This window comes from Aethalodelphis obliquidens, unplaced genomic scaffold, assembly GCF_003676395.1.
Source record: "Aethalodelphis obliquidens isolate GAN/ISIS:26980383/991018 unplaced genomic scaffold, ASM367639v1 scaffold50, whole genome shotgun sequence".
NCBI classification, from domain to species: domain Eukaryota; kingdom Metazoa; phylum Chordata; class Mammalia; order Artiodactyla; family Delphinidae; genus Aethalodelphis; species Aethalodelphis obliquidens.
In genome coordinates this window covers 12619303-12684052 of record NW_020837994.1, presented here as the reverse complement: position 1 = coordinate 12684052, position 64750 = coordinate 12619303, and the positions used below count along the sequence as shown (strand labels likewise).

Genomic DNA, 64750 nt, shown 5'->3' with positions numbered 1-64750 from the left:
AAAAAAAAAAAAAAAAAAAAAAAAAAAAAAACCCAAACTGCAAGTTAAACTGAGTGGCTCTAAAGTCTGCTATCCTTCTCCCAGCAAAACTACATGAGACAAAGGAGGAAAGGTTCTTTGACCTCCTACATTAAAATTAAAGTATAAATCCTACCTTGTGTAGGGATAGCTGCCGTTCCACAAATTCTGACACATTCCCCCAAATGGTAGAGACTTCTGAAATTCAAAGGAAACAAAAAATAATTTATGAGAGCACCCCTGTAATAGTATCTTAGTGCTAATAAATTAAAATATAGGGGGCTTCCCTGTTGGCGCAGTGGTTGAGAGTCCGCCTGCCGATGCAGGGGACACGGGTTCGTGCCCCGGTCCGGGAAGATCCCACATGCCGCGGACCGGCTGGGCCCGTGAGCCATGGCCGCTGAGCCTGCGCGTCCGGAGCCTGTGCTCCGCAACGGGAGAGGCCACGACAGTGAGAGGCCCGCGTACCGCAAAAAAATAAATAAATAAAATAAAAAATGTAAATGCAGAATACAATAACAGTAATTTCTAGTTAATTTAGAATTAACAGAAAATAAGGTCATTCTCCAAAGTTAATTTTCCTGGTAAGTAAAGCTACCCCTTTAAGTTCCCAAAATGTGAAGGAGGCGGAGGAAGAGGATGGGGGAAAGGGAGGAAGGGAGGAGGGGGAGGGGAAGAAGAAGAAATTTCTGAAGAAAATCTTCCTAGAATAAAGGGAAATCTGTCACTCCTTTCCCTTTATTCTATAAATAGAGTTAACCAAGTATAATATAGCCTTTTATTAATGACCCATTCAACAAACCTCTAAGGGTCTACTCTAGTATCTGATTAACATGAACATTCATTCTTGCACCATTCTATAACACAGGAAGACGGCCAGGGGCCACTAAGGCATGAAAGGCTGTTGTCTGTACACTAACTGTTTCTGTACTTCTATTTTGGCTAAATTCTTGACTCTGCTTTTCACTCTCATTTGTCACTGTTGGCCTCCAGCTGTTGCTTCTTTCTGCTACTAGTACTTTGCACTTTCTGCTTTTGAATGGTCAAAGGGAGGCCTTCTAGGCTTCTTTTCTTGTTCTGAGCTGTGTTCCCAAAAAACTGTGGTAGAAAAATAAGTAGTTGCCAATAACTCAAGTGTTAATATATGATATGAAGGTATACTCTAGTTATAACTAATATTCATAAATATAGAAAACTATGTCTGTATTGACATTTCCATTCCAAACCTAGTCAGGAGTTTATTACAGATACGTTTCACTGATGAACTCTTGACAAATGAAAAGAGTGTTATGTTTTAATTCTTAAAGTAAAGGATCAAGAACAGTGGCATTTACCAGGTTGCCACCTCAGGTCATAGATGCAGTTGGGGACAAAAACCAATTCTTTCCCCATTTTAGAAACTGCTGGATTTATTGGTATAACTGTTTTCCCTAATGGTGCAAACCACTACCTACAGCAGAAAATTGCAGTCTTTTAATCCAGTATATCAGGGTTATTAATATTTTTAATATGCCAGAGAAAGAGCAGGTTAGGCAACAAGAAGTAGCAGTGACTCTTATGAGCATCTAGGAACAAGTTGGGTGATGGAAACTTACTCAGTCACCAAGAAAACTAGGGCTGCATGCTACAGTGAGCCAAATGCCAAGATTCTGCCCTTCACTCCAAACCACGGATATACAGTTTACGATAATCAGGTATTTCTTCTATTCCATCCCATCCTACTGCATTTCCCACTGCTCCTCTCCCCCGCAGACAAAAGGATTCTACTGCTGGCTGCTAAGAACTAAGAAGGGATTTCAAACAGTCCCAACTGTTTTCTGAGTTCAAATTTTCATCATGACTAAAAATATTATTAATTCACTAATGATACAGAATCCCAATATCCAGACGTACATGGAGACTTTTCAAAGCAAAACTCTGAAGCCTTTCACCTAGACTCATGATATGAAGCTCAAATTTCAGGAAAACAATCTAACCAAAGGAAATGATTTAATTAGGGCCAGGAGAAACTAGATAGCTTGCAACCAAACCCTAGTGGAAAGACTTGACTGAGCTTAATTAGAAATTTGAAGACTGTCTTTCCTCATTTGAATGATACATTCAAGTCCCCTGTGTCCTTTTACTCTATAAAATCTAATAGGCAAAGTCATATAAGAGCAGAGTTATTATTCTAAACTGAAATCTGATATTTTTCACTGAAGGAAAAGGAAAACATGTACAAGATTTCCTTTAGAAAGTTTTAGACTCCTGCAATTCAAATGGAATAGATTTGGAAATCTTACAGACTGTGATTTCTAACTTTGATGTTTTCTATATCCCAAAGTGTCAGAAAAGGTATCACTAAATCTCAAAAGAAAAATAATTTTAATCCAGTCTAAAAAGCAAATTAAAGAATATGCTTTTTAGGAAAGCTGAGGTTATTATTTATTTTAATCAAATACTGAAATACCAAGAATCACAAGAAATAATCCCTGAACATACCTTCTATATTCAATTCAACCTTCATCTGACTTCAAATTCTAAACATTTTGTGCATTCAAAACCATATTTTTAAAGACAGTGCCAAGTGTATTCCAAGCAGGAATACTGTACCTTATATATAATCATTATAAAAAAAGGGCCAAGTGCCCATTATGTAAATTATAGAATAATATATACTTGAAATAGATATTAATATGAAAAGACAAGCCCCCTGACTTTATAAAACATCTTCTAAAATTAAAATACTGATATACAAACACAGCAAATTATTACAGAGTGATTTGGACAAGGAAACGTATTCCCAGAGCACAGTACAGTGGAAAAACCAGTGTGCTGTGTGTCTGAAGACCTACAGCCTTCCTGCCTTCATGGATTGCTGGCTATGTAGTCTTCAATAGTTTCAACCAGTTCACATCTGTAAAATGATGATGGTACCCTCTAAGTACTATAACTACCTAATATTAAACTTTGGTGAAACATATGAAAGCAGCAGGCCTTAACACACACAATGATGAAAAATTAATTTGTGTGTTTTGCTGATACTGGGAGTTTATCTTCATCTCCTTTACAGTGGGTCATTTGTGAAAGTTAAGTAAATAGTCATTTGACTTTTGCTTCTGTCATTCAATCAATAAAGGTCTTGCTGAAATCACCAATGGTCTCCTTGTCAATAAATTCAACGGACTTGTTTAATTGTTCACCTCTCTGACCACTCCCTCCTCCTTTAAGCCCCTGTCCTTTTGGCTTTTGTGAGACACTACTCTCTCCTGGGTTTTCTTCTTACCTCTCTAGGTATTTCTTCTCAGTCTCCTTTGCAAGCTTACCTTCCTCAACCCAGGAGATGTTAAATGTTGGAGTTTCTCAAGACACAACCCCAAGCCGCCTTCCCTTTTCACTCTATACTTTCTGCCTAAGCAGTCACATCTATGCCCAGGGCTTTAACGACCACCAATATGCAGATGACCCCAAATGTTTACTTAGAAGCCCAGACACCCTCTGGTCTTTTGAGGTTGCAGACCTGTGTACCCAAATGCCTTCTTGGATATCTCACAAAGACACTTTAACTTGGATTTTTCCTTCCCTTAAATGTTGTCCTTTTCCCAGGGTTTCAATCTCAACAAATGGTCCCATCATTTACTCAGTTACATAAGCTGGGGACTCAGAAGGCATCCCTGAAACTCCCCTTCTCTGTCACCTCTATATCCAGGCCATCACTATAATTTGTAGTTTTTCTCCAAATAGCCTTTCAGTCTGCCCACTTCTCTCCATTTTTACTGTTACCAATTCAAACCAAGAGTGAATTCAGATGACTCATTCCCACTTAGGTTACTGTTATAGGCATTCTTTACCCTCCAATTCATTCTCCACATTGCCACCAGACCAGTCTTCTCAAAATGCAAATTTGACCATGTCATTCAGCTCCTCCTTTAGCTCCACTCAAAACACTTAACAGCTTTCCCTCAGGCTGAACATAAAAGCCAACATCCTTAACATGACTTATAAGGCCATGCCTAACCTGACCCCTCCATTTCCCTCCAGCCTCCTTTACGAACACATTCCCTAGTGCAGCTATAGCGCTACAGAGCATGTTGACCTTCTTTCAGCTCCTCAATCACACCATGCTCCCTCCCTCCAGAGCTTTTGCTCTTGCTATTCTCTCTGCCAAGAACACTCTCCCCTCCCCTCCACTCCCTATTCAACTGATCCATTTCACCTACTAAATTCTGAAACCTAGCAGGACGCTGTGGGGCCTTCCCAGCGACAAAGCCCCCACCCTCTGTGTCCCCTGCCTATTGCTTGTAGGAAAGCTTTAGCCTCCTAGGCCTTCCCCGAGTTCCAAAGAGCAAATTTAATCAGAGAAGTGAGAAAATGCAAAAACGAAGGAAAACAGTCAAGCAAGACAAAATAATAAGAGTTTAGCCATAGGGCTTCCCTGGTGGCGCAGTGGTTAAGAATCCGCCTGCCAATGCAGGGGGCATGGTTCGAGCCCTGGTCCAGGAAGATCCCACATGCCACGGAGCAACTAAGTCCGTGTGCCACAACTACTGAGCCTGTGCTCTAGAGCCCACGAGCCACAACTACTGAAGCCCGCGTGCCTAGAGCCCGTGCTCCTCAACAAGAGAAGCCACAACAATGAGAAGTCCGCGCACTGCAACGAAGACCCAATGCAGTCAAAAATAAATAAATTAAAAAAAAAAAAGAGTTTAGCCACAAAGCAAAGTCAAGAACTTTCAGTTCCTCTTCAAGGGCTAAAGATAATGTCCTGAGCCATATCCTTGAGTTGTTTTGCAGATACTAAAAGCCCCACCAGGTGGAGGAAGTTAACTGCATGCAGACCACAAGCATGTAGATCCCAGACAGGTTGGAATTAGAAGGTTGGTGACTGATATTCCCGAAACATCACCCTGTTACCTCAACATCAATGAAGCATAGAATCATACACGAGCTGAGCATGCACCCTGCAACCCTCTCCCTCACACTGTCTTTAAAAACCCTTCCCTGAAAGCCAACGAGGAATTCGGTTCTTTTGAGCATGAGCTTCCCATTCTCCTTGCTTGGCCCTGCAATAAAGGCTATACTTTCCTTCACCACAACCTGGTGTCAGTAGATTGACTTTGCTGCACATTGGGCAAATAGACCCAAGTTGGTTTCATAACAATTCCAACTCATTCTTCACATCTCAGCTCAAATCTTCCCTTCTTCAGCAAATCTTGACACACACCTCCATCCTCACCCTCATTTAAAGTTCTCATTGTACCATGCACCTCCTTAGTAGCACTGACTAAATGTAAATTTATATTTATTTCTGTGACTACTTGGTTAATGTGTATCTTCCCCATTAGATTGTAAATTCCAAGGTTTTGCTCAACGTCAGTCCTCTAGTGCCCAGCACATAGTAAGTTCTCAAAATACTTGAACTGAAGAAATTATATATAAATTTACAAATATGGAAAATATTTAAAAATCCATAAAGCCATTATTTTAAACACTTCTTTTAGAATTAACAGGAAAAATAGGAGTGATGAAGGGGAAAGAGAAAGAAGAGGCATGTACTCCTATTTATTTTGTCTCCTAAGATTGTTTGGTTAAAGCCTAGGCATCATCCCTAAGTTACAATGACTTAATAGCAATAATAGCTTGCATTTCTGGAGCACCTTTCTTCCCAAGGGCTCCTGTTGCTTGCAGACAGATCTCAGTGTCACTTTAGGGTCACTTTTTTAAGAAACTATGTTTTTAACCAAGCCTAGTAAGTTTTCTATGAGAAGATGTCGGGTCTTCTTCCAAACACCCAGTTTTTTTTGTTTTTTTCTTTTATCTCACTTTCTTAACACAACCCCAAGATACCACTGGCAACAAAAGTAGCCTTGTCTTTGCATGAATTCTGAGAAGGAGCCCTTTGCGGTGGTTGTTTTAGCTAACGTTTATTGAGCACTTACTCCGTGCTAGTCCGTGAGCTAAGCCCTGTGTATACATTATCTTGTTTAATCAAAGACCCTCAGCTGGGGCTTCCCTGGTGGTGCAGTGGTTAAGAATCTGCCTGCCAATGCAGGGGACACCGGTTTGAGCCCTGGTCCCAGAAGATCCCACATGCCACAGAGTAACTAAGCCCGTGCACCACAACTACTGAGCCTGCGCTCTAGAGCCCGCCAGCCACAACTACTGAAGCCTGTGCGCCTAGAGCCTGTGCTCCGCAAGAAAAGAAGCCACTGCAATGAGAAGCCCATGCACGGCAAGGAAGAGTAGCCCCACTCACCACAACTAAAGAAAGCCCGCTGTCAGCAACGAAGACCCAAGGCAGCCAAAAGTAAAATAAATAAATTTATAAAAACCCTCAGCTGGCCCCTTTCTCTCATTAAAGAAGTCAATAAAGAAAGTGTATTTGGACGTCCAGCGTGAGGCTGCCAAGGCCACACGGCCACTCAAGGCCTGCCAGAGACAAGGGATAGGGAAGAAGGTCTCCGCCTTGACCCCCAAGCAGGTAAAGGTTCATTCCCAGGGCCCCCTGCCCCATGTCGCTTACCCTCCTTGCTCAGCGAGGGCAGCGTGTGCATCATGTGCCTGCCTAGGTCCTGCAGGGAAGGGACGATGGTGTCCAAAATCTCCAGTCCCCAGTCGGCTGGGTCTTCAAAGTGTCTCTTTTCTTCCTTCTTTATATGGAGTTTACACAAACGTGATTTTCCCACTCTCCTGGGAAATTTGGATGTGTCTTAAAAATAAAAATGACCAAATCTTGATTTTACTTTCTTTCTTAAACTTTTTTTTCTCGCCGTCCCTCCCCCACTCTGGCTCTCCCGGAAAGGCTCCCACTACAGGAACTCAGAGAGCTGTCTGGCGCTTGAATCAGAAAGTGCAAATCCAAGCCCTCGGGACCACCAAGTGAGAGTGTTTGCCGGAGCGGTGAGCTAGGTAGGGGGACCAAGGGAGGGCAGGCCAGTCAAGGGGAGGGAGGAACGTGTTGCTAGGACGCGACAACGGCTTGCTCCGTTGCCAGGTAGTCAGAGTAGGGCCTCGGCCCCGCCCCCTTAGGTGGATCAGGTCGGGTCCCAGGTGGCCCGGGTGATTCCGGGAAGAGATTGGGAAGTAACTTAATGTTTTTAAACTTTGTTTTTTCCTTACCCTCTTACCCTGAGCAGAGAAGAGACTTGGTCGCTTTTGTAATCACCTTGGACAAAATCTGGGAAAACCTTTTGCCCCAAGTGATGGACTTCTGAATCTCTGGGTCTGTTTGAGGGTTTGAGTGTGAGCTGGAATTTGTTTCTCGGGTTTGATTTTTCCTAGGCTCCCCTCATAGGAAATGGAGGGCAGCAGGTTTGGGGAGGGAGTTGACTTTTTTTTTTCATTACAGTCATTTTTTCCCCCTTCCTTTTACACTTAACCAATCTCATCCTGTAGAATTGTTTTCATACTCTCTCCTCTGCTGATAATGAAGTATCACAAAGCAAACACACCCATGTAAACCCCATCCAGATCAAGAAATAGAACTCCATCAGTACCACAGAGACGCACTTCATTCCCCCACCAGGCATTATTCCAACAAATACTATAAATTAGTTTTACCTGTGTTTGAACTTTTGGAATCATACAGTATGTATTCTTCTGTGTGTGGCTCTGTCACTAAACGTTGTGAGATTTCTCTGTGGTTTCTGCAGTAGCAATTTGTTCATTTTCAATGTTGCATGTTATTCCTTTGTGTGACTATGGCACTATTTATCCATTCCTCTGTTGAGGGGATGTGAGTTGTTTCCATTTGGAGCCATTAGGAATAATGTTGCTGCAGACATTCTTGAACACAATTTTTGATGCACATATGTACTCATTTCTGATATGTATATAACTAGGAGTAGATGACTGGGTTATGAGAAATGCAGATTTTAACAAATAATGCCACACGGATTTCTAAAGTGGTTGTCCCAATGGTGGGAGGGAAGAACTTCCGGCACGTAGTGTTGGCAGAGACCATAGATGCTCTGGAGCCTGCAATGCACAGGGCAGTCCTGCACAGTGAAAATTGTTCCACATTCTGCACCATTTTTCATATCTCATCAGACTTCCATGTAAGAAGGAAAAAAATAAAAAGGCTGCTTATGAGCCTAGAAAAAAATCCACTTTACATGTAAATACAAAGAAATTTTTGTTCAATTTCAATATAACTTAATTTCCTAAGAATTTAAAATCCAAGTAAATTGGGGGGAGACTACGCTCTTTTTCAGGATTTAAAAAGAATTCTTCACCAGTTAGGAAAATTATATCATCATCATCAATTAGGCTGGTGGTAGCTGAGTAGCCAACACACCTGAACTAAGCTGCATTTGTAGCTGTTGCATTCAAAGTGATTCTTCCTATAGATAAAGCATGTGGTAACTTTGTTTGCCTTCCAGCATAGTCATGCCTGGACATATACGTGTTAAAATATGCATTATTTTACTATACAGTACTTACCTTTAATTTCTCTGATATACTAGAGTTATGACTTTATATTCATTTTAAATGGTATGCTGTATTATATGGTATATTATCCATAAACCTCATTTCAGGATAATAAGAAGGCATTTGTTATAAAAAAAAGTGAGCTTCCCTGGTGGCACGGTGGTTAAGAATCCGCCTGCCAATGCAAGGGACATGGGTACGAGCCTTGGTCCAGGAAGATCCCACATGCCTCGGAGCAACTAAGCCCGTGCGCCACAACTACTGAGCTGCGCTCTAGATCCCATGAGCCACAAGTACTGAGCCAGCGCACCTAGAGCCCGTGCTCCATAATAAGAGAAGCCACAACAATGAGAAGCCAGGCCAACACAGCGAAGGGTAGCCCCAACTAGAGAAAGCCTGCACGCAGCAACGAAAACCCAATGCAGCCAAAAATAAATTAATTAAATAAATTAATTAAAAAAATTTTTTTAATTAATAAAAAGAAGAATTGTTCTATCTCATAAAACTGAGAACCTCTGTGCTAGAAAATGGCAAGCTCTATAACTCAGCCTCTTTCTCTCTCTACCTAGTTCACTAAGAAGCTCAGAACTAAGTTCTGGGCCTTTCTTAAGCTAATTTCTTAGAAAAATAAGTTCCCCTCACCCTCCTTTTTACCGTCTGCCTTTTGTCCTTTAGTCTGCTGATGGTGGTGTGTCTTGAAGCACTTGTCCTTGCAGCATAGATGTCTCAAATCTTTGGGGGAAATAAGCAGAGAAGATTGCTAAATGGATCAGCCGCAAGCAAAGGGCAAACTCTTTTGTGACGTTTGTCTGAACAGTTGCCCAGCCGGCTATTTTTAGTGGCAATATCAGCATTATTGTTCTATCTTAAGATAATAATGGAATTGTAAAAATATATTAGTTTCCTAGAATAATAGATTAGATTTTGAGTGAATTATGGTGATGACAATTTTAGTGTCTAGAAAAGCTATCTTCAGTTTCAGAAGACGGTTATGAATGACTGCTAATTATTAGTGAATTGTAGATGGCCAAAGGAGGATCTACAAAGGATAAAGACAAAGACCTTTCTTTCAAGGTCATCTTTTCCTTTTGTCAAAGGTCTCCTGACAAAAGAGGCTGTGGAAACACACACGACCCTGTGTTTACTAGCAACTTCCAATGAGCTGTTCATATCCTGAAACTACATACACTTCAGCTGAAAATAAGCTTAAGCAAACTGTGCAATTCCATTGCTAATAATTCACTCTTTGGATATACCTGCATGATACATTAAAAAAAAATGTGTATGCAACATTGTTTGTAATGCTAAATCTTAGAATTAACCTAAGATAACCAGCATAGGCAACTAGTAAAATTATAAATCTGTACTTTGAAATACAGTTTTAAGAGTTTGCTTAAGGGACTACCCTCGTGGCGCAGTGGTTGAGAATCCACCTGCCAATGCAAGGGACACGGGTTCGATCCCTGGTCCAGGGGGATCCCACATGCCGTGGAGCGACTGAGCCCATGTGCTGCAACTATTGAGCCTGCGCCCTAGAGCCTGCAAGCCACAACTACTGAGCCCGCGTGCCACAGTTGCTGGAGCCTGCATGCCTGGAGCCCATGCTCCACAGTGGGAGAGGCCACCGCAGTGAGAGGCCCGCATACCGCAGCGAGGGGTAGCACCTGCTCTCCGCAACTAGAGAAAGCCCGCGTGCACAGCAATGAAGACCCAAAGCAGCCAAAAATAAATAAATAAACATAAAAAAAATTTTAAAAAAAAACTTTGCTTAAAAGAAAGATTACATTTATGTGCTGATATTTTAAAAGTTTCAAGATTATTAAGTAAAAACCTGTTGCAGAATAGTATTTATAATATGATCCTATTTGTTCCAAAAACACATATATATGTAATTATACATGCATTTTTATATATATATTAGTAAATGCATATAATATTTGAGAAAAGATACACAAAAAATATTAACAATGGTTATTTTTGGATACCATGAAATTGTGTGTAAAAGTACAAGAGTTCAGAAAACCTTTCACTTTTCTCCTTTATTTACTGTTTACCAAGAACATGGATTACTTTAATAATATTTTAGAGATAATTTACCAAAGAAAGAGAGACAGAGAGAGAAAGGTAGAGGCAGAGTGCAGAGATTCATGTAAACACTGAAACAGACAAACTGGGCCAAAGTTTTCCAAAGTACTTCAATGTACATATACTTTTCTGCAAGCTCCAACTTGCCTTGCAAAACCCACACTGAATGAGCAGTCGCTTTTACCCAGGTCCCAAAGCGTACACAATATTCAGTGGCTCATATTCAGGGCAACTTAGAAACCTACTGAAAAAGAAAACGTTTACAATACAATTTAAAAAACTGACAACACCAAATGCTGGCAAGGATGTAAAACAACATACATTGCTTGTGGAGGTTAAAAAGGAAACAACCTCTGAAAATTAGCAGTTTCTTAGGAATTTAAACATACACTTACCACATGACCCAGCAACTCCACTTTTAGACATTTACCCAAGAGAAATTTATGTCCACACAAAACTTGTCCACAAATGTACATAGCATCTTTATTCATAATAGCCAAAAGCTAAGTACAACCCCAAATGTTCATCAACAGAAGAATGGAAAACCATTTGTGCAATGGAATACAATGGAATACGAATCCACTGACACATACAGTAATATGGATGAATCTCAAAAACATGTTGAATGAAAGATGCCAGACCCAAAAAAGTACATTCTATATCATTTCATTTTTTTGAAGTTCAAGACAGATCAAACTACTCTACAGTAATAGAAATCAGAGCAGTAGTTGGTTATGAATGGTAAGGATTCACTGCAATGTGACATAAGAGAACTTTCTGGAGTGATGGAAATGTTCCATATCTTGACTGCGGTGTCGGTTCCAGGTGTATATTTTTGCCAAAACTTACAGAATTGTACACTTAAAACATGTGCATTTCACTGAGTGCAAGTCTTACCCCAATTTTTAAAAATGTAAATACAGACACTATTTTCACTGAAAAAAAAATACATACTCTTGTTTTTATATTACACAGCACCAGAATAAAAATCTTCAATAAATAATTTAATCCATATCTATTGAATATCTAATTTGTATCAAGCACTTTGCTATTTGCTAAGAGAAATACAGCAGTAGAAAATCCCTACTGCAATTCATTCACAATTTATATACAATTCATTCATATTTAATAAGTATTTATTGAAGATGGTTCTAAAACCAGGATTTGGTTCCAAAGACAAAGCATAAATTGAAAATTGAATATGGGCAAGATTACTCTAGAAATACCTTTTTAGGAAAGTACCATGTTGGAGACCCATATACCACCTCTTGGTTCATAAACCCAATACAGCCAGTCTTTCTCTTCAGCATTGGATCAGATCACTTTCTTCAGGTGAGCATGTAATGAAGCAGTTGGCTGGGGATTAGGAAAGCAGTCTTGTTTGAAAAATTCAACCAAGTAGTAGAATTGAACTCAGCATGGTGAGATGCTTATACTATGAGAGGTACTTGGGAACTGAGACAGATTGGAAATTACCAGATGTGGGACTTCACTGGTGGCACAGTGGTTAAGAATCTGCCTGCCAATGCAGAGGACACAGGTTTGAGCCCTGGTCTGGGAAGATCCCACATGCCGTGGAGCAATGAAGCCCGTGCACCATAACTACTGAGCCTGCACTCTAGAGCCCGCAAACCACAACTAATGAGTCCACATGTCACAGCTACTGAAGCCCGCATGCCTAGAGACCATGCTCTGCAACAAAAGAAGCCACCACAATGAGAAGCCCGCACACTACAATGAAGAGTAGCCCCCACTCACCACAACTAGAGAAAGCCCGCATGCAGCAATGAAGACCCAACACAGCCAAAAATAAAAATAAATAAATTTACATTAAAAAAATAGAATGAATGTCCTTATACATTAAAAAAACAAAAGAAAGAAAGAAAGAAAATTACCAGTTGTATATCTTCAACCCCTTGCTAACTCAAGGGTTTATGGTGACTTTGTAGTATGTCAAGTTAGCTAAGATGGAACTGCATTTCTCAGAATCCCCTTCCCTGTATGACTCTAGGTTAGGGTTAGTTAAAAGATAAATTTACGTGAGATTTGGAAGGCAGAAGTAAAGCAGAAGACTTTTTTTGCTCTGAAAAATCACTTTAGGGCCAGGCACTAATCACGGTGGCTCACCATGTTGGCATGGGCAAGCAGCCTGTCCTGCAGCGATCCAGCTCCCACCAGGTCTCTCCTTCAGCTTTTCTGAATCCTCAACTAGATGCATGTTCAACAGTGTGGCCAAAGGTACCAGGTTATCCTACAGGTCATTCATATCACTGAAGTTGGATGCAATGAGAGACACATGCAGGTTCCACTTTGTCCTTGTGGTTCCAGCTTGTCCTCACCAGTTCCAATCTTTCCTTACTCTATCCCATTTTATGACCACTTTCCTTCCTGACTACTGCCCTGCTGACTTTAGGCCCAACACCAGACACAGTCTGCTTAACCAGCTCTTACATAATTGTAAGAGCTAATGCCCATGATAAATCCCATATTTTCTATCAGTTATAGAGGTTCTGTTTCTTTGATTTAACCCTAACTGATAAAGGACTGGTGGCTAAAACTGAAATATTTAAATCAAATTATTCTCTTTCAGCTTTACATAGACTTGAATTCACATAAATTAAGCGCTTATGCACTGCAACTCTATTGTAAAGCTATGTTTAACTCTCATGTTAGAGGTATAAAGACAATGTAATAGGAGTACAAGGGGAGGGAGGTTACTTCTGAGATGATTGGTCTGAATGCTTAGTAAAGAGGTTTGGGATTTACTTGGAAGGTGTAGATGGTTCCTGAAGGCTCTGGAATAAGAGGATGACTTGATCACTCACACAGACTATTATATTCTTCAGTACTGTATTAAAATGGAGTTGGTATTTCATTACATGGCATAAAGAATCCATATGTCAGAAGGCAACTAAACAGTTGATCCTCAAACAGCACGAGTTTGAACTGCCCGGGTCCACTTGCATGCAGATTTTTTTCACTAAACATATCCTATAGTAGTACAGATCCTGGGATAGTTGAATCCACAGATGCAGAACAGCAGATATGGGGGCGGGGTGGGGGAGGTGGGGGCTGAGAGACAACTGTAAAGTTATAGGGGGATTTTCCACTGCAGGGAGTGTTGGCACTCCACACCTCACCCTCTCCCCATTGTTCAAGGGTCAACTGCAATCAGAGAAATTTCTGAGAGAGATGAGGGGAAGCTACCAAACAACTAAAAGGTAAGTGCTAGTCTTGGGAAGACTGGCCCCAGAATGATTAATGTCATTGGGAGTGACTGCTATTTATAAACTTTTGACAGACAAAATGGCAAAGATGTAACACAACTGACCAAAGATAAATTAGATAATATGACAAATGAGAATACTTTAAGACTAAGCTATAGAATGATATTCCAAGGGAGAAATGTAGGAAAATTCATCAAGTCAGACTATTTAAAAAGAAAATATTTCGGGCTTCCCTGGTGGCGCAGTGGTTGAGAGTCCGCCTGCCGATGCAGGGGATGTGGGTTCGTGCCCCGGTCCGGGAGAAACCCACATGCCGCAGAGCGGCTGGGCCCGTGAGCCATGGCTGCTGGGCCTGCGCGTCCGGAGCCTGTGCTCTGCAACGGGAGAGGCCACAGCAGTGAGAGGCCTGTGTACCGCAAATTAAAAAAAAAAAAAAAAAGAAAATATTTCAAGTAATAGATAGCACACTGTCACCATTCTACCTGGCCTATCTGCAGGATAAAAGTCATACAATAGGACTCTCCCATGTTTAATAGATGTCACCTCAATGAATAATAAATATGATAATGATACCCATGTATATAATATTATCTATTTATGAATACTAAGTTAATATTTATGCTATATTCATCTGACCTGTCATTCTTATAAACACTTTGCACCTTTTTTTCCATTTCACATAAGCTAAAATAAAAAATTTCACAATTGAAGACCTGAGTTTATACCTGATGTTACCATAAATAATTGTATGACTGAAAAAAATGTTAATACTTCAGAGCTTCAGTTTTTCATTCATAAAATAGGAATAATGATGATAAATGCTAACAGAGGAAATTCCAGTATGCTTAAAGAAACAATGGGAAAAGTTAAATGAGAAAAACATTTTGGCTTCCAAAAATACTAAACTTGCAGTTACTCACCCAATTTTACCATTATATTGTACCATTCTGCATACCAAAACAAAACGTAATTTCTATAGACAAAAGAATACTTCTTGACTGTTTTTTAAATGGAGACTACTGATAAATGAACATACTCTGAAAAGAACCAAAATGTAGTTGATTTTGGCATTGTGTGATAAATTGGTCAGCCAACTCACTTCACACAATACACAAAGATTAACTGAAAATGGATCATAGACCTAAATCTAAAAGTAAAAACTATAAAACTTATAGAATAAAATGTAAGAGAAAATCTTGCAATCTTGGGGTTTAGCAAATATTTCTTAGAACACAAAAAGCATTATAATAAAAGTTTAAAATTTCATAAATGGGACTCTATTAAAATTAAAAACTTTTGCTCTTCAAAAGATACCATTATGAAATGAAAAGGAAAGACATAACAGGAAAAAAATATTCACCATGCAAATATCTGACAACTGGTATACAAAATATATATTTTTTAAATATTCCTAAAACTCAATAATAAGAAGACAGCTCAATTTTTTTTGTGTGATACGTGGGCCTCTCACTGTTGCGGCCTCTCCCATTGCGGAGCACAGGCTCAGCGGCCATGGCTCACGCGCCCAGCCGCTCCGCGGCATGTGGGATCCTCCCGGACCAGGACACGAACCCGTGTCCCCTGCATCGGCAGGCGGACTCTCAACCAGTGCGCCACCAGGGAAGCCCAACAGCTCAATTTTTTAAATGGGCAAAATGTTTGAACATATATTTTACAAAAGTAGATATACAAATGGCCAATAAGCAGATGAAAAGACTCTCAACATAACTGGTTATTAGGGAAACACATATTAACACCACAATGAGATACCACTGCAACATTAGAATGGCTACAATTAAAAAGGCTGATAACACAAGTGCTGATGAAGATATGGAGTAATTAGAACTTATATTCTGCAGGTAAGAATGTCATGTGGTTCAACGTACTTTGAAAAACTGGCCCTTTCTTACAAAGTTAAATATACATCTACCATATGACTAATCCACTCTGGTTCTAAGCATTCAACAGGAAAAAATAAAAACATATGTTCACACAAACTGTTATACATAAATATTCACAGCAGCTTTATTCACAATAGCTAAAACTGTGAAATGACCCATATGTTCATTAAATGGTAAATAAATAAACAACAGGTAGTATATCCATACAATGTAACACTATTCAGTAACAGAAAGGAATGAACTACTGGTATAGGCAACAACATTGATGAACCTCAAAATCATTATATTGATTGATAGAAACCAGATACAAAGAGTACTTACTGTGTGACTCCATTTGTATAAAATTCTAGAAAATGCAAACTAATTTAGAGGGATCAAGCAATTCAGTAACTGGCTGGGGCCAGGATCAGAAGCAGAGGTGAACTGCAAATGGGCATGAGAAATCTTTTGGGTTGGTGGTAATGAAGATATTCAGTATCTTGAGTATGGTAATACTTTCACAGTAGTATACAACTGTCAAAACTCATCAAAATGCACTCTTTAAATAGGTATAGTTTGTTGTACATAAAATATATCTCAATGAGGGTTTTTTAATAAAAAGTAGCCCAGAGTTCTGGGATAAGTAAGCTTATATAAATAATTCATAAGTAAACTCAAAATAAAGAACTCATTGGGGGATCTTAACAGCAGACAGAAAATAAAACAGCATATGTCAGGATTAATGAACTTGAAGAAATTATCCAAATTGAACCTCAAAAAGGAAAATGGGTAAAAAGAACCTCACATAGTATGAGAAATGTTAGGCAAGTAAGTTCTAGGAAGAGAGAATGAGAAAGATGTAGTTATTTAAGAAACAATGGGGACTTCCCTAGTGGCACAGTTGTTAAGAATCTGCCTGCCAATGCAGGGGACACAGGTTCGAGCCCTGGTCCAGGAAGATCCCACATGTTGCAGAGCAACTAAGCCCATGCACCGTAACTATTGAGCCTGCGCTCTGGAGCCTGAGAGCCACAACTACTGAGCCCATGTGCCACAACTACTGAAACCCGTGCACCTAGATCCTGTGCTCCACAAGAGAAGCCACCACAATGAGAAGCCCACGCACTGCACTGAGGAGTAGCCCCCGGTCTCTGCAACTAGAGAAAGCCCACATGCAGGAATGAACACCCAACACAGCCAAATAAATAAATAAAAGAAAATTAAAAAAAAAAAAAAGAAACAATGGCTGAGAAATAACCAAACTGATGAAAAACATTAACCACAGCTCCAAGGTTAAGGATAAATACACAGACACCACACCTGATGAAACTAAAGCTAAAAAGACAACCTTAAAAGCATCAGTCAAAAAAGACAATAGCAAGAAACACCACTGATTTCACAACAAAAACATCAAAGCACAAAACAATGGAGTGGTAGCTTTAAAGTGCTGAAAGAAAAAACTTCCAAACTAGAATACTATACCTAGGAAATATCCTTCAAAATCAAAAACAAAATTTCAAAAGTTTCTCAGATAAAATCTAAGAGAAAAAAATGAGGATGTACTTCTGATTAAAGGAAAATTATCCCATGAAAGTTCAAGAAGGAATGAACAGCCCTAGGGAGGATAAATTAATGGAAAAAATAGAAGATTATTGACTGTTAAGGAAAACAATAGCTATATCATCTGAGTTTTATAGCATGTAGAAATAAAATATATGATAAGAAAATCAAAATAAGGCATCAGGCAAGAAAGGAATCCCTGAGAGATGGGAAATAGATCAGGTAAATTCAACTATAGTCCCAGCTAACCTCCTACAGGAAGTTTTCAAGCCACAGTGCAGAAAGGGGAGAGAGCCACAAAAAGAGAGAGATACAGAGATCTTTAGAGGATCCCCTGAAGTATTCAGTTGAGTAGTGATTAGCGAATGCATGTGAGAAAACTCCCCGAGGCCAGGAAAAGAAGCAACCAAAAGGATCAGAGGGAACAGTGTCCACAGATCACACAGGCCCAGGAAAAGTACCTGTTCCCAACAGTCACAGTAGAAAACTTCATCATTCCTGGGGCACTGGGTAGAGTAGTAAGAGTCTTGCCTCAATACTGGGGAAAATTAACCCTGGACTAAATGCTGCTCTGGTTCTGCCCAAAAAAGCTCAAAAGGAAGACCCCAAAGAGTCAACCTGTTTCAAAATAACTTAACTGCCTCCCAGAACAAAACTCAGTATTTGTAGGAATACAAAAGTCTCAAGCACCAAACAAGGTAAAATTTACAATGCTTAACATCCAGTAAAAAATTATCAGGCATGCAAGGAAGCAGGAAAATATTGATATTATCCATAATGAGGCCAAAAATCACATAACTGAAACTGACCCAGCAGTGACAAAAATAGTAGAATTAGTAGACAAGGACATTAAAACAGTTATTTTTTTAATATTTTGTATGTTCAAGAAGATAGAACATGTTAAGTAGTGACATTGGTGATTAAAAACAAGACTCAATGTAAACTTCTAGAGATAAAAATTACAATGCCTGAGATGAAAAATATATTGGATGGGATTAGTGGCAGAAGAAAGATTGGTGAATTTGAAAACATAGCCAAAAAAAAAAAAATCCATCATGAAGTACAGAGAGAAAAAAGCTGGAAAAAAAGTGAACAGAGTACCAGTGAGCTGTAGGACAACCTCAAACAGAAAAATATAATGGGAGTCCATGAATGAGAAGAAAGGTAGGGACATAAAAAATTATTTTAAGAAATAATTAGCAGTTTTTTTTCCAAATTTAATGAAGATGATATACCCACAGATCCAAGAAGCTCAGTGAACATCAAGCACAAGAAACAAAGAAATTTACACTGGGGTATATCATATTCAAATTACTTAAAACCAATGACAAAGAGAAAACTTAAAAGCCGCCAAAGAGAAAAGACTACTTACTCACAACAAATAATGGTAAGTATGACAGTAAATTTCTTGTTGGAAACAATGTAAGTTAGAAGACAATGGAAGTTAAAGCAATGTCTTTAAAATGCTAAAACCAAAATCTGTCAACCTAAAATATTTTACCCATCAAAAATAACTTTCAAAAATTAAGTAACTATAAAGACTTTTTTCAGAGATAGATAAGTTAAAAGAATCCTCACTAGAAAACCTGCACCACAAGAAATATTAAAGGAAGTCCTTCAAATAGAAGGAAAATAATACCAGATGGAAACCTGAATTTGTACAAAGGAATGAAGAGCACAGAAATGGTAACTACATGGGTAAACATAAAGACTTTTTTCTTATTATTTAAATCTCTTTAAAAGGCAATCAGCTGGAGAGAATTCTGGGAAGATGGTGGAGTAGAAGCACCAGAAATCTGTCTCCTCACTTAGACAATGCAGAATCTATCTCAGAATCTATCTCTGTTTTGGAAATCTGGAGTCTATTAAGTGCTTGCATCTACCAGGTGAAGGTTTGGACAGTAAAATGCAGTTAATTTTGGTCAATTTCAGCTTTTAGCACAGTAGCTGCTATCTACACCCCACCCCCATCCCATAGAAGGCACCTGTGTTCCTGCAGCAGTCAGGGTGGGCAAAAAGGAACCTGTCCTCCAAAAATCAGTGCTCTGTTCTCTGACCACTGATTGCTGCTTCTGATCACAAAAGTGATGACAAAGAGGCAACCAATCATTGTTACACCTCCTCCACCCCACTGTTACAAGCCCCTCTCCCTCCAGGTGAAGTGACTTCCACGAGATTTAAGGGCCAGCACCCTGTTCCCCTGCTTCATTTTTCACTTCTTCCCCTTTTGGGAGCCATGCATTAAAGACAAGGACATTCAAAGGCAACTGCATATATGGGGGAAATCAGTAAGTCACTACACATGCTCAGGGAAAAGCAAACACTCAGAAAAGACCACAGAAGATCTTAAGTTTTCTCTTCAGGCTGATTCTTGGCACAGAAACAGCCTACAAGAAAAAAAACAAAAACAATTCACAAAAACAAAAAACAGCAAACTCTGATAAAAGAGAAGAATCTGATTTCCAGAGTTACCACTTTATTAGATTCAGTATCCAATTTCCAACAACAACAAAATCACAAGGCATACAAAGACACAGGAAAGTATGGCCCATTGAAAGGGAAAAATAAATCAACAGAAACTGTCCCTGAAAAGATGTTATGGCAGATATACTAGACAAAGACTTTAAATTAACTGTCTTAAAGATGCCCAAAGAACTAAAGAAAGACATAGAGGAAGTCTAGAAAACAGTGTATGAACAAAATGGAAATATCAATAAAGAGATAGAAAAGCTATAAAGAAACCAAAAAAATTCTGGAGCTGAAAAGTAAAATAACTAAAATGAAAAATTCACTATGGTGATTCAAAGGTAGATTTAAACAGGCAGAAGAAAGAATCGGTGAAGTTGAAGATAGGACAATGGAAATTATTGAGTCTGAGTAACAGAAAGAAAATAAGATTGAAGAAAAGTAAACAGAACCTAACAGACTTGTGGGACATCTTCAAGCAGATCATCATATGCATTTTGGAAGTCCCAGGAGGAGAAGAGAGAGAGAAAGGGGTAGAGAGAATATTTAAAGAAATAATGGCTGAGAACGTCCCAAATTTAATGAAAGACATGAATATAAGCATCCAAGAAACTCAACAAACTCCAAGTTGGATGAACTGGAAGAGACCCACGCTGAGACACAATGTAATCAAACTTTTGAAAAACAAAGACAAAGATAGACTCTTGAAAGCAACAAGAGAGAAGTGACACATCACATACGGGGGAGTCTCAATAAAATTAAGAGTTTTCATCAGAAACTTTGGAGGCCAAAAGGCAGTGGGTCAGTATATTCAAACTGCTAAAAGAAAGAAAAACAAAAAAACAATCAACCAAGAATCCTTTAACTGACAAAATAGTCCTTCAAAAGTGAGGGAGAGGAAATTCCCCAGTGGTCCAGTGGTTAGGACTCGTGCTTTCACTGTCAAGGGCCCGGGTTCAATCACTGGTTGTAGAACTGAGATCCCACAAGCTGTGCAGTGCAGGAAAAAAAAAAAAATGAGGGTGAAATCAAGATATTCCCAGATAAACAAAAGCTGAGGAAGTTTATTACCTTTAGGCCTGCCCTGCAAGAAATGCTAAAATGCATCTTGCAAATTGAAATGAAAGGACATTTGAAGTAACTCAAAGCCATATGAAGAAATAAAGATCTCAGGAAAGGTAAATACATGGGCAATTATACAACATAGTACTATTGTAACAACAGTTTGAGATTTCACTTTTAGTTTTCTACATAATTTAACAGACTGATACTTCTTTTAGAAAGGAAATTGACTGTCTATAGCAAAAATTATAACAATGTATTTCAGGATTTATAAAATATATGAAAGTAAAATGTATGTCAACAATAGCACAAAGGCTGGAAGGGGGAAATGGAATTATACACTTGTAAGGTTCTTATATTATACGTGAAGTGGTATGTTATCATTTGAAGATAGATTGTGATAGGTTAAATATGTATACTATAAATCCTGTACTTAACCACTAAAATAATACAACAAAGGATTATCACAAGTAAGGCCCCTAAAATGGAATTTAAAAACAAGTTAATCCAAAAGAAGGCAGAAGAAGAGAACAAAGGAAACAAAAACCAGGTAAGACAAATAGAAAACAGCAGGATGGTAGATTTAAACCCAAGCATATCGATAATCATGTTAAACATAATCTAAGTCATCTAAACACCCCTAATAAAAAGCCAGAGTTTGTCAGGTTAGTTAAAAAGCAAGACCCCACTATAGGTTGCTTACCAGAAACACATTTGGAATATAAACAAATAGGAACAAACTAAACGGTTGGCAAAAAGTATACCACTCTAACAATAATCAACAGAAAACTGGAGTGGTTATATTAACATCAGACAAGTTAGATTCCAGAGCAAAGGATGTTACCAGAGATAAACAGTGTCATTTCATAATGATAAAGGGGTCAATTTATGAACAAGACATAAAAATCCTAATTTTTATATCCTAATTATCCTATTACTTTTATGCTCTTAATAACAGACCTTCAAAATACATGAAGCAAAAACTAAGTTGAGGATTACCAGTTTTTTATTTTCTTAATATAAAGACATATCTATAGCTTATTATTTTTATATAAACTTTTAATTCATCACTCAAGATATAACATTAATCTTGAAAAAGGAAATGACCCATGACTAAAATCTGATGCGTTGACCCAAAACAAATTACTTCCAGATTTTTAAAAAGCTTTTCCACAAAAAAAAATAGCAGACCCATATGGCTTTAATGGTGAATTCTTCCAAATATTTAAGGGCAAAATAATACCAAATTTACAAAAACTCTTCCAAAGAATAGAAAAAGAGGGAATACTTTTGATCTCACTTTTTTAAGACCAGTAAAACATTAATATCAAACCTAAAAAGGACATTACAAAAAAGAAAAATTACAGGCCAGTGTCTCCTTTGAATGTAGATGTAAAAATCCTAACAAAATATTAATAAACAGGATTCCAGGGATATAAAAAAATACATAATGCATCATAACCAAGAGGGGTTTATTCCAGGAATAAAAGGACAGTTTAACATTTTAAAATTCCATCAGTGTAGGGCTTCCCTGGTGGCGCAGTGGTTGAGAGTCTGCCTGCCGATGCAGGGGACGCGGGTTCATGCCCTGGTCCGGGAAGATCCCACATGCTGCGGAGCGGCTGGGCCCGTGAGCCGTGGCGGCTGAGCCTGCGCGTCCGGAGCCTGTGCTCCGCAACGGGAGAGGCCACAACAGTGAGAGGCCCACGTACCGCAAAAAAAAAAAAAAAAGTAAAAAAAAGAAAAAAAGAAAATTCCATCTGTGTAATTCACAACAGTAACAGAATTTTAAAAATAGGGGGAAAGCACAATCATTTCAATAGATGAAGAAAGCACATTTGATAAAACTAAACATGCATTCACGATTTCAGGGGGGAAAAAATCCTCAAAAAGTAGAAATGCAAGGAAAAATCTTTTATTTTAAAAAGGTTATCTAGTAATAAAACACTACAGCTAAATCATTCTCAGTGGTGCAATGGTCAAAGCTTTCTCCCCAACAAAATGAGTATGTCCACTACCACAGCTTTTATTCACCATTGTGCTAGAGGCCCTAGACAGTGCTATAAGACTAGAAAGAAATAAAAGGTACACTACTGGAAACAAAAAGTACAATTTTCATTTACATATTACATGATTGTAAAAAAAGAAAAACTGAAAATATATCAACTGTTAAAATCAATAGTAAATTTAGCAACAAGCTCTCTAGATATAAGGTTAACATATTAAAAAAAACATATTTCTATATACTAGCAAGAAACTATCAGAAAATGAAAGTTTTAAAAATACCACTTCGGGCTTTCCTGGTGGTGCAGTGGTTGAGAGTCCGCCTGCCAATGCAAGGGACTCAGGTTCGTGTCCCAGTCCGGGAAGATCACACATGCTGCGGAGCGGCTGGGCCCGTGAGCCATGGCCGCAGAGCCTGTGTGTCCGGAGCCTGTGCTCCGCAATGGGAGAGGCCACAACAGTGAGAGGCCTGCATACCGCAAAAAAAAAAAAAAAAAAACACTTATAGTAGAATGAAAAAAATCAAATATCTAGAAACAAGTTTAAGAAAAGTCCCATAAAGCTAATATTGAAAACTACAAAATATTGCAAGTTTGTACTATAGAAAGAAATTAAAAATGACCTAAATAAATGGAGAGCTATATCATGTTTATGAATCAAAAGGCTGAATATTGATTTCAGTTTCCCCCAATTTGATGTGTGGATTCAATGTAAATGCAATCAAAAAGCCCAGCATGAATAGTTGGTGCATATTGACAGGCTGAATCTTAAATTTATATGGAAATACAAAGAACCTAAAATAGCCAAGATAATCTTAAAGATGAATAAAACTGGAGAATTTATACTATCAGAGTTTCAAAACTTATTATAAAGCTGCAGTAATTAAGACAGTGGGGTATTAGTGCAAGGATAGACAAATAGACCAATGTAACAAAACAGAGTTCAGAAATACACCTATACCTATAGAGTCACTTGGTTTATGACAAAAGTATCACTGCAATTCAGCAGGGAAATGATAGTCTTCTTCATTAAAAGGTGTTTCAACAATTTTATATTCATATAGGAAAAGCAATAAACCCTACCTCACATCAAACTCCAAAATTAATTCAAGGTAGATCATAGATTTAAACATGAAAGCTAAAAAAATAAAGCTCTAGAAGAAAATGCAGGAGAGCAACTTGACAATTTTGGGGTAGGTAAAGATTTCTTAAACATGACAAAAAAAGCACAAACCTTTAAAGACAAAATTGATAAATTTGACTTCATTAAAATTGAGAGCTTCTATCATCACAACACAGCAGCAGAAAGTTGAATAGGCAAATCACAAACTGAGAGAATATATTTGTAATACATATATCTGCTACATCTGATGAAGGATTATATCCATAATATTTATATAAAGAACTCTACAGATCAATAAGAAAGCTTTTAAATTTGGCAAAATACTTGAATATGAACTTCTTAAAAAAGGAAGCTAAACATACATCTACCTTATGATGCAGCAGTTTCACTCCTAAGTATATCCTCCCCGAAATAACAAATTGAGTGCAAATGTCTGTAAAAACTTGTATAAGAATGTTTATAGGGGCTTCCCTGGTGGTGCAGTGGTTGAGAATCTGCCTGCTAATGCAGGGGACACGGGTTCGAGCACTGGTCTGGGAGGATCCTCCATGCTGTGGAGCAACTGGGCCCGTGAGCCACAACTACTGAGCCTGCGCATCCGGAGACTGTGCTCCGCAACAGGAGAGGCCACAACAGTGAGAGGCCCGCGTACTGCAAAAAAAAAAAAAAAAGTAGCAAAGAGATTCTTGAAGAGACTCTTTCAAGGACAGCCTAAACCTTTCCCATTCAAAATATGGTTAATGGAGAAGCAGGAGCAATGGCAGTACCACCTGGAACCTTGCTGGAAGTGCAGACCCACCCCAGACCTACTGAATCAGAATCTACACTTACAAGCTCCCCAAATGATTAGTTGGTACAGTAGAGTTTGAGAAACACTGGCCTAAACTGCCTAGTAGATGCAGAAGTAGACTAGTGAACGAATTTAAGAACTATTTGGAGGGAGATGTGATTGTACTTAGCATAATCATTGAATGGATAAGGTGGGAAGGAAGGAGAAATCAATAGTGATATTTAAGCTGTGGGCAACTAGCTTGATAGAAATTAATGCCATTTCCGTATTTTTTTTTTTTTTTGGCTGCACCACCCGGCTTGTGGGATATTAGTTCCCTGACCAGGGATTGAACCCAGGCCCTTCGCGGTGAAATCACGGAGTCCTAACCACTGGACCACCAGGGAATTCCTTAATGTCATTTCTTAAGATAAGGGATATGGGAAGAGGCAGAAGAAGGAGATGAGTTCTGTTTTGTATATATTGATTTTGAAGTTCTTATAGGACATGAGGCTCTTCAGGAGTTCAGAAAATAGATCTGGAATCATCAAAATGTGTTGGAATAGATTAGATCACTCTAGAACTGTACTTTCCAATGTGGTAGCCTCTAGCACACTGAGCACATGAAATGGGATTAGTGTGACTGAGGAACTAAATTTTTAAATTTTGGTTTTAATGAATTTAAATTTAAAAGTTAAAGCAGAGTAAAATGTTTTCCCATAAATACAACTTCATTGTTTTGGTAATACTACATTTCACTTTAGCCTTTGAAAATTTGAAATCGAAACTGAGATGAGCTGTAAATACAAAATACACACCAGATTTTGAAGTTAGTACAAAAAAAGTGAACTATTTCATTAATTTTTTAATTGATTACATGTTGAAATGGTAATTTTTTGCATATATTGGATTAAAAATATATTATTAAAATTAACTTCACTTATGTTTTAATGTGGCTGCTAGAAAGTTTTAAATTATATACATGGCTCACATTATATTTATATTGGAAAGCACTGCTTTAGAAGTATACAGTGTGAAACATAGAGGGACTAGGGTAGAATTCCATGGGTTTCCAAGGGATGCCATAAGTAGACAGTCAAAACAAAGCTCAATCATTTTAAGAAGGATATGATTAAACATGTAATGCTAAGTAAAATTAGGATGGAAGTGTCCAAAGAGGCCAATAATGACTTTGTGGATTAATTTAAGTGTGCGGACTAAAGTCAGATTGCAAGAGGTTGAGGAGTCACTGAGCTGTAAGGAAGCAGAGATAGCAACTCCACTGAAAAATCTGTCTACGAAGAAGAGTGGACCAAGAAAGGGTACAGATGTGTCATAGAGGGCTTTTTGTTTGAGAGGAGAGACTTGAATCTGTTTAAATGTTGTTGGAAAGGTGCCAAGAGAGGGATAAGCTATACAAGAGAAAGGGAATACTGATAAAGGGAGATCCCTGAGAAATTAACTCAGTATGGCCTTTAGAACAGAGATGAGCCTTGGATAGGTGGAACAAATACCTCATCCACAGTGACAGGCGGAAGAATGGAGAAGAGGATAGGTATAGACGTTGGGCTGCAGGAAGTGGAAAGCATTCCCGTCTGATAGTGTCTACTTTCTCAGAAAGTGACCAACTGCCAGCTGATGAGAGGGATGTAGTGTGCAGGAATTTTATAAAAAGAGAACAAGGGGATTTTTTAAACTGTTGTGAGACGTTTGGTCTCTTTTTAGGGATGAAGAAAGCTGGATAAACAGATGCTGCCAAACTTACAATGCGCAAAGAGCAAGTTCACAACTTTCTTGAATCCATCCAAGTGTTGAGGTTGTAGGGCAACCAACCAAGAAAACAAGTGTGACAGTGGCTTACATAGACAAGGCAGAGGTGTACAAAGAAAACAACAGTTCAGCTAGGGTGACTGGCAAAAAGGGTGAAGTCTCCGCTACTGAAAAAAGGAGAGTCTCCACCCTGGTGCAGGCTTTTTCCTCATGAATCCCACTGAATGCTCACATAAAAGATTTTGAGAGTACTGGAAAAGTCCTCATTGTGCAAAACTCAGGGACAGAAACAACAGTCTTTGCTGGAGGTAGAAAATACTTTGCTGGGACTCTTCCTCCTACCTGCCTAGGGAAAAAAAAGCCTTAATCTGTGGCAGACAAAAGCTGTCACTCTTAGGGAACTGGTAAAAACTCACTGTGGCTGAGAGAATAAAAATCTGTTCCCACGGGCAGAGGCAGAAATATGTGTTGGGCTCAGAACTATGTTGGCAGAGGTAGGAGCACTAAGACCACATCCCCAAGACCCAGGAACGTGATGACTGCTTAAGACTGAGGCTTCATTAAAACAGAGAACATCTCCACCCCTCAACCCCCAATCCCTACTGCCAGTTAACTAGCATCAAGCAATAAGCAACTTGCAAGAGAGACCCTCTCTAAGGTGCAACACAAAGGGAAAATCTAAAGGTGAGGGTGGAGAAACATTAAAAAGAAAACCTCTGCAAACTACCCCCACCTAAAACACAAGGTATAGCTAGGGAAATTTTAAGCCTGTGGTGCAGTGACAGTAATCTCAAAGCCTCAAACCCAGGCCAACTACTAACCCTGGAATAAAGGCCTAGCACAAAAACTATTTACCTCAGACTCTAGACCTAAAGAAGATGTCTGGCTTTCAATAATAAAATGACAAAGAATGGGAAAAGGCAAGAAAAAAACCAACATATTCCTAAGAGACAAAGCAATCATCAGAACTAGACTCAGATATGACATATATATGTTGGAACTGATAGAGGATTTTTTTTTTTTGACTGTGTTGGGTCTTCGTTGCTGCGCACGGGCTTTTCTCTAGTTGCAGCGAGTGGGGGCTACTCTTCGTTGCGGTGCGTGGGCTTCTCATTGCGGTGGCTTCTCTTGTTGCGGAGCAGAGACTCTAGGCACGTGGGCTTAAGTAGTTGTGGCGTACAGGCTCAGTGGTTGTGGCTCGCAGGCTCTAGAGAGCAGGCTCAGTTGTTGTGGTGCACGGGCTTAGTTGCTCCGTGGCATGTGGGATCTTCCCAGACCAGGGCTCGAACCCATGTCTCCTGCATTGTCAGGCAGATTCTTAACCACTGAGCCACCAAGGAAGCCCATGATAGAGGATTTTAAATAATCATGATTAATATGTTAAAGGCACTAATGGAAAAGATGGACAACATGTAAGATCAGATAGGTAATTTCAGCAGAGATGGAAACTATAAGAAAAAAAATCAAATGAAAATACTAGAAATTTTAAAACTCAGTAAGAGAGATGAAGAATGTTTTCACCAACTTATCAGTAGACTTGACACAACCAAAGAAAAATTTAGTGAACTTGAATATAGGTCTGTTGAGAATAATCAAACTGAAACACAAAGAGGGAAAAATGTGAAGAAGAAAAAAAATAAAATAAAAGAGCTGTGGCACAATATCAGTGGTCAAGCATACATGTAATTAGAATTAAAGAAAGATAAGACAGAAAGAATGAAACAGAAAAAAACTGGAAGAAAATAACCACCAAGAATTTTCCAAAATTAATGACAGACGTCAAATCACAGATCCAAGCAGCTCAGAAAACACCAAGTAAGATTAAAAAACAAAAACCACTTAAGGCAAATCATTTTCAAACTGCTGAAAATAAAAGACAAAGGGAAAATCTTAAAGGCACCCAGAGGGGAAAAACAACAGTTGTGGTGAATGAGATGGGAGAGTTTATCAAAAAACATAAGATTGCTGAGCAGCACTGACAACCAAGGTGAAGTTAGAGATTGTGGTTACAGGATTTTTTTAATGCAATACTCAATGGCCTTTTACCAAAAAAAAGTACATGTGGTTGAACTTATTCAGAACTCAGGTTTTTCTGGTCCAGGTGATAGAAGAGGAATGGGACAAGGGGACTGAATATCAGTCTGGAATATATGCTAAAAAATCAGTGGAAGTAAAAAATGCCTGAGAACATCTAACTCTACAGGCTACAGACAAACTAACTCTACAGGCTACAGGCTAACTCTACAGGCTACAGACAAAACACAGGAATAAACCTAACTAACTAACTAACCTAACTAACCTAACTAACTAAACCTAACTAACCCAACTAACCCAACTAACTAAACCTAACTAACTAACCTAACTAACTCTACAGGTTCAGGCTAACTCTACAGGCTACAGACAAAACATAGGAATAAACCTTTACAGATTGACAGAAAAAATCTTTTCTTAGATATGACACCAAAAGCATCAGTGACAAAAGAAAAAAGATAAATTAGACTACACCAAAATTAAAAACTTTATGCTGCGACTATTACTCTCATCAAGAAAATGAAGACAAGTCACAGAATGGGAAAAATATTTGCAAAATCATATATCTGACAAGGGACTTGTATCCAGAATATATAATGAACTGTTAGAACTCAACAATAAAAAGACAAATAACCAAACAATGGGCAAAGGATTTGAATAGACATTTTTCCAAAGAACATAAACAGATGGCCAATAAGCACACACAAAGATACTCAATATCCTTATTAGACAACTGCAAATCAAAACTAGGAGATTACCACTTTACACCCACTGGAATGGCTACAATCAAAAGAAAAAAACTAGTGTTGACAAGGATGTGGAGCTATTGAAACCCTCATACACCACTCATGGGAAAGTAAAAGCTTTGAAAAATAGTTTAGCAATTCTTCAAAAAGTTAAACATAGTTACCATGTAACCCAGTAATTCCACTTTTAGGTATATTACCCAAGAGAGATAAAAGCATATACCCACATAAGAACTGATACATGAATATTCATATGGGCATGACTCATAATAGCCAAAAACTGGAAATAACCCAAATGCCCACCAATTGATATATGGATAAAATGTGGTATAATCATACAATGTAATATTATCAGCAATAAGAAGGAATGAAGCTCTGATACATGCTATAACATGGATGAATCCTGAAAAATTATGCTAAGTAAAGGAAGTGAGTCACTAAAGACCACTATACTACAGTGGTCTTAGATAGTAGATCACTATACTATAGTGGCCTTATAGTAGACCACTATACCACTATACTATATGATTCCATTTATATAAAATACTCAGAAAAGACAAATCTATGGAGACAGAAAGTAGATTCATAGTTGCTTAGAGCTGATGGGGGTTCTGGAGGCTGGGGATTAAATACTAATGGGTATGGAGTTTCTTTTGAGGGGATGAAAATGTTCTAAAATTAGATCATGATGGTTGCACAATCCTGTGACTATACTAAAAAACACTGAATTGTACACTTTGAGTGAATTTGATGTTATGTGAATTATATCTTAATAAGATTTGTAAGCAGGCAAATGCTGAAAGTAGGTATATATAGAAAAGTTATGGAAATAGAAGATGTGGAAATAAAAAATTATTTAATCATTCTAATAAATCCATAAATCTAAAATCTAAAAATGAAAATGGCTTACAACTATTGACCTAAGACAGCTATCCTCTCTTCAACAAAATTATTGGCTGTCAGTTTTCAATTAATTCTTCATGTATTGCATTTTGACAATACAAGAACCAAAACGTAATAAGGTAGAACCTATTAGACATGTACTTGAAATCTAGAATCAGCATTTACAAGATGGATGTGTTCCCGGTTCATACATGACAACTCAAGTATAGTTAGTTAAATTCAGAAGACAATGCCCTTATCAGGTACAAATATCATGAAACTATGAAAATATGAAACACATGTTTGAGCTTGCTATTTTCTCATTATGTAACATTCTAATAAAGTCCCTTACTATCCTTTTTTTTGGTTCAGTAAATTATTCAAAAAGTGACTCAGAAGCATTTTTACAAGTGGATCCATTGGGCACAGATGGTAAATGGTGTTACTATTTTTCCCAGTATACTAAATACAGATATCGGCTGAGACTATTTCTTGCCTTTGGATATTTTTCACTCATGTTCATATCTTGTCTCCTCTGACCACTATGATTTTGCCTTTCCCATATTGAGGCATAATAGAACTGTTAAGATGTCTTTTTTGCCTAAACTCTCTTGAGTTTCCTTCACTTTATGGAAAAAATGATAATAGGAAAAATTAAGTTTGGCATTCTCCAAATTTTAATAAATTCAAAACTATTCTAAAAGCCCTTTTTAAAAATCAAACTTAAAAGAAAAAGAGATGGACAAATCCAGAGTTCAGCCTTCCTAGGTTAAACTGTGTGCAAGTAAAATTTGTTAATAAAATGCTTCAATGTGCCTTTGTCCCTTCAAGCTGCTATAATGAAATACCACAGACTCACATAATCAACCGAAATTTGTTTCTTACAGTTCTGGAGGCTGGAAGCCCAAGATCATGGTGTCAGCATGGTCAGCTGAGGGCCCTCTTCCAGGTCACAGAGGTCTCCATATATCCTCACATGGCAGAAGGGACAGACCTTTAGGAGAAAATTGGTCTCCTAGGAGTTTAAAAGAATAGATATTAAATCTTTTACGGTGAAATCTGACTCTGAACCTGCTAAATTCCACTGCAGAAGATTTAATAGTTGTTCCTTTAAACTCCTGAGACAAATTTCCTCCCAAAGGCTCCTTCTGATATTTGAGCTTTCCTCATACCATTAGCCCCAGTCTTCATTATTGTAAAAACTGGATCTTTACTCCAGGTCAAAATACTTCTGCTATAATCATTATAGCACTGTCAGCAGAACCAACATCACCAAGGGAGGAACAAATGCTGGAGTTATTCTCACTGTACTGGTTATTTTCTCCAAGATTTTCCAGACGTCTATGAAGGAACTAAGCTCCACTGAGAATGTGCCCACCACAAGGAAACAATTATTGGCTTACTCCTGTTGTGATAAAATATAGATAAAAATCTATATTCCTGATATTATCTGTAACTCACCAGGAATTACAACATCAATACCAGGCTTTTGCCCACCTCCTACACCCAAACCTATCTTGGGTGTATAGGATAATTAGGAGGCTTTCTGATATTTACAGCCCTTTTCTCTCCAGTGTAGCATGTATCCTTTAGAAGGGTAACAAGAGACTTCCAAAATGAAGTAGGTATTGGCTGCTCGGGAGAGCTCTCAGAAGTGATAACTGAACCTCTTTACGCATACTGTGCAAGACTACTACTCCAGCAGCAAGAATACAATTAGAAAAGTGGTCCAAATTTTGCCTCATCCTCTGCTGTGAAAGCCCAACAAACCAGTTTAAATATACTACCCAGGGGACTTCCCTGGTGGTGCAGTGGTTAAAAATCCGCCTGCCAATGCAGGGGACATGGGTTCGAGCCCTGGTCCGGGAAGATCTCGCATGCCACGGAGCAACTAAGCCCGTGCGCCACAACTACTGAGCCTGTGCTCTAGAGCCCACAAGCCACAACTACTGAAGCCTGCACACCTAGAGCCCGTGCTCTACAACAAGAGAAGCCACCACAATGAGAAGCCCGTGCACCGCAACTAGAGAAAGTCCGTGCGCGGCAACAAAGACCCAACACAACCATAATTAATTAATTAATTAAAAAAAAAAAACACTACCCAGGACTGTCATGAACAATCACACTGTCTTTATATCCTCTTGGCAAGCCAAGGGACACTCTGTTTTTAGTTAATACTTCCTGTTGTATCTCTATAAAGATCATTGGACAGGTGAGATCCTGGTGGTTTCTGGTCAATGGGCATCACCAGTAAAAGTCAAAGGGCTCCCTTTGAATGAGACACAAAGGCTTTACCTTCATACAAAGAAGTAATGAATCCTATAGTCTATACACAAATGTGTAACATTACCAATATTAAACAAAACCTGATCAGTATTATGGCAATTTTGTTAATAAAAAACGTATGAATTTGCAGATATAAAAAGTGACAACAAATCTGTTAATTGAAAAAACTTTTTTTTTTTTTTTGACCGCACCACGCAGCCTGTGGGATCTTAGTTCCCCAACCAGGGATAGAGCCCAGGCTACGGCAGTGAAAGCGCCTAGTCCTAACCACTGGCCTGCCAGGGAATTCCTCTGAAAAAACTTTTAATCTAAAGAAATACTAACTGAAAATAATTTCTCCATATGTAAAAATGTATATTTGATACGTTTTTCCAAAAGTCCCCAAAGTCTGATATAGTTGATTTTAAGTTAACTATTCCAGCAAACCACTGTAAATATAAATGAAAGATTATAAATGCAATGCATTTGGCACAATATTGTGACTATGCTTTATTTTTAAGTAAAAAAATGAATCATAGCCAAAACAAAATGTTTTGCCTCTGAATATTTCCAGCTTAAGGGAAAAAAGTCATTAATGATGAACATATTCTCATATTTCAATGTTTTTAATTTTTTATAAAGATTTTAATTAACCTTCATAGTCACTAAGCAGTTTTTAAACTTAGGTTTCATGATCCTTTTGACTTCATGCTTTCAAATAGAATGATTATCTTCAAAACATGACAAATTTCAGAATCCATTAAAAATTATTTTATTCAAATTATGTTTTCCAAAAGAGAGGGTTCTGTGCTAGTCGTCTTTGAAAGTTTTCATACCTACAAAAGAAAAACATATTTATAAGAAATTTAATTAGAATCTTTCATAATGTGACAAATGACTCATCAAAAAGCAAATAACTTTACATGTCATTTCTAAAATGCTAAGATTAAAAACTTAGAAAGTTAAAAGTTAATCTGGGAGTTTAATTATTAATTTATAAAAGACAGCAAGCATAGTGATTTAACTGGCTGTATCAGAAAGCACAAATCATAATAAATTTTATTAATTTTTTTATCTTTTGCAAATCTGAGAGCTAGAAGGGACCTAAGAAAAAATGAAATCTAACTCCTTCTCCCTCATTTCATAGATGAGAATAATTTGCTCAAGGTCACAGAGCTACATTATTACAAAGCTCAAACCTAATACATTCTAGTACAATCCATGCTGTACCATGCTACCACTTCTCAGCAAACTCTCCTTATGTATCTCCCCAACACTGGGATATTCAAAGTGAAAAGAAATATCTATAAAACAGAAACATAGAAAAGCTGAAGAAATAGATTCATGTACAGGGTGCAGTATAAACCACTCCAATGTTTCATACATGTTTATTTTAGATCAAGACTTTCTACTTATGAAAAAAAAAGTTCATTGATATTTCAAGCCTCATATACAGTACTTACAATTCAAAATATAAAAAAATGTACAGACCTTAATTGTGGTCCCTAAAACGTAAGCAATTTTATTTTCCTGTCTTTATAAAGCCAAAATAGCTACTATATAACAAAATATTATTTGGGGTAAAAATTATTCCTAATGTGAACTCTAAAATACATACTTTTTAATTGCATGCAAATGTTAATGTATTCTGATGTCCACAATAATAGAATATGTTTAAATGTCAAAGAAGAAATACATTCACAAGCAAAAAACACACATTTTTTGTAGGTTACTAGAAGCCTTAATATGAGAGCTACAAAATGCCCCATACCATTTCAGAACCACATTTGCCGGAATGAACATTTCAGATGGACTTGGTGTCATCTGGGCCTGAGAGACAGCAAATGATGAAGCAAAATTGTAGAAGTTGTCTAACATCTTTTGTGTGAACTAAAAGTTAATAATAAATAGATTAATGGATTATACTAAATACTCCATTTAGACCTTAATATTTTTAATTAAAAATGCTGTCATATTAACTTCGTTTAAGGACTGTGAGTTCTGAGACAATCTAATGCTGAACATTAAGGCAAGTCATAAAATGACATTATGCCACAAAATCATAACAATCTGCCTTTAATACTTTCTTTATATCTCAAAGAATTTCTATGATTATCAAATATTTTAAAGTTTATAACATATTCATTTTGGGAAAAAAAAAGAAAAAATGTTTTTTCATTCAAAATATCTTCTTTTATCTCCACCTTTGGAGATGCCCCTCTCCTCAAATACCACCCTCATCAAATCAATCTATTTTCTCATATAAAATAGTAACCATATCCAAGAAGTCTTTTTCTTACCAGAAAGATAAAAACTTAAGTATAAAAAAGGAACAACTGGTTACTCACCATCAATTACAAAGAAGAGAAAGGTAACACTATTTCATTTCTATTTCCTGGTCTGTTCATTCTCACTGCCCCTCAAATGGGCAAATCCACTAACATCCTCCAAGACTCCTTTGTAGAAGCAAGAAGTAAACTGATTCACATTTCTTGAGAATCAAATGGGTTTAAGCATTAAACCCCAAAATTAATGAACTACTAACAATAATACTACCTTTTATTCACTCAAAAATAATCTTCCCAACATCACTTTCTCCAAAACATAAAACTAGCCATGAAGGTTCTTGCTGTCTCTTTTCTACATGGAAGAAACATCTTATTAGGGTTTTTGTTTATTTAATAATATCGAGGTAGTTTAGTCCAAGAGACTCTACTGTCAAGGTACTTGAACCAATATCAGAGTTGAACCAATAAGATCACTAGCTAAAAGATCAGTACCAGGAGAAAAAAAATCAACAGCAACCCTCCATACAAGCAAGAAAAATTTTTAAATGTAACTTTAAGAAGATCCAATTCATGACAGAAACAAAGTCTGTAAGATACCTAGGGGAAATGCTAAGACAAGCTAATAGTAAGACTTTTGTGGAAAATATTTTAAGACTGTCTTGAGAGATAAGAAAGAAAACAAATGAAAGGACTTATATACCATGTCAAGTGGAAAGATACAATATGTTCACGGATGGGAATACTTAATGTGATAAAGGCACATTAAACCTATATATCCAATGTAATTTTCAACTAAATTCCAATAAGATTTTTCATGGCACTTGACAAGCTGATACTAAAATTATTATGAAAAATACCTAAGCCTATTTTGATGACTAGGAGGAGGGACTTGGCCTTCCAGATATTAAGATTTTTCCTGGCAAAGGGACAGGCAAATAAACTAACTGGAATAAAAGAGAGAGCCCAGGAACAAACCTAAGCGTATGTGACATATGATATATAACAAAGATGCTATTATTCAGAATAAAAAAAAATGTGGACTAACTATTCATTTAATGGGACTAGAACAACTAGTTTTCCATAGGGGGGAAAATGAGTTTAGATCCCTTCCCATACCACACACAAACACAATTCAAAAAGTAAAACATTAAAAGCCTTAAGAACTATAAGAAAACATAACATCTTTACATATCAGCATAGGGAAGAATTTCTCAAATACAAAAAACCCACAAATCATAAAGGAAACAACTGATAAAACTTGTCTACAGAAAAATATGTCTGCATGCAAAAGACACCATAAACAATACTAAAAGACAACGTAGGAGAAAAAATTTACAACATATACAACAAAGGATTATTATCCAGAACACATAAAGGCCTTTTCCCAAAAAGCTAAAATTAAAAAGTGCCAAAAATAATACAACAGAAAATTGGGGAAAATTATATAAACAGTCAATTCCTATAAAAGAAAATACAAATGCAGGCCAAAAATCTGAAAAGATGCTCAACTTCACCAACAGTCCAAAAAAAAAAACCCCAAAACAATAGTAATATTCTAATTTCACCTATCAAGTTTGGCAAAAATTTAAGGTCTGATAAATATTACTAAGAATGTATAAAAACATCTACCATTGGAAAGGAAAAACAAACTGCGGCTCATTCGTACATATGACATATGACAATTAAAACAAACTAAATCGATTCCATGTATCAACACAGATAAATCTTTAAAAATAATGCTGAGTGAACAACAGTAAGTTGTAGAAGTTTGTGCAGTATGATACAAACATTTATATCCATTTTAAAAACATACGAAAGGGTAAATAACAAGAAGTAAAAATAGAAGAACCAGAAAAAAAGGGATTCAACACAGAAGAGAAATAAAACGAATTTCTGGAGTAATGGTAAAAGAAAACAATACCTTAACAACAGCTATGAAACAGACCCAGAGAATAATCAGTCCACAGTGGAACAAAAAAGAGAGTTCCAAGAGAAATGTTTCCAAGACAAATTTTAAATTGCTATATTTAAATATATTGAATGGGAATTTACAATTGGCAGAGTTTGGGCATAAATTATTAGAAATGGAAATACAGAAATCCACGCAAAGGAAAAAAATGAGAAATTTATTAACCAGGATAAATGAAAAGTTATACAGAACAAGAAATATAATCATAGCACTACACATGGCTCAGTTTTGAAAAACATTTACCAGGTCATAATACTGAAAACTCTGAATACTAACTTAATGAAAATCTATATTGGAAAGGTGGGGAGAAAAGATATCTGTGTATTTTGGAGAACAGCGGATTAAGAGAGCTAAATCATGTTATGTATCGGTAAGTCAATGGAAAATACCTATAATAAATAAATTAATAAAGAAAGATTAATCAAGTTTCTTCTGACACATGGAAATAAATACAAGAAGAAGGAGGGAAAAAAAATGAGGGGGAGGTTGAAAGTGACTGCTGCTGAGAGGCAGAATAAAGCAGAATATAAAAGGTATAATAGAGCACAGCTGTTTTACATGTAAAACTATTTGACTTTCTAAACCATGTACTACTGATAAAAACTAAAGTGAAGTAAGAATAACTAAGAGCATAAATTAGAAACACGTTTAAAAACACATATACAAATAGTACTATACATGTTTTGTGAACAAATATGAAAAATTTTTTTAAGTACTGAAATACAGATAGGAAAGATATATAAAGTTAGAAGAGTAGCTACCTGGAGAGGAAAGAGAAGAAGAGAAGCAGAGAGCAGTGGGCTGTATCTGTAACACTTTATATAATTTTTTAATTAGTAGCAAATATAGCAAAATGTAACAGTTAAATCTAGGTGGAAGACACATGGAAGTCTTCAAATATACCCCACTATAAAGAGAGCTCTGTAAGGATGGGTATTATTTTATTTTGTCTACCTATTTTTATCTGTTTGTTCTTAAAAAATGCCTCGCACACAATAGGTATACAATAAATATTTGTGGAATGCACTTTTTTATATATTAAAATATTTCATAATAAAACATTTAATAAAATACATATGCTTCATTAAAAAGCTCAAATAACTTATAATTATAGAGTAAAAAGTCTTCTTGCCCCTCCCCAGGGATAACATCACTTTGTCATGTATTTTCCAGACATTTTTCAAATACAATCTATATGGGACACTATAAGTATTGTTTTACAACTTGCTTTTTTCAGTATAGTTTATTTTTTTAATTACTGACAAAATTTTTAACACCCAGATTCTGCCATTCTTTAATCTGGCCCATTCTCAAGAGATCATATGACAAGTCGGCGCTTAAATTCATGGCTACAATCCTCAAAAATGTGCTTCCTAGCAAGCCCAGAAGGTTTCCCTAGTCCATTCACCCTCCTCCTCTCCTAGAGGACTTCTTTAATAATCCTTTTGGTTTAGATTTCCAATACTTCTTTTCCCCTCAATCTTAGCTGATGACCTTGCTTCCTATTTCACTGAGCAAAGAGAAGGAATCGAGAGAGAACTTGCACAACTTCTCATCAGCACATTTACCAACCTCCTGTGTCTGTCTGTGACCATATATCCATCACTATAAACACTGTCCATTATCCTATCGAAAACCTCCCAATACGGTCTTATTTCCTACTCAAGGACACCACTTTCACAAGCCTCCCCACTCGCCTGCATCATCAATTTTTCTCTAATGCTTCATTCCTGTCAAACATGATATAATATCACCGATTAAAAACAGAAAGAAAAAAAAATTCCTTGTCCCCATAGCCCCCTCAAGCAACCAGACCATTCACTTGCTGTCCTTTATGACAACACTCGTCAAGAGTCATCTATATTCACTGTTTCCATTTCCTCCTCTCCAATTCACTCAACCTCGCTGCAAACACCCTTTCCACCTCTATGAACTCTTGTCAAAATCTTTAATAACTTTTACCTTGCTGAATCCAATGGTTAATTCTTAGCCTTCATCTTACTTGACCCATCAGCAGTGAATACTACTGATCACTTCTTCCTTCTTAAAATCCAGTCTTCGCTTGGCTTCCAAAACAGCACTTTTGGGGTCTCCTCCTACTTCAGGCTGCTCCTTTCATTTCTCCTTATCTCTTAAGCGTCTCAACTTTGAAATGGCCCCAAGCTCTGTCACTGGCCAATTTTTCTATTTACAGTTACTTCTCAGTGATCACATCCCCTTCCCAACTTTAAATACCACCTCTACACTGATGACTCCCAAATTTTTACTTCTCTTGAACTCTAAGCTTGTCTTCTCCAGCTGGATATCTAACAGGCATCCCAAACATAGTACAATCAAAATTCAACTCCTGATTCCACTCCCAGCCCATACTTGTTCTTTTCACAATATTCCTGTGTTCTTGTTCCTGGATCCAACACCCTTGGAGCCATAGTTGATGTCTCTATCTCAGACCTCACATGTGATCCACACCATGAAACACCATTGGCCCCATCTTCAAATTATCTCCAGAAATCAACTACTTTTCATCACCTCCATTTCTACTTCCCCATACTTCCTGGTTCAAGTCATTAAAATCTCTCACCTAGATTTTCACAAGAGCCTCCTAACTGATCTTCCTCCTTCCCTCTCTGTCTCACTACAGTTTCTCTCCAAAGATGCAAAAGTGATCCTTTAAAAATGTAAGTTAGATCATATTACTCTCCTGCTCAAAACTCTCTTATGTTTTCTCTTCCAAACAGAATATAAGCCAGTCTTTACAAAAGCCAATGAGGTCGCATATGATTTATCCTGCAGCCACCTCCCCCATAATCTCCAACCTCATCTCCCATCTCTCACCCTCGTTCACTCTACCCCAGACACAAAGTTTCACTTTATTCTTCAAACATAACAGGGCCTTTGTAATAGCTATAACTCTGCCTAGATCATTCTCCCCTTCAGGCCTCTGCCAGACAGGTTAAAAGTCAACCCTTATGGAATTGTGTCACTTTAAGCTCCACGAGGACAAGGATCTTGCTCATCAGGTTTACAACTGTATACTCACAGCCTAGCATACTAATTGTGGGAGGAAAAGAAGAAAAGTTAATATTTAAATCCATTTTAAAAAATCACTTTGAGCTATTTTATCACTATAAAAACTTAAGTCTCACCAAAGCATTTATAAATTTTAAAATACCTATAGAGAGGAAGACAAACTGAAAATATTCATGGAAGCCAATAACTTGTATCATATGTGTCTACCTTCATTTTTACATGAATTCTACCACCAAGCTAATTTCTAAAGTACAGAATGTGATTTTTAAATTATTTTAGAAAATAATGAAATGTATATTCCATTACCTGAGTAAATGAGTCAACTGAAGACACAGCAGCATTACCTACAGGAGTCTGCTGAGCCAGACTGTCCAATAATTCCACTGAAATTCCAATCTGAGCAACAGATGGAGTTCGGACAATATTCATGGCTCCAAAAGGGTGCTGGCTTCCTTCTCCTGAAAAAAATTAACATGTGCCACATTTTAAATTTAACTTGTATACACACAAATTCCTTTATAAATATGTGGGGCTTCCCTGGTGGCGCAGTGGTTGAGAGTGCACCTGCCGATGCAGGGGACACGGATTCGTGCTCCGGTCCGGGAAGATCCCACATGCCGCGGAGCAGCTGCGCCCGTGAGCCATGGCCGCTGAGCCTGTGCGTCCGGAGCCTGTGCTCCGCAACGGGAGAGGCCACAACGGTGAGAGGCCCGTGTACCGCAAAAAATAAATTTAAAAAAATAATAATAATAATAAAATATAAATATGTGAAGAACCTCTGATCTATATGCACTAAAAAGTTCTGTTACATGAAAGTTTGTCTCTTCTCAGATAAATGTAAAAGGATGCCTAGCTTTTACCGTATTAACAAATAATTAAGAACACCAAAATTTTCCTCACCAGAAAAATAGCTGTTACTTTTCTAAAACTTACAAAATTATTGCAGCTAGAAGTGGAAATTAAGAGAATAAGAGAAAAATAAATAAATGAGCATTAACTAGATAACAGATTCTCAATGCTAACTCTGAGGGAAGGATATTTTAAAAAATTTTTAGAATTAGTTTTAATATTTTCTGATTATTCCACTAAAGAAAGAGATTTCATTGCCATTAATACTGATAACGACATGGCATATTTTACTAAATGTCATAAATCACCCCACTCAACACCTGATGATCTGTTATCAAATAGGCAATAAAGAAATTTGCAGCTTATTTGGAAAATAGTAATTTTCGCCTTTACAATATATTTATTTACAAGTAAAATATATAATACATCATAAATATATAAAATATATCAAATGTATATTTGATATATCTGAGCCTCTAAGTGTCAGCTAACTTATACATGAAAAAATAGACCAGTTTTATTAATCCACATAAGACATAATCAGAAAAGTTAGTCTAAGAAAAAAAAATCATACAATGAATAGATTTTTGATTTATCTGCTCTTTTTATATGACTATGTCTAAACAAATACTACAGAACTCTAGGACAACACCATCCCTAATAACTAGAACACTTACTGCAAGTATCAAGACTCATTAAATTTTCAAGCATATGAATACAAACATAACTGTATTTTTCTGTGCTTTAAAAATACACACACTTCACTAAACATGACTGGTTTAAGATATTTTTGGTATTTTGAAATTGTTTTACTTAATTTCCACATATTTGTGAATTTTCCAGGTTTACTTCTGTTACTTCTAATTTCTATCAATGTGGTCGGAGAAGATACTTTGCATGATTTCAATCTTTTAAAATATACTAAGACTTGTTTTGTGGCCTAACATACAGCTATTCAAGGAAATGTTCCATAGGCACTTGAGAAGAATGTATATTCTGCTTTTGTTGCATAGAATGTTCTACATAAGTCTATTAGGTCTAGTTGGTTTATAGTGTTTTTCAAGTCTTCTGTTTCCTTGATGATCCTCTGTCTAGTTGTTCTGTCCATACTGAAAGTAAGGTATTGAAGTTTCCAACTATTATTGTTGAACTGATTATTTCTCCTTTCAACTCTATTTCTGCTTCATGAGGCTCTATTAGGTACACAAAAGTTTGTAATTGTATCTTTTTGATAGATTGACCCTTTGGTTTCGATTTGCATAATTTTTTTCATCCTTTACTTTCAACCAATTTATATCTTTGAATCAATAGCTGTATCATGTTTTTTAATCCATTCTGAAAATCTCTACCTTTTAATTGAAGGGCTGAATTTCATGCTAAATAGATACTTGCCAGTGTACCATTTTAATTCTCTTATCATTTCCTTTATTATATATATATATTTTTATTATAGTCTTTAAATGGTTGCACTGGTGATTACAATTAACATCTTAAAATAGAACAACTCTAGTTTGGATTAATACCAATTTAATTTCAATAGTATACAAAAACTTTTGCTCCTATGTAACTGCTTCTCTCCCTTATATTGTTGTCACTAATTACATCTTTATACCCAGTATGCCCATAAGCAGACTTAAGAGTTTTTGTTTTATGCCATTGTCTTTTATATCAGATAGGAAAAAAAAGCAAAGTTACAAAGTATGTATTAAGGCTTTCATAATTACCTGTATAGTCACCTTTAGCTGTGTTCTTTTTTACTTAACATGAATTCGAATTACTATCCCAGGTCCTCTCATTTCAGCCTGAAGGACTCCCTTTAGCATTTCCAATAGGGTAAGTCCTCTAAGCCACTATTCCAATTTCTGTTTATCTGGGAATGTCTTCATTTCTCCATTTCTGATGGCTAGATAATTCTTGATTGACCTTTTTTCTTTCAGTACTTTAAATATGTCATCCCACTGCCTCTGGTCTAAATGTTTCTGATGAGAAATCAGCCATAATCTAGTAAGGACCCTTGTATGTGATGAGCTGCTTCTCCTGCCACTTTCAAGATGCTCTGTCTTTGGCAGTTTATCATGTCTTGGAGTGAAGTTTATCCTACTTGAGTTTGTTGAGCTACTTAAGTGTGTAGATTAATGTTTTTCATCAAATTTAGAGTTTTAGGGCAATTATTTCTTCAAATATTCTTTTACCCCTTCTCTCCTCTTCTTCTGGGACTCCCATTATGCATATGTTGGCATGCCTGATGGTGTCTCACAGGTCTCTAAGGCTCTGTTCATTTTTCATTCTTTTTCCTTTCTGCTCTTCAAATTAGGTATTTTACCTATCTTCAAATTCACTGATTCTTTTTGCACCTACTCAAATCTGCTTCTGAAACCCTCTAGTCAAATTTTCATTTCAGTTACTGTACTTTTCCACTCCACAACTTATTTCCTTAAAAATTTTTTTCTATTGGTATCTTTTATTTGATGATACATCATTCTCCTGATTTCCTTTAGCTCTTCAAGAATATTTGAGACAGCTTCCTTAAAGTCTTTGACTATTAAGTCCAATGTCTATACTTCTTAGGAACAGTTTCTATTCATTTCTTCTGTGAAAGGGCCTTGTTTCTTGCATGCTTCATAGCATTTTGTTGAAAACTGGATATTGAATAATGTGGCAATTCCAGCAATCAGATATTTCACCTCTCCTTAGGGTTTATTGATACTGTTTATTGTGGCTGTTTCCTTGTTTAATGATTTTTCTGAACTAATACTATAAAGTCTGTATTTTTTGTCATTTGTGACCACTGAAGTCTCTGTTCTATTAGGTTAGTGGTTAGCTAGTGAATGGAAAGAGATTTCCTTAGAAGCCTGGAACCAAAAAATTCTCCCAGCGTTTGCAGGTGGGCTTTGTGCGTTGAGACATGCCTTCAATGCTCACGCCTTTGGGCTTCCCTTGTTGTACAGTGGTTAAGAATCCGCCTGCCAGTGCAGGGGACACAGGTTCGAGCCCTGGTCCGGGAAGATCCCGCATGCCGCGGAGCAACTAAGCCCGTGTGCCACAACTACTGAAGCCCACATGCCACAACTACTGAAGGCTGCACGCCTAGAGCCTGTGCTCTGCAACAAGAGAAGCCACTGCAATGAGAAGCCCGCGCACCACTACAAGGAGTAGCCCCCGCTCGCCACAACTAGAGAAAGCCCCTGCACAGCAACAAAGACCCAATGCAGCCATAAATAAATAAATAAATAAATTTATTTTAAAAAATACTCATGCCTTCAAGGTCAGCCAGCAGGAAGAGCTTAGAACCTTCTTAGGTCTTTCCCAAGCATGTGCACAGTCCTGGACACCCATGTGGTCTTTTAGATTCCCAGGAATCCCCAGGAGAATTTCAAAACCCTTGTTCCCCAAAGTATCTTATTCCCAGCCTTTCCTTCCAAGCTTTTTGGTTAGTCTGTTGTTTGCCCCAACTGTTGTCACTGCCTCAGGCAGCAGTGACTAATACATTTACCTGTAAACATTTTTGACAAACATATGCAGAAAGTCATTTTAGCAGTGGAAGAGTTCCAAGTTAAAAGAGATAAAGGTGAGCCTTTTAAATCAGTCTTCCAGGGAACCACAGAACAAAACAAGTTAATTACAATTAATTGTGAATAAGGTCCATTCTGCTCCCTCTGGTATCAGTACCAGTACCAAGAACACGGTCTGTTATCTTCAAGGCTACCACTGAGCTGAGGAACAAGGGTTGGGAGCAGGGTAGATTAACTACCACAAAGCTCACCGTTCTTACAGAGATTCAGTGTTTTTTCTTGATTAAATGTCCCTCTGGATGCGACAAGCCTTTGGTTAGTTTCCAGAGTCCTGAAAAAGTTGATTCTGAGAGTTTTTGCCAGTTTTTGCTGTTGTTGCTTTTATGGAGGGATGAACTTCTGGAGTTCCTTACTCCATCCTTTTAATTGTTTTAAGCCTAGAATTATGCTAAGTCCAGAAAATGTACTGCTATTTGCCTGTATAACAGGCTCCAATGATCTCAATCAAGGAAAGTAGTTCAATACAACCTACTACTGCCTTAGTTGTAACTACCCAGAGAGTGATCGGCCCAAGCAGAAAGCCCTGTCATCTCTAACCTCCATCCTTTATCACACACAAGCTCTTGGCAAATAAGTGAAGCCCTAAGGAAAACTCTCTAAGATCTGTTGTAAAAACTGGGGCTAAGGAAATATTCTCTTTCATTTTAAAGCTCTCTGGGACTAAGACAACTTAAGATGGGAAAAACAAAAAAACCCTCAGTCTTCAGTAATCTTTAATCTATATTTTCAAAGAAATCCACTGTGCAGTTAAACCATTCCTTTAGTCAATCTTATTCTCAAAACGGGCTTGACACAGTAATTGGTACCCTCCAAGTACAAAGGTTCTTGTTTGCAAACCATAAAATATTGGAAAGAAACATTGGAACATAATGTACAAACTTACAGTGAGTGTTTAATTTTGGATATGAATTCTTGACAGCCAAAGTAAAAAGATAAACATGATCAGTTACACTGAGTCTTATAACCAACAAATTAAAAAACAAAAACAGCAGGGAAAGTAAAACATCTGACCTGGTCTTTAAAAAAAAACATACATTACAAAAAGTTCTCAGTAACATTCCAATAGTAAAAGAAGCAGCAAATCTTTTAAGGTTGTTTCTCAAAGTATCCCTCTTCACTAGCCTAACACAACTCAGAGGAGAAAATCCTAAAGGAAACTAGTGCTTTACTGTCAGTATACAAGGAAAAGCAGTCATCATCATTTACTATCTGGGTGTGACTCTTTTTAAAACTATATACACTTCATTTCACAAAAAATGTTCAAAAGAATGAAGAGATATTAAAAAACTTTATTAGAATTTTCGTAAGTACTAAAGTACAGCAAACTCAAACATCCATTCCAGATTTACCACACTTGCCTGGTTTTTAAGTTATAAATAGCCAAGATGGGCCACGTTCTCTGAATACAACTGTTCCTCAAGTGTCACTAATAAATGTGGATCTCTAATAGATTCAAGCTTATCATCACTTCTGGTCTTTCTTCTGGCAGTTGCATTGTCAGAGTGCAATACGTGAAACCTTGAAATTTTGAAAATTTTAATGGCTCATAATTTATTGAAGAAAGAATGGCCACCCTCTTTGATCTGTAATTTGCAAAACATTGTCATTTTTAGACTTATAAACATTATTTAGAATAATCAATCCAATTAGTTTCATTCATTTCTACATTATCTTCTCATCACCTTTGTATACACACCCACTTTCAGCAATGTCCACTTACAAACTGTATCCAGTCAAATTTGGAGACCAAACGTAAGAGATGAAAGAATACCAGCACACATCCTTTTACCACATGTCCAAGATTTTGTCACAAAATACTACGTGATTAATTCCTCCTTGCTGAATGACTAAATGGATAAGAATACCATATTTTCTTTTGGCCCTTAGAAATATACTGTTCAATCATCCATTTTTTTATTTGAGAAAATTCACCTAAGAGACCATCATCTGAAGATTCAATCTTGAGATTTTGCTTATATGATCAACTTCACCACCATCATGAGTCTAGAATGCTGCTATCTGCCTCACTGTATTCATTTGCTTTAATAAATTTATTTATTTATTTTTGGCTGTGTTGGGTCTTCGTTGCTGCACACGGGCTTTCTCTAGTTGCGGCGAGTGGGTACTACTCTTCGTTGTGGTGTGCAGGTTTCTCACTGCAGTGGCTTCTCTTGTTGCAGAGCATGGGCTCTAGGCACGCAGGCTTCAGTACTTGTGGCACACGGGCTCAGTAGTTGTGGCTCGCGGGCTCTAGAGCACAGGCTCAGTAGTTGTGGCTCACGGGCTTAGTTGCTCCGCAGCATGTGGGATCTTCCCAGATCAGGGCTCCAACCCGTGTCCCCTGAATTGGCAGGCAGATTCTTAACCACTGTGCCACCAGGGAAGTCCCTGTATTCATTTTCTGATTCACACAAAATTGTGAAACTTGTTCCCCTGTCAATTTTCTTCTCTTTGCCATCATGAACAAAATATGAAAAATTATTAATTCCTAATTCTGTCCAATAAAAGCAAAAAGTAGACAATGAAGATGGTGTCTCCAGTCTCCTTTTATACTTCTTGAAACATGACATAATCCTTTGGACAATGCAATATGAAAACCATAGGATAAGGCAATAGCAAACTAAGGTGCACATGCTAAATCTGGCCCACAACCTGTTTTTGTATGACCTAGGATAGGTCATACAATAGTTTTCACATTTTTAAGGTTGTTTAAAGAAGAATATGTCACAGAGGCCATATGTAGTACACAAAGCCTAGAATATTTACTATCTTAAGCTTTACAAAAATGTTTGCCAACCTCTGCTTCAAGTAATTCCATCATTTTTCCTTTTTCTTATTGTTTCAGCCTTTCTTTTCTTCCATAGTTGAGAATTAATGAGAAATGATGAAATAATTCCTTGGATGAAACAGCAAAATGTTTCAAGATATAGACAAAATAAGATCACTAATATCCTCAAATGCACATTAAATTTATAAAATGGTCCAGTGGACCCATATGGTAACTGCAAGATAGAATGAGTTTAAAAAATATATAAGTAAATGTTTTCTCTGGAAGACCTCTACAGAAGAATAAAACTCATGAAATATCAATCTTTCTAAGAGTTATAAGTGCCCCCAAAAAGAAACCAAAAAACTAAAAGTGAGTCCACTGGTTAAGATACTTTTGGTGTGCATAGCAGCTGGGATGAAGACTAAAGAAAACTGTTATGCCAAAAATAAGCAATTCACTATGAAGTGGCATTTGAACATGACATATGCTAAAAAGCTACAGAAAAACAACTTAATTATGCCTGCTGAAAATCCTCTTAGTATTGAATATAAATATTTAGAAATCATATATATGTGTGTGTATATATACATATATATCCTTAAAACCTCTGCTTTATTTCTATTGATAGCCTGACAAGCCTGAAATTACATTTTTACTCATGCATATTCTAAGAGCTATGTGACTTCCAAAGGTCTATCAATAATAAGTACTTTAAACCAGACAAAAATAACTTACCTGACATTGTAATATGTCTAGAATTTGTTTGTCTGAAATGTATTTAAACGATCAATATTTACCAAGTATCTAAAGTCCATCACTGTGCTCTATACACTCTAAAGAACACAAGGTAAAAGATACACAAACAGTCCCTACTCTCAAGGAGCTTACACTCTAATAAGTCAGTAACAATTACTTAACCTTTCTGAATAGATTTCATTATCCGGGTGATTTTTAAGATTCCCTCCTAGAGCTGTCTTTCTATGATTTTATAAAAACGTAATAACCATTCCTTGAGCACCAACTACGTGCCAGGCACTATTATGCATTTTGCATTATCTCTAATGCTCCGCAAAACACATGCACTGTAGGTATTATTATCCCCGTTTTACCTGGATTCTCTTCTAAGGCTTAAAGAACTTGGTCAAGACTACCCAGCTAGTCATGAGTATCACTGGGATTCAAACGGGTCCAGCAAACTCCAAGGTTGATGCTCATTCCCGTCCATTATCCTACCTGTTTACAACAAATTCTGTAGTATGAACTCTTAACTGCTTTTTATTCATTACTTACTTCACAATAAGCCATTCAAGAAAGGAAATCAAGAAACATCAGGAAGTAAAAGGTTCCCATTCTGGCTCTAGTTCCACCGCATGCAAACAGACTAATAGTAGTATCTTGAGGTGTTGTTTTGTCCTTTCTAATCCCCTTGACAAGCTCAACCCAATCTTAAAATGAACACTAGAATAAGTTTAAAAGTTTCTTCTTGGCAACTGAGCTAGATAAAATGAGAGACTGTATATGTCATGTGTAGAAGCCAAAGCAATGACATTAAAATATGGCAGCAAACCCAAAAAGAAAAGAGCAGAACTATAAAGAAGAAAGTTAAGTGATGATTTATGACAAACTCTAATTTTAACATTTCTTAAAAATTCCTTTTTGGTGCTAAGCCTTCTTTTCATAGATATTTTTAATGTCACTGCCATGAAAGACAAAGAAAGGCTGAGCAATGTGTCAGATTAAAGACTAAAGAAGTGTGACAATTAAATGCAATGTACAATACTGACTGGACCCTAGATGGAGGGAGCAGGAAACTGCTATAAAAGGCATTATTGGGAAAACTGGCAAAACTTTAATGTAGAATGTATATCAGACAAGGTATTGTATTAATGTTAAATTTGTTGAATTTGATCATTATACTGTGATTATAAAAGAATATCCTTGTTCTAGGAAATGTATGCTGATTTATTTAGGAGTAAGGGGGTATGATATCTACAACTTACTCTCAGAAGTTTCAGGAAAAAAAAATATCCAGAGAATGATAAAGAGTAACGAAATTAATGAATATGGGAGAATATAAAAAATTCTTTACACTATTCTCGTAATTTTTCTCTAATTTTAAAATTATTTCAAAATAAAGTTGCTCTAATTCCCTAATGCAAAAATTTTTTTAAGTATCAAAAGTGATACTTTTAGAATTTCATTCCAAACTAACACTACCTCACAGTAGGGCCCTGGCCAAAAAAATAAAAAACAAAAAAAAGGTAAAACCCCAATATAAGGTGCATAGTTCAGGTGCCTAAAACACAAAGTATCAGCCTTTTCTCATAACAAGAGTATTCTACAAAGCTCTACCGCATTCATTACTCTATTTTATTCATATAAATATATAATCCCTCTTTATAGCACAGGTAATTTAATCAACTATTTCTTATTCTTCTATTAAGTACAATCACATACTAAAGTGCTAAAGACACACAAAAAAGTATTTAAGTTCCACATAAGTGTTTTCATTATATCTGACCTAATGTCCTACTCCCCCACCTGCTATTCCAATCTTGGCCTCTTCCGTTGCCCATTCTCCACATAATTCTCCACTGTAGATGTCACTGGAATTCTCCCTGACTGAGGCACTGAGCCATTTCCTCATTGTATCTTGAAACACTTTAAAATAGTTAACCTACAGAGAAAAGGAAGGTTTTAAGTTGAACTTAAGTATGTGTATGAAAGAATATGTGGATGTGGCTTAAACAAACTCTTCAAATAGGATATGAACTCTACAAATAATTACCTTTGACAGACATATGCATATAAACATGTATAAATATGAATAATATAAATTCTTTCAGTTACATATTTTTGGTAAAAGAAACTGCTTCCACCTTCCGAGTTCAGAATTAAAAATTTAAACCTTAATTTAAAAGATAGTGTGCTCATGTTAACATTACCTGGCATCTCATTATTCATATATAACAGGTTTTAACAGATGCTTAAGTTGTTATAAGTGAACACCAGCACTCAGCTGACCTACTATATGAATGCTGAGTTTTTTTGTGCATCTTACAGTTTAATAATGCTACTAAGGCTAGATATCAACTTCAGAACTCAGGTAAGAAATTTTAAGAAAAACTTTCCAAAATTACTGTGAAAAAAATTCAAAAAGTACTGTGAGACCTGATAATACTTAATATCATAGAACTAGAAAGAAATACTAAAATTATGTGGAAAATGAGTTTCTAATTCTAATTACAGATACCTTTTGTGTTAATGAGATGGACATACATCAAAAATGGACATACATCAAAAAAGCAGCCTATCTCCCAAAAGACTTCATTAAGAAAATGAAAGATGCAGTCCACTGAGAAAATTCCCAGTACAAACCATGAAATGTTTCTCTGGATGAGATTAAGACAAAGCAAAGGTGAGCAAATAATCCTTTTGCCTCTGCTATTCAACTCTGAAGGATGTGAAAATTCTGAACTTTGGGGAAAAAATGTAGAGTATTTATAACAGATCTTTTGGCTTCCTATTACACATATCTGATTCTCCCACATGCTACTAAGAGATGCAATGTTTAACTTCAGTATGAAGATGATGAGAATGGAGATAAATATTTTTAATTCAAAATAAATTACCAAAATGTGATTTTTGCCCTAAAGTTTTCATTTATATTCAGAATTTCACTAAGTGGGCTGACATAGCAAGGAAAAGTGGAGATGACACGCAATAAAAATGACCAAATCCAGGTTCATAGTTGTCAAATACAGATGTTTATTTTGTTAATATTAATTCATGGTACAGTGTAAAAAGTTAACGATTCATATGATAATCCATAGAGGAACCACTAAAAAAAATGCAAAGGTAAAAGTAAAAACCCAATAGAAGAAATATGGATTTTAAAAATACTCGATCCAAAAGAAGGTGGAAAAAAAAAACCCAAGATAAAAACTTAAACCTAACCATATCAGTAACATTGAATATTAATGGTCTAACCACCCAATTTAAAAGGCAGAGACAGAGGTCAAAAAAAAAGGCAGCACCTAACTATATACTGTTTACAAGAGATACATAGATTTATCTCAAAGTAAAAATACAGGAAAAATACAGCATGTCACTGGAGAGAAAGAACACTGGAGAAGCTACATAAATTTTAGACAAAGTAGACTTCAAGACAGAAGCATTACCATAATAAATGGTATTTCATATTGATGAAAGGGGCAATTCATTTTCAATCTTAGACACTCATAAAACAGGAAGAGAGAACAACTGTTATGTTTCTTTTCGGTATTTCATATTGATGAAAGGGGCAATTCATTTTCAATCTTAGACACTCATAAAACAGAGGAAGAGAGAACAACTGTTATGTTTCTTTTCTTTTTCTTGCCTCACTGCACCCTTACTACTTCTATTCAACATGATGCTCAAAGGGCTGGGCAATGCAATAAGGCAATAAAAAGAAATAAAAGACATAAAATTTGGCAAAAAATTGGAAAGAAAGTCTTTCAAATCTATGAAAGTCTTTTTCATAGATGTTACGATCATCTATATAGAAAATTCTAGGATGCAACTAGAACTATTAATAAGGGAGTTTAGCAAGATATTCAATGTGTTACCCCTTCCTTCATCCTCCAGGATACAAAGTCAATATACAAAAATCAATTGTATGACAACACCAAATGCTAGCAAAATATTTAATTTCTCTGACATCCAGTCTCTTGAAAACCAGAAGCTAATAATAAAGATTAAATATATAATACACATGAAAGCCTAGTACAATGCATTGCATGAGCAGATATTCAATGTTACCCTTTCCTTCATCCTTCAAACATTATAAAATCTTCCTAATTGGCTGCTCTGGCTCTAATCTCAACAAGATTCTCCAACCCATCCTAGACAATGATTTTACTAAAACATCATTTTTTTAAAGTATCATTCTCTTGCTCAAACACTTGCCTACCAGAAAAAAAAGTAAACCCCCCATAGCATAACCAGCACACAGCAGCTCCACTTTACCTTTAAACCTTACCCCTCGCCCCACACGTCCCAAATAGAAGTCTATCAAGCTACCTTTAAAAGTCTCCTCCTCACTGTCACTTGAAGGTGCAGTGTATACTACTACTTTCATGACTGATGATTTCCAAATGCAATTCCCATCCTCCCACTTCCATCCCATCCAAACCTATTCATACTTCAGGTGCATGCTCCAGTCTAATCTTCTATAGAGCCACTTTCAATTAGCTCAGTAACCTGCTTCCTTTGAATACTGTCTTGGAGTGATCTTAATATTCATACACAGATACGGAGACCCTAAATGAAAGCAGTCATCAATTTGAAATGTATGTGCTAAGAATGAAGTTGATATACAACAAAGTCTTTACATAAGCAAGTATTTTTTTCTTCTGTAACTTGTTTAATGGAAATGTCTAGAGTAATTTCTAGTATATTTCCCAAGCATTCACAACGTAAACAGACAACTTAAAAATCATGATATAGCAAAAGACATATAATTACCCACTTTTTAAAATACAAGTTCCATACAAATTTTAATTTTGTTAATATTCCCTTTTATGTGCTAATTTGAGTTTGCATACAATTTCTGTAAAGCAAAGAATCTCTTTATATAATACTCCCAGTATTTCATGATTTTTGCTAAGTTTTTGATTAAATGTCTCTTCCGCATTAAACACCAAGCACAGCATCTAAAGATAAAAATTGCAAGAGACTCATTTAAACTTCCCCAAGTCTCTAACCACCAAACTGTATCTAAGCTTGTGCCTTTTATTTATTTACTTTTTTTTAGGATTTCTAGATCCCATGGAGGGAGGAAGGAAGAAGGGAAGTTTCTTCTTGTTTCTTAACATCAAACCCTCCCTTCTATATTTTCAAGTTTAGTCCCATCCTAATTCTCAACCATCACCCCAGATTGTTCCATCATCAGCCGAAAAGTATATTCATTGTATAACTCCTTTTCAGAACCCAAGAGCCACAAAGAATCTTCTCTCAAACAAAATAAAACTCACAGTAACTTGTTTTAAGATGTCCTACCAACTGCAATTCTCTCAAGAGAGCAATTCTCTCTCTCTGACCAAAACCTTTCCGTGCAAAATTAAGAAATCTGTTCATCAACCAGCAGAGAACCAAACACTGCCAAAGTTTAACATGAAATTTGCTTCACTTCAACTAACCGTCTACCCTCCCTACTCCCATAAAATTCTTCTAGATTTCTTACTTAATAAATTCTCAGTTCAATCACAACTGCCTAAAGTTACTTCAGCAAGTCTCTCTTCCACCCTGATATGCTAGTTAGCTAGGTTTGCTCAATGTATTAAAACTTATAAAGGGCATCTCAAAGGTTCAAAAATATAAATCCATTACAAGTCCACCTATTCTTATATTTCAATAATACAAAATTCCCTAATATGAATAAAAAGTCTAATCTCCTCTGTATAAATTAAGAATTCTAATACTTTAAACATCCGAAAAGCGCATTTTCCAAACACACTAGGAAAGAACCACCCAAAACATTTTAACAGCATTTTATCATTTGTTTAATGTTGATAATCAATAAGTCTCTAAATATTTTAAGCTGTTTTTCCTTTAATAAAGCATTGTGCTTTACTCATTAAAAATACTGCCTTGAAATTTCATTTTGTTTTCATAGATAAAAGCTATCAAAAGCCATGTTATAATGGAAATGATGAGAAATAATTTATTTTTTAAAAGGCAGGAGAATAAAAGAATTACTTTTATCATAATGGAAATAAATCCATTTTCCCATAATGGATTAAGTATTACTCTGGGACTGGATTTTGGACTGTTTTAGCTAACTCCACAGAAAATATGTCACTAATTATTATTGTTAAAGTTTTGGTTAGAGCAACTGTATTAACTCATTTTTGATTGCTGAATTTTCTCCAGATTGGATGAGATAACACAATATGGAAATGTCTGGGTTTTTATGATCTCAGAATGTTATGCCCACTGCCCCCAACGTTTTGGGTGTCACAGAGAAAAGGGAAAAGACAGCCGAAGGCAGTGCAAAAATGACAGAAGAAAGCACTTTTCACTATTTCCAAGGCATCTCCTTCACGGAATATAGTGATGATCATAAATGAAAAAGAAATGTTGCACCCCTTTCCCTACTCAAAATGTTGGCAAAGCTAGAGCAAAGAGAAGAGAAGGTAAGGTAAGGTAAGGACAATTAAATTGACAATTTAATTAGTATGTCTCCAAAAACAACCAGTGGGTCCTGGTATACTAGATGGTGGCCAATATTAACCTTAATCAATGCCTATGAGTCTGGGTACAAAATAAGCCTGCACTGTCCCACTATGCAAAGGTTAATAGTTGGCTGGCTACTAGCCTACTGCTATACAAACAAAACCCACCACTTTATGTTTAAGGCATCGCTATCATGTTCCAAAGGTTCCTCACACCCAAACCAAAAATCTCTCTCTCGTCCCAAGTTAGTTGCTCCTCTGCCTATATCGCTTATGACTATTAATATCTACCAGTATCCATTTAATTTTCTAGCATGCTTTCCAACTAGTAATTTGATTAAAAAACTGTATAACAGTGTCTATTTCCATTTCTCTTTCATTTTTAAATCAATATATATTCATATAAACATCTATACATTACTTTCTCTTTTCAACAAATGGTGTTGGAACAGTTTGATATCCACTTGCGAAAAAAAAAAAATTCGAAGTTCAATCCATACCTCGCACTAAATACGAAAATTCATTCAAATTGGATCCCAGATACAAATGTAAAATCTAAAACTAAAACCATCTAGGAGAACACTTTTGTAACCTTGGGTTAGGCAAAGATTTCTTAGACACAACACTAAAAGCACAATCCAGAGAAGAACAAACTGAAAAACTGAACTTCACTGAAATTAAAAACATGCTCTAAGTAAATCAACTATACTTCAATAAAATAATTTTTAAAAAGATGCAAGGGAACAAATCAATAAACAAGATGTCTGCAGAAAAACAAAACAAAAAAACACACAAAAACATATGCTCTATAAAAGACACCATAAAGAGAAAAGACAATCCAAAAACTAGAAAAACACGTCAAATCACATATCTTATAAATAACTTGTATCAAGAATACATAGAGGGCTTCCCTGGTGGCGCAGTGGTTGAGAGTCCACCTGCTGATGCAGGGGACACGGGTTCGTGCCCCGGTCCGGGAAGATCCCACATGCTATGGAGTGGCTGGGCCCGTGAGCCATGGCCGCTGAGCCTGTGCGTCCGGAGCCTGTGCTCCGCAACGGGAGAGGCCACAACAGTGAGAGGCCCGCATATCGCAAAAAAAAAAAATATTGATTGTAAGGTTGTCCACTTATCATTGTAAAGTCAATTTTTTTATATATTTGAAGTTATGTTTTATATACACACAAATTCATGACATTCACTTTTTCCGAGAAATATTTAAGTCTTCCTAGTGAATTATTTCATTCCTAGGGAATGAACCTCTTAATCCTTGATAATGCTTTTGCCTTAGTCCCATTTTTCTAAAACACACCTATGACAGCTTTTTGGGAGGTTCCTTGTGTTAGACATGTTACTGATAAACATCACTATAATTATTAGTTTGCTGCCTTAAAAAAAAAAATCCCATCCTGGAGTCTCCATGCTTTCTCTGGTAAGTTTAGTAGGTTTAGATTTATTTTGATAACTGATATATGTGAAATTATTTCTACCATCTCATTTTGTTTTTCACATACCATGTATTTTTCTTTTTCTTTCTTTTTTTTTTTACGTTTTCCTTAAAATTTTAACAGGATTACTTGAAAGTAGAATCAATTTTATTACTCTTTCTAAACCACAGGACCTCAGAAAGCTTACTCAGATCACTACCCCTCCTGTCATATGCACTGTTTTCCAGTACAGTATTTAATTCTTGTGCATTTATTTATTGTATTGTTTTATGTAATCAAGTTGTCCTGATTTGTCTATATGTTTACCAATTTCTTTGCTAACTTTGAGTCTGGCATACCCTTCTACATTCAAGGATTCAGTTCCTTCCTATTAAAGTACAACTACCTTCAGTAGTTCTTTCAGTAATGGTCTATTAGTAGTAAACTCTACATCTCCACATGAAAACACATTTATTTTTCCTTCACTTTACAATGATAGCTTTGAGGGTTATTTTATTTTTCCTTGGCACTTTGAAGATACTCATCTATTGACTTTTGACCTCTATTCATGCTGTTGATAAATATGCTAAACTGACTCATTTGCTGTTCAGTTATTAATGACTTGTTTTCTCTCTCTGGTGTCTTTATTACTTTCTCTATATATTTAACTTCACTAAAGTGTATTGAGTTGTCCACATTTTTTTTCTACTTATTTTTTCTATTTAGGCACAGCTACAGAAAAGAGAAAAAGTGATTTGATAATGACTATTTTCTTAATTCTCCCAAAGACTATTCAGAACTAATACCATGCTATATGTACAAGTATTAATTCATTACATACGGTGGATGCCCTAGGACAATGATTCTCAAACTTCAGAAGGCAACAAAAACACCTAGGGAACCTATTTAAATACTTGGATTCCATCCAAGTTTTCTGATTCAGTAGGTCTGGGGTCCTACCACAAATTTGCATTTCTAACAAGTTTCTAGTTAATGCTGATGCTGCTGGTCAGGGACTCATGCTTTAAGAACCACTGCCTTAGGGATTAGGGATAATTCTCTCAGTGAACCCCCACTGAGAAGGACTGTAAGAATCTGTCCTGGTTCTTAAATCTAGAGATTAGTATTTATCATCAATCTCAACAATTTTTAGCTTTAAATATTATTCTTTCCCATTTCTTCTTGTAGAATTCCAACTACATAAATAACAGCAGCTAACAGTTCATCATCTGGCCAGAACTGCTCCAGTTCATTCTTCACAGTCCTCAGGATAAAAATTAAATTTGATCATATCATTCCCTTACTTGAAATTGTTCACTGCCTCCTCTACACATACAGGGACAGTTCTTTATGGGGAGGGACACATGGATGGGCTTCAGAGTACATGCAAACTTTTTAGTATTTACATTATGTTTATATTATATTACACATACTTTTTATGACACTATCAAATAGGTCTGTGATCTAAGCATGTTAAAAATTGCTAGTCTATTAAATTCAAATGAGTCAGTGGGATACATAAGCTTTTCAGCTTTTCATGATCCGTGCCTGCCTATCCTATACACCATAACTTGTGCCGTTCTGAGCATACCACGATTTCAAACTTTCATCATTATACCCATATTACCTCTACCTAGAAAAGAATGCCCAATAGGCCTCTCACAGGCCTGACAAACTCCTACTTATCTTCTCAAAAGGTCCAATATCATCTCCTCCCAGAAATTTTCCCCAACCTACTTAAGAGTTAATTGTCCCTTACCTATTCTCTCTCAGCACTTTGTACAAACATCCGCAATTACTTTTCACCCTTCTAAATACTGGTCCATAGAACTATCTTCCTTTGTAAGAATATGAGTGATCTCAGGCAAGAACTTAATCATTATAGTAGATACCAAAATGTTTGTTAAATATATAAACATGTTACCTAAATATAACTTTGCCTTGGACGTTACAGACTATTTCCAGGAGAACACATATTTATAATCTAAGACTTTTCATGTCTGTTTTTATCTAGACTTTCAAAGGAACCAGATATTCAATGGGAGTAAATGCTACCTAGTATCATTCTCAATTTCTAAACAAAATACTTTCAAGCATCAAAGCAAGGATTGTCCCTGTAAGATCTAACACCTGCAATGTCAATACAACCAACAGAAGAACACTGAAGGGGTAATCAAATCTAAGAGCTCAAAAGATCTTCGTAGAAAAAAAGGACTCTCATTGTATTTCCTATACAAGTCTCCTTGGTTTATCTGTTTATTTAAACACTGATGTGCATATTACAAATTATGAGAAGATTCCTCTCATTTTTATTAAAACACCCACTAATTCAGAAAAATCCCTTTACAAAGGTATATAGCATACAAAGAAAACCACAGTGAGTGGTTCTCTCCAGAGGCAGAGGATGGATGGGAGTGTAAGTGTAAGGTCTCTTCACTTACCATTTTTCAAATGTGTCAGTACCATCTGATTTTTTTTTTTCCGGCCGTGCCATGCTCACAGCATGCAGGATCTTAGTTCCCTGACCAGGGATGGAACCTGTGCCCTCTGCAGTGGAAGCATGGAGTCTTAACTACTGGACTGCCAGGGAAGTCCCTGATTTTTTTTTTTTTTTTTAAATAATGTTACATATTACTTCAGCAATCAGAAAAATATAATAAAAAGTAAAAAAAGCCACATTCTGTGTTATGCTATTTAAGAAAAAAGTTTAATTATGAAACTGTTTTAATATATTATTCTTACCAGATTTAAGACCTGAAATTTTGAAGATGGCACTTGGTTTCCCATTTGTGACAAATCCTAGGAGTTGCCATACTGGCATTCCATTTGAATCAGGATAGGAAAAGTAGACAGATCCTCCCATTCCCTCAGGAAATGGGACTGTTCCCAGCATAAAAACCACAACATGGTTGATATTTTCATAATCAGGCAAGTCAAAAACAAACTTATCCTCTGCCACTTGCTGTGCAGCTGTTTGCACCTAGAATATAAGAAACTCGCCTTAGTGAAATAGTTTGATAAGTTTCTATAGCCCTTTTAGTATTGCTGTAAGCTCTGTTACCAAATATAGTCAATTATAGTCATTATATCAAGTATAACATTGGATCAATCTGATAATCTATGGAATTACCAAATACACCAAAAAGAGTGCTTATTTTAATAGAAAAATCTAAAAATATACATTTAGCCTTAAAATGACTTAATGAATGTAATCTTTCAAAAACATAACTAAATTATTTCAGAAGTGCCCTGAAAGGATTTTACTTACATAAATAAATCACTACAGCTTCAGAATGTTATAAAAATGAAAGGTTGTTCAAAACACCATGCACCAAAGCTTTATCTTCTAGTTTGAAGGTAAAGAACCTCGGGTAATTAAAATGGGTAAGCAATTCAGAAGTTATTACAGTCAATCCTCATTATTTGCAGATTCATTATTTGTCATTTTGCCTACTCACTGAAAAATATTTGTAACCCCAAAATTATTAAACTCTCCAGTTTAAATACAGAGAATAAAACAAAGGAAGAAAGAACATAAATATAAACCAAAATGCCTATTAGTATTAAATTCAATTTTACCAGTTTTTGGCATGCATAATCTTAAAAGGCACATAAAATCATGGTATCTACAAGTCTTGAAATAACCATCAGGTAAAATAAATATTTCTTAAATGTCAACTCTGTCAAAGGCACCAGACATTCTGTTAATCTGTATTATGACACTCTAATCCTCGACCTTCGGAAAAAGGGTACATCTTTTACTGAGTCCATAACTTTAGATTTGGTGAATTTTTCTAGTCAAAGAATAATGTAGTTAAACGTTGAGGCATCACTAGGTCTATTTGCCCTTCATTTTGATTAATATGTTCAAATACTCCAGAATTAAAAAGTCAAACACCGTCAAAGAAAATCTTGTCATGAAGGAACCCCTACTGTATATCCATTATGTAGATTAGGTGTTAGGTAAATAGACACAGGCACTGCTATAACTAAATTCCTTCCAAATTAGTAGACAACACGGATTCCATAGGGCCTTTCTATTCTTTAGAAAAACACACACATTTTAAATGTTATTCGTTAACGAAATTCGTCCCACACTCAATCCCAGGCTGGTCCTGTCATTCTTCCTATCCGGAGCAGAAGCAATACAAAGTTATCCCACCAATATTATCAATCACCACCATCACCAAAAGGGGCCTCCCAGTCATTCAAGGGACAGACAATAAATCTTCTGAGGATAGCCATCTCCAATTTATCTCTGTGGTTCCTTAGAACTGTGTACACACTACATTATCAAAAATTGATGAAAAAATTCAACAAAGGGGCTGCAACATTTAATAAAGCAGGGAGAAAAAAATAAAGAGAAAGAATTCTAGGTGAAAGGAATCAGGTCTGAAATGGATTTCTGAGTGGCTTCTACGGAGGCAAGCAAGATTCACCCTCCAGATTCTTCCGGAACAATCCCAGGTACTTAATTCATTTACCTAACAATTCGGAAGGTTACCTCTTTTTACCAATAAGGAAATTCACTGCTCACGCTCCTTCTGGGGTCATCACAGATATCGCTCACGCTTTAAGTTCCAGGCGTTTCTATCAACCCATTTCCAATTACGTTAAGCATATTTTTATTAGGGCCCTTCCAAAAGGACCCAGCAGTTATACTTTGCCCGAGTACCTTCATCTTCGACAAACAGGACGCTACAGACTAGATTCAAACACCACATTTACCTCGAACTCACTTTATGAGCTCAGGCGAGTATTTATACTGCCAACTGAGCTTTAGTTCCTCAACTGCAAAATGAGAATGAGAACCACCATCTCACGAGTGACGGTTAAGTTTGCAGTGCCAAATAAGCGCTACATGGATGGCTGAGATGACTAGGAACAGACAAAAGGCGTGCATTGCCTAGGATAATGCACACTCGATAAATGGCAGCTAATGGTGTGACTGCAACTCTGAAAAGAGCTGTGGGGAAAGGAGAGCGAACATCCCAGCGTCCCACTGCCCACCCTCACACTCTCAGCAGTCAACTAGACGTTGAGGGGGCTTCCCCGCATCCCGCGCACCGACGCACCCTCCCCTTCCCGGGGCCTCGCCCTCGGCGTCCTGCCCCCTCCCTGAGACCACCCGGCCCCATCCTCACCAGCCTCCCCGCCACCAAGCAGCCAAACATGGCGGCGGCGGCTCCGCTCAGCCGGCAAGGACCCGAAGCCGGGGACTAGAAATCCTGGGTCTACTGCCCTAGTCGAGCCCAAGAACCTTCCAGAAGGTGCCGGAGGGTGCCTACCCCTCCGCTACATAGCGAATAGGCCAGCGGCAGGAACGCTTTCTGCACCCGCGACCTCTAACCTCGCCTTCCTAACCAGAACGCCTCTCAGGCGACGAGTACTTCCGGGGCTCACACCGCACCGCCCTTACTAAACGGGAAAGGCGGGCCAGATCCCGATAAAACTACAAGTCCCAGAAGGGCCTGCGCCGGTTTCCGGGAAGGGAACGCGGAGGATTTGCCTGTTGGGATTGGTAGTCCGTATCCCCAAATTTACGAATCCAGAGCCGGGAGGAAAAGTTTCTCACGTTTGTCTAACATTTTAGAGATTACAGTGCACTTTTACAGTCATTTCGCTAGATCCTTACAAAAACTCTAGGAGGTAGGTATTATTATCTGCATTTTGTAGGCGAGAAAATTGCCCAGCCCCAAATCTTTACACAGCACTCAAGGATGGGGCTTGAATCCAAATCCTGATTCAAATCCAGGGTTCTTTCTGCTACACAGTAGCTGAAAAGTACTGATTTTTTAATCAGCTGTTTTGTACTTAATGACAACTTTATTGTAGTTCTTTCCAGCCTCACACCTCCATTTATTTGCCGAAAACAAACAACACTAAGCAAGTTATATAATATCTTCGTGCTTTAATTGCGCCATTTGTAAAACAAGAATAATAATTGTGCCTGTCCCCTAGGGTTGCTGTGAGGCTCAGAAGAATTTATAAACAACCACTTAGAACCTGGCAGTACTTAACTAATGGCTGTTTAATTGTAAAATGTCTTTTTTCCTCTATGCATTTGCAGAAAAGAAGAACTGGCATCAAATACTGACTGCCAACAGTACTCATTCTCCCTTTCACAGCTTCAGTTCCCTTTCCTCTTGATAGGAAGGTAAGATATCTCCTCCCTGAAGGTCTCTGCCCAACTTGAAATATCTGAGCTTAGTCCACCAGCCACCAGCAAGTCTGTCCTCCTAACCCCAGGTTATATGTGGAAGATCAGAATGTTGGAACAGTCCTCTGGTCTCCACTCTGGCTCCATAAACTCGGACCACCTATCTTGTCTCAGATACTTCTTTGAGAAAGCCAAAGATGAATAGATAGAAGAGGATCTTCCTACCAATGTCTCCAACTTTCTCCCTACGAAGTCCCAGAATCTTCAAAATAAAAAGGCCACTCATTATGAGACCATTTCATGAGGGGCAGACAAACTGCCTGGATTCAGAGCCCATCTCCGTCATTTATTAGCTGTATAATATTAGGCCAGTTACCCTAACACTACCATGCCTCCTTTTCCCCCTCTGTAAAACAGGATAATAATAAGGTTGTAATGAAGGTTATTACATGTAAAGTACTAAGTAGTAGCCAGAATATAGCTTAATAAACTGTTAGCATTTAGCATTATTACTTTTCCTGACTAACTTTTCATGTCTTCATACCCACCTTACTATGAAATAGTAAATAAATATATTGGTCTCTGCCTCATGTACCTGACACAGGGCTCCTGAAACCCCTGTACATTCCCAAGTGATAAGAGCATCTTTTGTTCTAATGAGGGGACGCTGGTGGGCTTCTGGGTGGCTCCTAGATGGGGGCTGGTCACCAGAAAGATGAAGCCTGATTAGAAGCTTGGGATTTTCCGCCCCTCCCCACATTCTATAGAGAGGGGAGAGGGGCTAGAGATGGAGTTAATTGATCACAACTACATGAGGAAGCATCCATAAAATCCCAAGAGTATGAGGTCTGGAGAGCTTCCAGCTTGATGAACACATCCACGTACCAGAAGGGTGATGCACCCCACCTCCACCAGGAGAGAAGCTCCTGCACTCCCAGACCTTGCCTATGTATCTGTTCATCTGATTGTTCATCTGTATCCTTTATCATATCCTTTAATAAATTGGTAAACATGTTTCCCTGAGTTCTGTGAGTTGTTCTAGCCAATAATCAAATCTAAGGGGGGGAGGTCATGGGAACCTCCAATTATAGCTGTGTTGGACAGAAGTTGTAGGTAACCTGGGCACTTAACTACTTGCAGTTGGCATCTGAAGTAGGGGCAGTCTTGTGGGACTGAGCCCTTAACCTGTGGGATCTGATGCTATCTCCAGGTGCTGTCTCCAGGTTGACAGTGTCAGGATTGAGTTCAATTGTAGGACACCAAGCTGGTGTCACAGAATTGCTCAGTGTAGGGAAAACCCACACACATCTGGTTTTAGAAGTATTGTGAGTACAGTAGTAGTGTGAGAGTAAAGGAGAAACATGGGAAGAAGACAGGGATTTTTCCTTTACATACTGTAACTATGTATTCTATGTATTTGTATTCTCTGAGCAACTTGTATTTTTCCACCTTTCTGTGCTTATGCAACTTGTTTTATCTGCCTGTAATATTCACCGGGAAACTTTTTACATCCTCCCAACTGGCTCAAATATATTCTTCAGGTTGGACAAAGAATTGGAGGCAGTGAGTTTAGTATCCTTTCTCCAGACTATGAAAGCCAGACTTCTATTCACCAAACTATATTATTTTTAAATACAAAAGTTCTTTGTAACTAAGGAGAGCAGAAATAGATACAATGTATGGAAGTGAAGAAAAGCGTTTCAGAGGAAAATATGTCTCCAATAATCAGAGCTCTCTGAAATAAGAATAGGTAGATATAGAATAGTGAATTCTCCCATTCACATTGTTATTTTAACCAAAGCTGAAATCCACTTATATTGTTAAGGAGATTCATGGAAAACTTGGGAAAATTTACCTAGGACCTCAAAGGTACCAGCTCTCAGACTACATTTGCTTCTGTGGAGAAAGAACAAATCATAGTTCAGTTTTGGCCAGGGAATCACGAACTGAATACTGGTTTTAACTCTTCCATTAACTAGCCTAGGGATGAAGTAATTTGTTTTATCCTTTTAGGCATTAGGTTTTCACACTTCTAGAATGAGGGCACTGAATTCTGATTTCAAGAGCAAAAATATTTTTTCTCTTCACCTAAGGAAAGTTTCCTCTCCAAAACAAGGAGAACAAGAAATAAAAGCACAGGGACATCCCTGGTGGTGCAGTGGTTAAGAATCCACCTGCCAATGCAGGGGACAAAGTTCCTATCCCTGGTCCAGGAAGATCCCACATGCCTCAGAGTAACTAAGCCCGTGAGCCACAACGACTGAGCCTGCAGTCTAGAGCCTGAGTGCCACAACTACTGAAGCCCGCGCACCCAGAGCCCATGTTCAGCAACAAGAGAAGCCACTGCAATGAGAAGCCTGTGCACTGCGACAAAGAGTAGCCCCCACTCTCCAAAACTAGAGAAAAGCCCACGTACAGCAACAAAGACCCAACACAGCCAATAAATAAATAAACAAATAAATAAATAATTTTTTAAAAGGTGAGACAAATTCAATTAAAAAGATACCAAAACCAGACAAAGATACTATAAAAAAAGAAAATTACAGACCAATATCACTCATGAACACACATGCAAAAATCCTCAACAAAATACTAGCAAACAGAATCCAACAACACATTAAAAGGATCATACCCTATGATCAAGTGGGATTTATCCCAGGGATGCAAGGATTCTTCAATATACGCAAATCAATCAATGTGATACACCATATTAACAAATTGAAGAATAAAAACCATATGAGCATCTCAATAGATGCAGAAAAAGCTTTTGACAAAATTCAACACCATTTACGATAAAAACCCTCCAGAAAGTGGGCATAGAGGGAACCTACCTCAACATAATAAAGGCCATGTATGACAAACGCACAGCAAACATCATTCTCAATGGTGAAAAACTGAAAGCATTTCCTCTAAGATCAGGAACAAGACAAGGATGTCCACTCTCACCACTATTATTCAACATAGTTTTGGAAGTCCTAGCCATGGCAATCAGAGAAGAAAAAGAAATAAAAGGAATACAAATTGGAAAAGAAGAAGTAAAACTGGCACTGTTTGCAGATGACAAGATACTATATATAGAGAATCCTAAAGATGCTACCAGAAAACTACTAGAGCTAATCAATGAATTTGGTAAAGTAGCAGGATACAAAATTAATGCACAGGAATCTCTTGC

At 37.0% G+C, this 64750-nt stretch overlaps 2 protein-coding genes across 2 annotated transcripts in view; both read right to left on the bottom strand.

Moving 5' to 3' along the window:
* Positions 1-6659, bottom strand: part of CCDC81 (coiled-coil domain containing 81) — a 37438-nt gene extending 30779 nt beyond the window's left edge. Inside the window, exons 1-2 of the mRNA XM_027083610.1 lie at positions 6521-6659; positions 155-216 (exon numbers count right to left, since the gene is read on the bottom strand). Of these exons, the coding sequence (XP_026939411.1) occupies positions 155-216; positions 6521-6554 (96 nt within the window). The 5' untranslated portion in view covers positions 6555-6659. The remainder of the gene's footprint in view (positions 1-154; positions 217-6520) is intronic.
* A 26123-nt stretch (positions 6660-32782) lies between these two features.
* On the bottom strand, positions 32783-60819 carry HIKESHI (heat shock protein nuclear import factor hikeshi). Its single transcript, XM_027083609.1, has 5 exons — positions 60563-60819; positions 58161-58398; positions 39890-40041; positions 34068-34186; positions 32783-33132 (listed from the first exon to the last, which is right to left on the bottom strand). The coding sequence occupies exons 1-5, from the start codon at positions 60590-60592 to the stop codon at positions 33078-33080; spliced, it is 594 nt and encodes a 197-aa protein (XP_026939410.1). The 5' UTR covers positions 60593-60819; the 3' UTR covers positions 32783-33077.
* Positions 60820-64750: the final 3931 nt, after the last annotated feature.

Coding starts and splice junctions, on each gene's coding strand:
- HIKESHI (XM_027083609.1), bottom strand. CDS start 60,592: ATGTTTGGCTGCTTGGTGGCGGGGAGGCTG. Junction 34,187..39,889: donor CAGTTGACTCATTTACTCAG/GTAATGGAATAT, acceptor ATTAACTTTTAG/TTCACACAAAAGATGTTAGA. Junction 33,133..34,067: donor GCAAATGTGGTTCTGAAATG/GTATGGGGCATT, acceptor TTTCTTTTGTAG/GTATGAAAACTTTCAAAGAC.